We start from the raw sequence: 71,582 nt of genomic DNA, 5'->3' as shown, positions 1-71,582 counted from the left end.
ACATAATAGTGTGGGTGATTGAACGAAAGACTGTACTGGTTTGCACTAAAGCTTTCTTATCAAAGTCAATAAATATTTGCAATCCAGGAGAGAGTTAAACCAAAACCAGAAAGTTATTATATTTGAATTAGTGTTTACTTTTAAGGCAAGCATTGCTAATATTATTGCTCATATTTGGGGTTAGGGATTATAACAAACCACTAACCATAAGTATTAAACTTCTTTATATTAAAATGGACATGAATGATACTTCAGATCATGCGGTTGGTTGCAGAGACAAGTGCATTTATAAGAGAGTTTTGCCTGGTGTTTGATGATAAAATGGATAACTTACATTCAGTAGGGACCCAAACCATATCTAGGGCCCAGAATATCATAGAAGCTGTGTCCCAAATAACACACTATGCACTTACGATATGCACTATGCACTAAGGCATGTAGTCTATGAAGGGTAGTATCGTCCCAATTCGAAAACTTAAATTAATATTCCAGGTTCAATACAAGTTAAGCTCAATTGGCAGCATTTGTGGCATAATGTTGATAATCACAAAAATTAATTTTCACTCATCCCTCCTTTTTTTTTTTGTTTTTTTAAATCTGGGTTACACTGAGGCACTTACAATGTAAGTGAATGGGAGCCAATCCTTAAACGTTAAAATGCTCACTGTTTCAAAAGTATAGCACAAGATATAGAGATAAAATCACTTATTAACATTTTCTGTTTAATGTCAACAAACCCCAAAACCCTAAAATGACTGTAAAAAAAAGAATTTAAGCAAATTTACAACTAAAATAATACTCAGGTTTTAGCAATACTAATTAATGTAAGTGCTTTTATAAAATTAGAAGCTTCACATTTCTGCAAATTTCTCCAAAAATTGTCCCCATTCATGATGTGTAGCTTTTAGCTTTAGCGCGTGAAACCGGCGTTAGCCAACCACAGTTCAACACTTGTATCTTAAACATATTACATTTTTACACAGCTTGGGGTGATGGTAAAGTATTCAACTCACATTTGTAAGGGGCTGTATCCACTGAAGTTTCGCCAGCTGCTACAATCTTCATTATTTACAACTGTTTTGCCAGATAACTCCGCCCCTTCTGCTATCTACAACAAGCCGCGTGCGCTGAGCCCATGAAGTGTTAAACAGTCCACACTCCATTTTGACAGTTGAAAAAATACTTTATGTACACTTCTTTTTGCTGCATTTTGTGTAAATGACTTGTACTACTTACACTACAAAATGGCATAGAATAGGGCAGAAGTGTGCTGTTTGGGACGCACCTATACTGTAGACTTGGGAATGGATTCTTTCAACTTGGGCCAGCAACCATCTAGCAACACCATAGTAACCACACATCATACACAAACAGCAACCTAGCTTTGTGGAGGGGACTTTTGTATGGGAGAGCACCACTCATATTTTCTTCAGAAAATGTAAAAGTGTAGTTTTAGTCTGTCTGATTCATCCTCTGAATCAGTGTACGTGCAAGAATTTCATCTTTTCATCCAAAGTCTAATAATTGAGACAAGAATTTCATCTTTTCATCCAAAGTCTACAAAATTGAGGTCCTCACAGTATCACAGCTGTCACAATCCTTTGAGGATATCTTCAAAGTGCTCCTCTCCACTGACAAGAGTCTGGGGATGTAAGGGAAGGGAGAGTGGGGGATGAAAGGAGTTGGAGGGAGGGAGTAAGGAGGAGAAAGTTGCAAGGGAGCACAGCTGCTGTAGTGTAACAGACTGCAGCTCTGATGAAGCTATCAACACAGCTCCAGCCTTATGCCAGGAGTTTATTTATAAAGCTAGTAGCCAAAAACACTGAAGTTCTAAGTGACTTGGAAACTCCAAGGAAGAAATGCTAAAAAGATGCTCGGTGGAGCTGACATGTGTTGAGTGAATATAAACCTCACAGTGTCAAATGCCTCTGCAGTGATGAAACAGAAATAAATGAGTAACTTGTTATGAAATCTAAAAACACAGAAACTCATTGTCTGTGAACTGAATACCTTTGTTTGTGTGCAGATCTGTATAAGGCTTGATTTATGATGCTGCAAACACCCACACAGCTCAAATGTCAGCTTATCAGTTTGTATTTAATGGGGCAAGTTCCTCTGTTTCATTCCCTGCAGCTACAAAACCCCTTGTTGTTTGAAATAACATCTGACCCCCAATATGTCTGCAAGTCTCCAGGTGCTTTGAATGTGTGAAATTGTGGAGACCTATTTATTTTATAACATCGAAAAATGATATTAATACAGACAACCTTTTCAAACATTTATCTAGGGCCCATATTTTAACAACACTATAAGTCTAAATCTGTATATATACTGTATGTCAAAGAGCTAAAAATGTGACTAATTTTTGCTTATGCAGAGTAGTACAGAATTGAATAACTGCTGAAGTCGATTAATTAAACATCTTTGCTCATAGTGCACAGAGTTAACATTAGCACACTTTTTAATGAGACCCCAAATCGAAATGAAAAACAGCATAAAAATCCCTTACGATATTTGACAGACACAATATGGTAACATAAACGCTATTGCAATGCAACTATTATTCTCAAGAGGGTTGTTAAAAAAATTGAAATAAAAAATTATATATATATAAACAATTAAAAAACATCAAAAAACACTAATCTATGGTAAAGAGATATCTATCTATGATGAAAGCACTGTTTTTTGTAAAAGATTCTGACATAAATCCCTGAATATTTTTTAAAAGAATTATAATGGATATAAGTTAGTAGGTTTGGTCTTGGCAGACTAGATCTGCTTATGCTGTTGCTGCTTCAGAGCAATTATGAAGACTTGCTACAGATAGAATTGTACTTTTAGTTGTAAATGATGTAATACACTCAACAGGAATGCATGTATTATTAACCCTACACCCTAATCCAAACCCCAACTCTAAACCTAACCATCAGTCGACTCAAAATCTTATTTTAGAGTGTAAATGTCACTTTCAATTCACCCTCACCGATGTTTATGTCAATGCAATTTCTTCGTGGTTCCCACATGACCAGAACCTGTATCTCATTGGTTGCTTGAGAAACACTCTATCAGAAGTGCTAGGAAGAAGGGTAATCAAGGTAGAAATTATGTAAAAATATCTGATGGGGGATGGTGCTTTTTAGTAATTCGGCAGTATAGGGTTCATTTCAGGGCATGATATATTGGTTTGCTGCATGATCATGTTGGCCAGAAACCTCCTACAAGGATTTCAGTAATTTTCCAATGATGCAGTTTGTCAATTATGATCTATATTTTTAGAGCTATTGACTAAGAAATATGTCTTTCTTCATGCCAAGTTAGTATGCATTACCAAAAAAATCATTTCACAACATAACATGGCTCATGGAGGTTCATTTCTTGAATTAAGCAGAAGGGTTTTTTCCAGTGCTCTGTCCTTATGTTATTCTACATATTTTATAAGAGTAATAAAAGTAGCCAACACAAGAAATGTTGGTGGTGATTAAATGTATGATAGAGGGGCTATGGTAATAATAATATCAAATAATAACCATTGTAATTGTCTTTGCTGAAGAGTGTGGCATGGCTAATGAGATATTATGATGTGGTGGAACAAGTGGAACAAGTTTGATTCATAGCGACTGTTTAATTGCTTTAAGGGCATCCTCAGTTGTAAGTTAAATAATAATTCATACAGCACTGACACATTATTCATCTTCTCTATCTATAAAACTCACAAATGCACAATGGTATGATTATGACTTAGACTTTGGGTGCTGTTAAGTGAAAATCCAAGGGTTTAAGTGAATTTTCAGCACCCTGTTAGCCAGATCTTTGCTTGACAGAATGATTTTCTATCAGAAAAGGCCCTTTCCATTACTAGGTTCTGACTATATTACATATATTACCAAAAAAGTAGATTTAAACTCAACATTAAAGGAAAATGTAACCTATTTACTTTTTTTAATGCATATTTCTGTTTTCATTGTGCACAATTCATTAGCGCATGTTTTTTTCAAGACAAAACATTTCTATCTTTATAATCTTTTTTTCAAAATGTGATTACTTGCTCCGTCTCTGAAATGACTTTCCTTTTCCACTAATGTGACCTGAGCCACATTGCCTATTGGATCATTATAAAATACAATAGTATTCTTTAGACATGCATAATACATAAATATACACTCACCTAAAGGATTATTAGGGACACCTGTTCAATTTCTCATTAATGCAATTATCTAATCAACCAATCACATGGCAGTTGCTTCAATGCATTTAGGGGTGTGGTCCTGGTCAAGACAATCTCCTGAACTCCAAACTGAATGTCAGAATGGGAAAGAAAGGTGATTTAAGCAATTTTGAGCATGGCATGGTTGTTGGTGCCAGACGGGCCGGTCTGAGTATTTCACAATCTGCTCAGTTACTGGGATTTTCATGCACAACCATTTCTAGGGTTTACAAAGAATGGTGTGAGAAGGGAAAAACATCCAGTATGCGGCAGTCCTGTGGGCGAAAATGCCTTGTTGATGCTAGAGGTCAAAGGAGAATGGGCCGACTGATTCAAGCTGATAGAAGAGCAACTTTGCCTGAAATAATCACTCGTTACAACCGAGGTATGCAGCAAAGCATTTGTGAAGCCACAACACGCACAACCTTGAGGCGGATGGGCTACAACAGCAGAAGACCCCACCGGGTACCACTCATCTCCACTACAAATAGGAAAAAGAGGCTACAATTTGCAAGAGCTCACCAAAATTGGACAGTTGAAGACTGGAAAAAAGTTGCCTGGTCTGATGAGTCTCGATTTCTGTTGAGACATTCAGATGGTAGAGTCAGAATTTGTCGTAAACAGAATGAGAACATGGATCCATCATGCCTTGTTACCACTGTGCAGGCTGGTGGTGGTGGTGTAATGGTGTGGGGGATGTTTTCTTGGCACACTTTAGGCCCCTTAGTGCCAATTGGACATCGTTTAAATACCACGGCCTACCTGAGCATTATTTCGGACCATGTCCATCCCTTTATGGCCACCATGTACCCATCCTCTGATGGCTACTTCCAGCAGGATAATGCACCATGTCACAAAGCTCGAATCATTTCAAATTGGTTTCTTGAACATGACAATGAGTTCACTGTACTAAAATGGCCCCCACAGTCACCAGATCTCAACCCAACAGAGCATCTTTGGGATGTGGTGGAACGGGAGCTTCGTGCCCTGGATGTGCATCCCATAAATCTCCATCAACTGCAAGATGCTATCCTATCAATATGGGCCAACATTTCTAAAGAATGCTTTCAGCACCTTGTTGAATCAATGCCACGTAGAATTAAGGCAGTTCTGAAGGCGAAAGGGGGTCAAACACAGTATTAGTATGGTGTTCCTAATAATCCTTTAGGTGAGTGTATATATATATATATATATATATATATATATATATATATATATATATATATAAATTTGTTAACCTGTAAATGAAAATGCTGTCATCATTTACTAACCCTCATGTTGCTCCAAACCTGAATAGCTTTCTTTCTTTCTTGTACTTAAACATGCAGAATATTTGAGACTGACAGCCTCAGTCACCACTCACTTTCATTGCCTCTTCATGGCCCGGTTGCTAGGGTGGGTAAAGTCACGTTGGGTTAAGCTCCTCGTGGGTCACCATTATGTGGTCTCACTCTCAGTGGGATGCGTGGTGAGTTGTGCTTGGATGGCGCAGAGAATAGCATGAAGCCTCCAAACGTGCTAGGTCTTCGCAGTAACACACTCAACATGCCCCATGATAAAATGCACAGATTGACCGTCTCAGATGCCGAGGCAACTGAGATTCGTCCTCCAACACCCGGATAGAGGCAAGTCACTAAGCCACCATGAGGACTTGGAGTGCATTGAGAATTCTAAATTGGGGAGGAAATGGGAAAGAAAAAAATCCATTATTTGAATGTGTTGTGAGAGCATTCATGCAACAATACACTCATGATTGCATTTTCATTGCATTTATAAGTTACTCATTTTGCCAGAAAATGTAGGACAGGATGTAATATTTGTAAATTTTCATGACAGCATATTAATTTATATAAAACAATTGTTACACTTTTAAAAAGCTAAATTGTGAATAAAAGAACAAATTAAACTTATAAAATATGTATATTGTTTATATACACCACAGTTAGTTCTGGTCCTCGAATCTGATTGGATGAGAGACGTTCCCTGAGCACTGATGGTCTGACACCATGTGCACTCGGCTTCACTGTGAGTGTATCACTCCGCTTGTGTTCATACTGTTCTAAACTAAAGTGTATGAGCAGTGCAGATCTGTTAAGAGTTACTGTATAAGTATCTCTTACATGTATTTTTTTATTTTATTTTTTGACATTACATATGTTAGCCAGCAGGTGGAGGCAAAAGATAATTTTGTGTGTAATATGAGCAGTTGATGGCGTGAAGTGAATCTGTCAGTCATTGTTTACATACATTACTTACCTCTTACTGGAGTTTCCAGATTGGAGAAAAAGTACTACGGAGTACGGAGGACATAGAATAGAATGCTATTATGAGATGCAGGTTGGCACTGTTTTGGCAACTCGAGGGGGACCTACACAATATTAGGCAGGTGGTTTTAATGTTGTGGCTGGTGTGTGTGTATATATATATATATATATATATATATATATATATATATATATATATATGTACACTTTGCCAAAGCACCTGCTGCATTAGTGTTACTGTCATATGTGAACATATCAAGTGTTATATTCTATTTTTATGTTATTTGTTATATTATATAATATATTGCTATGCCATATACATGATTTTATGAAAATACATGATTTATTATTTTCTAAAACATATTAAATACTTCATCTTGAAATATGAGAAACATAAACTATTTATGATGAAATACAGTCTCTGATGCAGTCCTTGTGGTTAGTTGTGTGTTTGTGTGCATACATTTTAGTTTTTCGTACTGAGAGAAGTGAAGCGGCAGGGATCATGCCTGTCAAGAAAGTGCTCCAGGGTGTCCCATCCACCACCCACTCACACCATAACATGGTTCCTCAAGATCTTCACCCATCCACCCACCCACACACACACACGCACACACACACACACAAACATGTCTGTAAAGGGATCAATATAAAGGAGGAGGCGTGAACCGGCTTGTCAATATAAATAATAGTTTAATATAAAACGTAAACAAAAGACAAACACACACATATGACGGACATGTCCGTAAACTATCTCTCTCTCCCGCATGATCCTCTGCAGTTGATCTTTATCCCTCTCGGGAGGCTTGATTAGCCTAATACAGGACCGGGTGTGTAGGAACACTACCCAGCCCTGTCCTCCGCCCTGCCACATTGTCTTAATTCAAATGAATGAGCAAATACCACCAGTGGTTGATTGATAGAAAAAAAATCTGTTTTGTGGATATTGTCACATGATAAAATGGATTTATAAACTGGATCAGCAGAGTATCAGAGGCAGTAAATAACATATTTCAATGAACATGATAGATTAGTCGATTTGTTAGCATCAAATGGTAGGAATACCCTGTAGGAAATACCTTTTATAGGTATCCTTTTTAACTCACAAACCACAACAAATATGCCTTATTTAAGAAGCATATACCCTATATATACAATAAATACTCTTGGTATGATTAAGATGTTTACATTGAGTAAGACCTGATCATAATAATACAAGAAGATGTCTGTTGGGGCAAATTCAACACTTGAAAACGTTGTGTTACTATTGTAACCTCCGTTCCCTGATGGAGGGAACGAGATGTTGTGTCAAATGTAGTTACACAAGGGGTCTTTCTTGAGAGCCTTGTGTACATCTGAACTTGAGAAAAGGCCAATGAGAAATTGGCAGACAGAAATTGCATGTCCTCCACCTGGACATATGGGTATAAAGGGAAGCGGGCGGGCGTGCATATTTCAGTCAGGCTTTTGAACTGAGGAGCCGAGAATAAGGTACAGCCATTTACAGTGGTAGGTCTAGTGTCGTGGCAAGGGGGACACATCGTCTCGTTCCCTCCATCAGGGAACGGAGGTTACAAAAGTAACCATAACGTTCCCCTTCTGTCACTCACTCGACGTTGTGTCGAATGTAGTGACACAAGAGGTCCCATTTAAAAGCACCATGCACTAGACCGTGTTACGTGAACTGCTGACACAGGTGCAAGCAAGGTACTGCATGCTAGTAGCAACTGTATAGGCCACACGTAACCCTCCCCAACGCCCCCAGAAAAGGTGTCATATACAGACCTTAGGTTCACAGCACCCCTAAGGGGGGAACAGGCGACATGACTATCATGGGAGCAAGCCGGCCAGCCGTGGCCTTTTCTCTCTCTATGTATCTCGTCATAGAGCATAAAGCGGCTGGGGCTATCTTAACAATATGAAATGCGTCAGGGAATGCGATCTTTTCCGTTCCTATTCTTTCAGGGGGAAAAGACCCTGCAGAGGCTAGGGGGAGGTGACATGTGGCCAATATGCCACGTGGGTTGTCAAGCCACATGTGGGAGTGGTGCAGTGGTAGGTCCTACCTGATGAGGGAGGAGCTCTACAAACACAGCGACCGGGAGCAGAGGGACTGCCCAAGGGAGACGCGGGTCCACCGACAGGGGGACCGTACCACGGAAAATACATTACAGGGAGTTGCCTGAAGAGGGAATTAGGCCTGTGGAGCCCTACCCCAGTACAGAGCAAATTCCTCCGCTGAATTCATAGGCCAGAAGGCTAGGGAGGAAGAACATCCAGGAAGCGGGAGCTTAGTGGCTAACCTGGGAGAGAGAGCACACTGGATCACTTTGGTGATGGGCCCTAGGGGCAAGCGGAACACCCGGTCGGCTGTTCTGTATTACCGAGTTCTACCGGCACAGACCTTACAGAACACGGGACGAGACCGACTCAACCCTGAGATTGTAGTATCTTGCAAAGGTATTGGGAGTTGCCCAGCCCACTGCTCTGCAGATGTCTGCTAGGGAGGTGCCATTGGCCAGGATGCCACACTTCTCGTCGAGTGTGCTCAAACCTGCAAGGGGGCCTGGTGAGCTAACCTTGACCCAGTGAGCTAACCTCTGTTTGGAGACGGAGTTCCCTTTCCGCCATCCGCCGAAGCAGATAAAGAGCTGCTCAGAACATCTATAGCTCTGCGTGCGGTCCAAATAGATACACAAAGCACGTACCTAGGGCCACAGCAATGGAAAGGCTGGGTCTGCCTCCTCCTGGGGCAGTAATTGCAGATTCTTGACCTGATTCCTGAAGGGGGTCGTAGGAACCTTGGGCACGTAGCCCAGTCGCAGTATTAGGATGTCGTGAGTATCTGCCGGACTGAACTCCAGGCAAGTGTCGCTGACAGAGAACGCTTGCAGGTCCCCAACCCTCTTGATGGAAGCTAGCGCTATCAGGAGGGCCGTCTTCAAGGAGAGGGCCTTGAGCTCAACTGAGTCAAGCGGCTCGAAGTTCCCAGGAGGGGAACAGGCTTGGCCGGGGAGGGTACAGCCTCTGGGTGCCACTAAGGAACCTGATAATCAAGTCCTACTTACCCAAGGACTTGCCGTCCACTGCGTCGTGGTGGGCCGCGATAGAGATTACATACACTTTCAAGGTGAAGGGGGACAGCCTCCCCTCCAACCTCTCTTACAGAAATGAAAGCACTGACTGAACTGCGCATCTCTGCAGGTCTTCAGATCGGGAAGAACACCAATTTGTGAACAAGAGTCACTTAAGGATGTAAAGTTGCATGGTAGAGGGAGCTCTGTCGGTTGATCGTGTCTAAGACCACAGGTGGTAGGTCACTCAAATCTTACGCGTCCCGTCCAGGGGCCAGACGTGGAGGTTCCAGAGGTCTGGGCGCGGATGCCAGAGGGTGCCCCGTCCCTGGGAAAGAAGGTCCTTCCTCAGGGGAATTTGCCAGGGAGATGCTGTCGCGAGGAGCGTGAGATCCGAGAACCAAGTCCGAGTGGGTATGTAAGGATCAACTAAGGTGACTTGTTCCTCCCTGATCTTGCACAGCACCAGTGCAAGAAGGCTCACTGGGGGAAATGCATACTTGAGCAGGGCAAGATGGAGACGTGGAAGTACGCATCCTTCAGGTCTACCCCCGCAAACCAAACTCGATGCCAAACGCAGTTTAAAATCTGTTTCTGCATGAGCATTTTGAACGGGAGTTTGTGTAAAGCCCGGTTGAGATCTCATAAGTCCAAGATTGGCCGCAACCCACCGCCTTTTTTGGGTACGATAAAGCAAGGACTGTACAAACCCTTTTTCATCTCTGCTGGAGGGATGGGCTCTATCATGTCCTTGAGTAGTAGAGTTGTAATCTCTGCCCGTAAGGCGATGGCGTTTTTGCTGCGCATCGAGGTGGAGTGAATACCGCTGAAACGAGGTGGGAGCCTGGAAAATTGAATCGCATAGACCAGTGGACACTCTCGGACACTCTCCCAGGGGGGCGCGAGTAGGCTACGATGGAAGGGAAAAAAAACTGGAAAAAAAATTTTGGGGCACATTTTTTTTATCACTAAACTACTGTCATAAAAAGTTATAGTTTTGTATATACATAACTCCTGAATAAAAATTAAAATGTGTTTGGACTGATTTAAAAAAAAAAGTTTTGAACAAATTTGATTGGTTTGTCGATAGTGAGCGCAAATGCAGGTGATAAGCGGTTTCATTAAGCGAGTCATTGAGTCGTTCATTCAAACGATTCGTTCAAACGGCCGATTCATCAAGAATGAGACAGATGTTTGTGAATGGGTCATTGAATCTTTGACTCAACCGATTCGTTCACAACACTGAATCATTCAAAACACGATTGAGTATTGCTGTGAGATGCGCTATGGCTATGCTGTGATCTTTGTTTGGATTCATCGGATCTATTTTCACTGCTAAAATAGACCAAAACAGTCATTATTTCATCTAAAATGTAAGTGACTTAATATTATTAACTTTTTTCTTGAACTGTCATATGAAATCAGTGTCACATTTTCAATCGTGAGGTGATGGTAAATTAAGTGATGGTCAATTGTCAGCTCTCTTGGTCGTCAGGTCGTGTGATGTATGTTGCTGAACTGTATTCAAATGTTATAAATATATGATCTTCGAGTTCTGCTCTGTGATAGATGCAGAAGACTCAACCACACTGTGCTCCCAGCAGGACCTGATCGGTTTCAACAAATCCTCGACTCTCAGGGGCAAACTCTCCTGCACCATGAGGACATGATGCAGTAGATTCAATGCGACATGGATACCATAATACGAGCACTGCCTACATCATCTTCATCAGTTTCCAGCAGTCATCCCCGACTGATAGCACTAACAGGTCGGTTCCTGCATCTCCTTCCAGTCCTGCTTCCTCACCCCAACCAAGTCTCCTGGCATCGCCCAGTAGTTACTCCGGCTCTGCAGACAAATGAAACGGCTTCCTTCTTCAGTGCTCTCTGCTGTTCGAGATGCAACCACAGTGTTTTTCTACTGAAAGAGCTAAAGTCGCCTATATTATTTATCTTCTCATGGGAAAGCGCTGCGGTGGGGCACCTCGATCTGGAATCAGAACGGTGCATTCACCCAATCAATCAACGACTTCATCTCACATTTCAAGGAGGTTTTCGAGCGTCCTGTCGGCTGCTCTCATGACAGCGAGCAGTTGGTTCATCTGAAGTATGGTAAACTTCCGGTCACTGAGTATGGACTACATTTTCGTAACCTTGCCACTGCCTGTATCTGGAATGAACAAGCGCTAACTACCAATTACTGGCAGGGATTTCGAAGGGAATTACAACTACAACTCACCGGTGCTGATGACTCCATGCTGTTCTGGAGTTGATACCTCCCTTGGGCAGAATATGCACAAAGCTCACCTTGTCACCCATCGTCCGGACTCACTTTAATTCAGTGTATCCTTGTATTCCAACCATCACTATTCCCCTGGTCCGGAGAGCCATCAGAAGTTCCGGCAGTGGACTACTGGTTCAAAAACAGCTAAAACACTTTTTCTGCCCACTTAGATCCACAGTGTGTAGTCCACCACCAGAAGGAACAAGCAGATCTTCTTCACTCCTATCCAACAGAATACAAGCCTGGCAAGAAGGTGTGCCTCTTCACCAGGGATATACGCCTAAAACTACCCTCACGTAAAAGTCCTTGCTATATAGGTCTTCACTATCACTGCACAGATAAACCCAGTCATGGGTTTCATGTATCACTCCTCAGACCTTATGTACCCTCTCTGTTTCCTTCTCTTTCAGAAACCAATGGTTGTTGTGTTTCTCCTCCACCGCTGACTCTGGAGGATGGTCTGTCTTACACCGTCAGAGCCATTTTGGATTCCCGATGTCACCGGGGTGACTGGATTTTCTCGTGGGTCTCCATAAATGACATCCTTGGTGGCCTGCATAGTTCAGTGAGTAAAGACACTGACTACCACCCCTGGAGTTCACAAGTTCGAATCCCAGGGCATGCTAAGTGACTCCAGCCAGGCCTCCTAAGCAACCAAATTGGCCCAGTTGCTAGGGAAGGTAGAGTCACATGTGGTAATCTCCTCATGGTCGCTATAATGTGGTTTGCTCTCGGTGAGTTGTGCGTGGATGCCGCGGTGGATGGCGTGAAACCATCCCGTCTCTGCGGTAACACGCTCAACAAGCCACGTGATAAGATGCGTGGGTTGACGTCTCAGACGCGGAGGCAACTGAGATTCGTCCTCCGCCACCCGGACTGAGCCGAGTCACTATGTCACCACAAGGACTTCAAGTGCAAATTGGGCATTCCAAACTGAGGAGAGAAAGGGGAGAAAAAAAAGACATCCTAGACCCCAACCTACACGCAGATTTTCATTGCGACCATCCAGACTGCCCAGCTCCTCGAAGAAGGGGATGAACTAGACGTTGGGTATTCCATGCCTCCGGAGCGTCTCATGGTTCTACTGTCACACCTCCATCGGTCTCCACCACTCCAGTAATCAACCACTCTAGTTCACCTGCATTCTAATCAGTATCAGCTGTCTTCCATCAAGTAATCAAGGACTATATATACTCACCTATTCCCTTCCATCATTGTCAAGTCTCGTCTAGACCACACTGTTCTCTCCACTGTGTTGGAGCAGCTTTATTAATCCTTATATATATATGGTAGATTTTTTCACTTGTTTTGACTATAGAACTCTGCCAGTACAGTAAAACACAATACACATTAAAAATACATTCTCTGAAAAACCTAAATATCTTATACAGTGTTGTTTCTAAAACAAGATCAATCAAATTGATCTTGTTTTAAGGATTTATAGATATTTTTACAGGAAAATAAAACAAAAATTATCAAGAGTATGATTTGATGACTATCAAAGGTCTTCCTAGAAAAAAATTAATTATGATCCAACATTACTTTTCTTGATAATAAAAATATGATCGTGTCTGGTAACATGTGCATGTAAAATGGCTAGAAATAGCATTTTAGTTTCATGTAAAGCTGACAATTTATACAAGGTTTATTTCTATTTCTTCTGCTCCAAACTTACTTCTCTGTCTGCTCGTATGAATGTAACACGTCATAAGAAAGTTTTTCACTGTTCAAATGCATTTTGGATCACATAATATATATGTATAAATGTTTTCCATCTGAAAGGACTAAATATGAATTGAAACAAATGACAATAAATTGCAAAGTAATCTCTTCAGTAATCAAAATACTTTTTGAAGGTTACTGTAATGTAACTTCTAATTACCAATTATTTAAATTGTAACTGTAGTGGAATATAGTTACTTATATTTTGTATTTTAAATACGTAATCCCGTTACATGTATTTCGTTACTCACCAACACTGTGTATGTATGTATGTGTGTATGTATGTATGTGTGTATGTATGAATGTGTGTATTTATGTGTACACAAAAAAATAAATCATCACCTTGTCCACAGGTCATGCATACAGCTTTATTGATTATAACAGGAATGATCCAATATTCGCCGAACTTTATGCTGAGGAAACAACTGTGAACATCTTAACTACATTACAATTTCATCCCCTCTCTCGCGTACACGCTCAGTATTGACAATATGTCTGGATAAGTCACTTCAGGTAAGCGTTTGATGTTCTTTGAGAAAATATGTTTACTCAGAGCCTTTTCTAAAGGGTCCGGTAATGATACCAGAAGTGCTCCCAGGCCTGTCGGATTCAAATTCATTTGTTAATGTTTAGATCTTTAAAATGGTCTATATAAAATATTTCTTAAAATACTGTATATTGATCGGCTAATAAGTGAAGAACAGTCTTCATCTAGATACTGTAATGAACTATTGTTCATTACATATTTTGAAGATTCAATCTTTCAATTCAGGCATAATATGTTTATTTCAAAACTAGTTCTAGAATTGCCCCAGATTTCACTGCCATAATGAAATCTTGTATGATAGTTATTGTTCACATCTGGCATTCATGTTAACTTTTGAACAACAACATGTTAACATTTACCATATATGTTTAAATTCAAGAGCATCTTAACTTTTAAAAGCAGATTTTCACTTTTCTTTTCCTCAGGCAGAGCGAGAACTGAGTTCATGCACAACACTTGTTTATGATTGAAGAAATTTTGTGTTACAATTGCTTCCAGTTAGAATTGCCTCCGGTCTCCACTACTGAGAAAATTGAGAACATGACAGAAAAAGAGGAAGAGAAAGAGGTTTCACATACTCACACAAATATGTGAGCATTGGATTCTTCAACCCTGTCTTTGTCCTCTGATACCTTCACCAAGGGAACTGAGTGGGGCAAGTGCAGCGGCTTATCGGGGACTGGACCTGCACACAAACAAACTCAAAGCTCAAGAGCTCAAACGTTATTGGAATGACCCCCACACCTCTGTCAAAGAATTCTCAGTAATCTGCTGTGACCATCCACTTTTAAAGCCTCAATAAATCAGTGAGGAAAATATCCACAAATCAAAATGGCAGACAAAGCTTCTTCCACTATTTCTTCTGTACTGGAAATCATAAACATTTTTAACGGTAAAAGGAAGCATCAATCTTATCACTATGGAAGGTCAGTTCAGTACCCATGCAGTGTCCTTGTGTTCATCAAGAGGTCTCTTGCTTGGCTTAATGTTAAATAATGCAGTGGTTTGCATAATAGGTCGGTGTATTGTCTGGTTAAAGCTCAGGGCTGGTAAACAGAAGCTTGATGATTAGATCCTGCAAGAAACAAGCAATTAAGTGTCACTGTTGTGCATTGAGCAAAGCAATTATTTAATAAAATGTGACTTATCTCTAAGTCTACTGCAAGTCACTTTGGATTAAATCATCTGTTAAATTAATATTAACAAACAACAATTTTGACAGAAGAACACAGTTCAATACACTACAAGGGTGAATCTCACAAAGAAATGTCCATGTGTCATATTTCAACACAAATTCACACACACAAACACACACAAATAAATTATATAGGAAATGAAGCCTCAAGACATCATTTTTACACTGTGACATTTATTAAGTGCACAATAATTCTGTATATAAAATACTACTAGAATATATGAACTCTACAATTTATATAATATTATATACAAATAGTAAAAAAAGTATAAATATTTTTTAATGATTTTTTTTTACTGTACTATGGGGGTTACAAAATATATATGTCAGATTAAAAATATATAAAAACAGATTATTTATAGTTCTAGAAACTAATTCAAACTCAAAAACGATTTATGTTTTATCAAATTCCATCATTTAATTTTTGTAATGTTTAGTAAAACCTTATTACGTTTATGAAATTTTATTTTATTATTAAACATTACTCAGTTTTTATGGAATTGTTTATGAAACTGAAATGTCTAAATCTTAAATAATCTTTATGAGTGCAATTAATTTTTTCACAATATAATGTATTATATTTCTTTCTTGTCATTTTGGGGTGAAGTTTGACCCAGCTTTTCCTGACAGCTTTTATGAGATTCACCTAAAATTGATAGTTTAAAAACCTTCAATGAACCAAATTGTCATCCTTAAAATAAGATTTAATCTAAATAAATCTTAATCTGCATTCAATGCAGTGTCTTCAAACACAACAATAATCATATTTATTAAACACAGAACCATCTCATTCAAGTTCTGAATGTTTTTCAATTGCCTCTGAGGTTTGGGCTGCGTGGTCTCCTCCACCTCCTCACGAATCTCCTCCTATATCTCCTGCTCCAGATGAATGAGGACTGGGGAAGCCATGCAGAATCGAGAGGCCCATCTGGCCACCTCAAGAAGGCACAGCACAAAATTCTTCTCATTCTTACGCAGGACAATGTCATCTGTCTCAAACATCAGTACATCTGTGGTGGGGGTGAAATGGCAACAGAAAACATGATTACAAAAATAGAAGGACCAAAGTTTTGAAAATTAAACCTCAGCCATTTCACATAATAAATAACCCACTCCTGACAAGATCCTGGACCATTATTATCTTACAGCACCATCTAGTGGTATACGTATGAATTGCAAACAAGCAATTTACATTTACATTACATTTATGTATTTGGCAGACGCTTTTATCCAAAGCGACTTACAGAGCCCTTATTACAGGGACAATCCCCCCTGGAGCAACCTGGAGTTAAGTGCCTTGCTCAAGGACACAATGGTGGTGGCTGTGGGGATCGAACCAGTGACCTTCTGATTACCAGTTTACCTGTTATGTGGTTTAGACCACTACACCACCACCACCAACATTTTCTATTAAATTCATATTTCACCCTTTCTTTCTTCTGCTGAACACAAATTAATATTATTAGAATAATATTTAAGATCTGTGAATGGAAGTGAATGGTGACCAGAACTTTGAAGCTCCAAAACTCACATAAAGGAAAAGTAATCCATACGACTCCAGTGGTTTAATCCATGTCTTCTGAAGAGATATGATAGGTGTGGGTGAGAAACATATCAATATATTAGTCCTTTATATTCTATAAATCTCCAATTTCAAACAGCCCTTCTAAGTGCTCTCTGCTCTCCTAAGAGTTCTTATTTTGCTTTTGACAATGTGCAATATTCCTGCATATTGCCATCTACTGGATAAACATTGCGTCTTAAACATTGATTTGTTTCTCACCCACACCTATTATGACACTTCTGAAGACATGGATTTAACCACTGGAGTCAAATGGATTACTTTTATGTTTCCTTTATGTGTTTTTGGAGCTCCAAAGTTCTGGTCACCATTCACTTGCATTGTATGGACCTGCAGAGCTGAGATATTCTTCTAAAAATATTTGTTTATGTTTAGCAGAAGAAAGAAAAGTCATACACATCTGGAATGGCATGAAGGCAAGTCAACGATGAAAGAATTTTCATTTTTGGGTGAATTATTTCTTAAATTAATTTTTGTTATGCCTTTTAAATGCTCTTCATTTAACAGTTATACATTTCTAATCTACATTTTCAATTTAAGGAATACCTGGAATGTCCATTTCTTTCCGATACCAGTTGATGAAGTTTCTCACATTTGTCAGCAGAGCTGACAAAAGTAACTCCAGTAATGTCAGTGGGTCCGATGCTCTTCTTCAAAAAGTCATCCTGCCACGCATGTCACTTTATTGGCGTGTGCACACAGGACTCTAACACCTCCAAAATATTATTCACGTTAATGTCAATGTTGTAGAAGTCCCCCAGTCATTCTGCCAAGACCTCTTTCATCCTCTTTTAACGGGTTGTCTGTGTGTAGGGAGCACTGAATCGTCCTTGGTTACCAGATCCAAACACTCCAGTTAACTGTTTGCGGTCCACACATGTTCTTGGTGGGAAAAATGGTAAATGACTTTGGCAGAGATAGGATATTTCTGTATGACACATGAGAAACTGATTGTAGCTGAGCTCCTGCAAATGCAATATCAGTTTATGGTATGTCTCATTCATACTCAGTAAGACTATATTGATATTTGAACATTTCAGATAGGACCAGGACCACAAAAGAAGATTTTTAGACTTGAATAACTGTTTTATGTGCTCATTTTATTTTTTGTGATTTTCATTCCCTGATCTTTCAGAGGAACAATCTTTCACAGCAATGGTCAATTGTAAATCTTTTGTAATTTTTATTTATTTTGTGGCCTACATGAAATATATTTATATTTTAGCCTATTTGTAAGATTTATGTATTTCAGTTTAATAACAAAAATCCGTCAAATTGTAGTGTAATTTTTAACAAAATATTTAGTTTCTATTAATTTATTTTGGTAAAGATTACTCAATTCAGTTGGATGCAATTTTGTTATGAAATTAAAATGCGTAAATCTTAAAATTATGAGTACCACAGTGTGACATCACAATGTGGAGGAAGCAGAGAATTTGTCATTTTGGTAGCTTGCTTTCAACAAATGCTCTTACTGCAGTGAGGAGGAAGTTTTGAAACTTACGGTATGTTTTTATAGTACATTGACCTTTTATACAGTATGTCAACACATCAAAGAAATGTAATTCCTCATGTCATGACCCCTTTAAGCTACTGTTCTCTCATCATTTACTCACCCTTATTCCCTCTCAGACTCACATGACTTTTTCTTTTTTCTTTCCAGTTGTATGGATTACCTCCTTTATGCTGGACTACTTTAATGCCATCCCAGATGTGCATGACTACACCTGTTTACTTACATTATAAGGACCTACAGAGTTTCAACATTTCCCTAAAAATCTTTAATTGTGTTCTGCTGAAGAAAGACAGTCATACACATCTGGGATGGTATCAGGGTAAGTGAATGATGAGAGAATTTTTATTTTTAGGTGGACTATCCCTTTAAAAGCAGATTATTCACTGCTACAGTATTGAAAAGGGGGACCAGGACAGAAATTCCTTCACATAAGAAAGAAAATCAAACAGGTTTGGAACAACATGAGGGTGAGTAAGTGATGACAGAATTTTCCTTTTTTGTTCTTGAAAATAAATGTAATGCAGTTTTTAAATGTTAAAGTAAATAATCTTTTTAATTATATCACAGGTCTTAGCTCTGCCATTCATATATACATTTCACTGAAATGAATTTATTACATTTGTTGTTGTTCAAATAATATTGTAAATGAAGTGCTTAAAATAATTAACATTAAATAATCACTCTTTTTTTTTTTTTTATCTATTACCATAGTAAAGAAAAGTATAAAATAGACACTAATGGTCATGGACTGAGTAATTGCCTCCTTAAACTTAATTGTCAGTGAACTCTTTTTACAACTGAAAGTTCTTGTAGCTGAGAAGTTAGTTCAAGCTACCAAACTAGCACTTCAAAAAAAAAACAAAATCTCTAATTAGGTTTCTTTTTTTTCTTCTTTCCTGAGTATTCTCGTCTATTCTTTTTGTACTGATGACTGCTTGCTCCCTCCCTGCGACTGGTGAAGCTGGGCATTGGTGGCTCAATCTCTCCTGGACGTCCCCCTCTATCTGGCACACTGCCCATTAGAACCTGAATGGAAAGATCAAAGAATGAGAACATGAGTATAAGTCTATTCTATTCATTATAGAAGTAATTGATTGATGGTTGTCTGAATTTTTAAAACATACCTAATATGAAATGTCTTACTGTGACTATTGGAATCAAAGTTTGGCTGAAGGGTACCTTGTGAAGAGCTGTTGAAGGTCCAGCTTTAACTGGCAAAATGCGAGACTGGTCCTCTCTGGCGGCCAATAGCTTAGCAATGGAGATAGAGGACTCAAAAGAGGGGGAAAAGGGTGGCATGGAAGAAAGCACAGCATTGTGCTCCTTTAAAAAAAAAAAAGAATACAGAATTTGCTTTGTAAAAAACTAAATTTTACATTATACAATAAAAAATGGTTGCTAATAATACAATCTTAGTACCTGTGCCCTCTCTCCCCAACCAAAAGACTGAAGTGTGACATAGAAACGCTTGATCACCATTTGGCGCCGACACTCATAATCCTTACGGAGAGCTTTGTCAATTTCATTAATCGTTTTCTAAGAGTGAAACAAAAAGCTTTTGAGGTCAAAACAACCTTTACTCTATTCTTCACTATATTGCATCCTGGTATAACAAAGAGCTCTGGAATAGGACAAATTTTATGCATTGCATACCCACTGAACAGAGTTCAAACTAGTCTTCAGTAATGGCTCTGGCACTACACCCTCTGGAAGTGATGCAACCCGTGACTCCACCTGAATGAATGATGGATAAGTTATACAAGAGTCAAAATGACATTGCAACATGTAGTAATGTTTATTGACTGGTAACGTTGCTTGGTGATCTGATTCTTACTTCTGCACAGGCATCACTTATCTGAGAGGAAGCTTCTAACCCAAGAGCATGAAACAGTCCTCCCACATTCTTAGTAAATTCTTTCCAATTAGTTATATCCTCCTCTACTTGACTGTCTTCTTGATGCCCATCCTTACTGTCCATTGTAAGACTCTCCCATTTTCTTTGCTCTTTGCCCTTTGACTCAAATTTCTGTTCAGCATCTTCTGGATGAACCTCTCTGTACATCAGCATATGTGCTGCCATTAGCTCTGATACCAAGTACTCTGTAAATTGAAAGACATAATACTGTATTAATATTAAAAGACAATCCACAACTAACTAAAATACATGGACTGAGTCCATCCATCACCAGCCTACCTTACCAGTCAGTCTGCACAGGAGAAGTGGGCTAAAGTTCTCTGATGTGAGTGCATTTTGTGGACAGGACATCTCCTTAAGCACCTGCCTCAACTCCCCCACCAGAACTGCACCACCAATCGTCCGTGCTGAAAAACAAACACATTTTATTCAGGATAGTATCAAAAACTGGATGATTAAAGCCAAGTTCTGCAGAATGTTGTATGATAAGTTGCTCAAATTTTTTAAGCCCACAGATACATTGATTCAGATATTAAGCAAATACCATACAGAATGTTATTCAATGGTTGCAACTTTACACTGCATCTGAAGTAGCATTTAGGTGTATTTACAGACAGTTTAATGCAGATAAATACAGATGAAAAATAAAAGACAGAAAAATAAGAGGCATACACACACACACACACACACACACATATATATATATATATATATATATATATATATGCACCTTATTTATCATCCAGTAACATTGCAAACACAATAATATTTCTCGAAAATGAGCAAGTGAAACTTTGCATCCAGCCAATAAAACACATCATCCCCAAAAACAGTTTAATTTATACACTTGACAAAGAATACAGTTATTCAAAATGACAAGGAATGCCTCATAATTTTGTTGGGTTGGATTACCTGGCACATCTGGGCAACTTGCTCTTAGCTCCGAGACCAACCAGGTAAGCAGTGGACAAGGTAATTCATCACATGTACATTTGCTCAGGCACTCACTCTTCTTATACCTACACAACATGAAAAGGAATGAAAATAAGTTTTGATAGTAAATATCTTGACGATAATACTTTTAAAACAAATGCTCTGTTTATTTCAAAGTAACTCACCCAAGAGCTTTAATTGAAGCAATTGTGCCAATATCTCTCTCCATTGTAGGCTAAACGTCACACACTGTGTAAAAAGTATTTTTTAAGTACTTCCTCGTTTACTGTGTGTTGAAGTTGAAACAGCGCCCCTCTCCTAGTGTTTGCAAATCCAAGTGTAAGCTGCGGGAACACCAGGGGGCTGTTCCATAAAGCCGCTTAGAAAAGCGGGGATTAAAGTCCAAAACCTGACTTGAATGAGCCGAGCTAAACATCCGCGCTTAAATTGGTTCCATAACAGTAAGTTGAGGATCATGTGATCTTACTAATTTGAGTCAGGTTTAAATAGTCTAGATAATTGCGCGTGCACGCCATTGTTTAAAAGTCCTGAAAAGTCGAGCATGGGTCAATCGATTTACTGTGGGCTACCATGGCAACAAAAGGAAAAGATAGAGCAGCGATGTTCACGGCAACAGAACAGCGTTTGCTATTGGAAACATATGAAGAATTTCAAGATGTCATCACCAAAAAAGCCAATACAGCGGCAATAAATAAAGCAAGAGAGAAAGGTTGGCAGGAAATTGCTGATCGTCTCAATGCGTAAGTAGTGGTGTAAACTATTTAAAATACTTTATCAACATTGAATGTGTTTCACAATACATTGCAACGTTTGTGTGTGAATAACAGTAACGTTAATTGCTTTCACGCAGCAGCAACTTAAGTGAAGGAAAAAGAACCTGGCAACAGGTGAAAATAAAATCTAAAAATATAGTTCAGAATGGTAAGTAAATCTAATGGTATGTACATATGTAATCAATGCCAGCTTGAAGTTACAACTATTCAGGTTTTTTTATTTTTTATTGCAGCGACCAAAAAGAAGACTGAGGTTGCTGGCACTGGGGGAGGGCCACCACCAGCCAGCCTCACTCCTGCAGAGGAGCTGGCTTTGGAAATTAATAAAGGGAGGCCCGTCCTTGAGGGAATAGAGGGGGGGACATCATCTAAAATTATATCACGTAGTATAAGGAGTGAGTATATAAAAGGTGTGTGTATGTGTGTTTTATTATCATTATTCCTTCTTATCATTATTCCTTATTATAGCAGTAGTGTCACGTAGAGGTACTTGTGCTACTGTAATGGTGCATTTTGGTAAAAAAAAATATATTTTTTCTATCAAGATTCTGTATGCATTATGGATCCACCAGACATCATGTTGCCTGTGAGTATGAGACCTTTTAAATCAGTCATGTAAGCTAATGAGTTTAACTGAGTTTAATCAGTGGTCACAGGGAGAAGGCCCATCAGTTGAGGAGGATGAGGAGACTGTGTCTGTATGTTCAAGGAGGCCTGAGGTACTCACAGGTTCCATGCTATACTGTATTGAATATTAAAAAGTGTACTTGTGTGATAAAATGATCATAATGTGTTTTCAGGATGCTGACACTGTTCTAGAGCCCTCTCAGTCTGGGACCACATGTGACAAAGTGAGTATTAAGAAATGAAAACAATGTGACAAGAGTATTCAATGAAATAACTTAAATCTATGTTGCTACAGAACCCAGAAAACATAAGGAGTGTATAAACGCTACCTCCTTAAACAAATGGAAGCGATTGATATCGACATCCAGTATAAAAAACTGAAGATGAGGAAGTTGGAGCTGGAAATTCAACAGCTACAGAAAAATGCAAGTAGAACTACCATTTTTAAAAAAGGAAAAGGAAAAAAAAAACATTACCTTTTTGATCACTTTCCACAACATTTATTTGTGTGTTTTCACCCCTAACAGGCAGATTCACTCTGAATAAAGACAAATCACATTAAATACTTTGACTTCTGTGTGTTTGTTCAACTAAGGAGAAAGTTGAGGGGCCAGTGGAAAATTTTAAAGGCTACACATGGTTTAGACCATATTAAGCAAAATAATTATTTGCATATGTGTCTCGTATAAGTCTGCCTGTTTCGTTTTCTTCCAATACTGCTTCATTGCCCCAGTCTTCCTCTTCAACAATCCTTGGTTGCCTCTCTCTCCTCAGACAAGCAATGTTATGGAGCACTACACAAGCAACTACAATGTCACATGCCCTAGGTGGAGTCACTCTGAGGTGCTTCAGGCACTGAAACCTTGACTTTATCAGCCCAAATGCCATCTCTATACAACCTCTTGTGCGTGCATGGGCATTGTTGTAGCGGTCCTGATGGGGAGTCAAGAGGTAAGGCAGGCATGGGTATCCCTTGTCTCCCAGCAAAACTCCTGAGAATTCTCCTGCATAGACAGAATGAATATATATACGTATAGATATATAGATATATAATGTAGTTTTTTTTTTTCTTCTTTTTTTAAGACTTTTTGCGATTTAAGTGATTACTAGCATACCTCTTGCTAGTTGCTGGTAGAGAGATGAGGCTCTAAAGATTCTGGAGTCATGCACAGAGCCTGGCCATTTGGCCTCTACATTTGTGATGATGCAATCTGCATCACTAATCATCTAAAAGAAATTAAACCTGTAGGTCACTACATTTTAATTGCAATGAACTAAACACTGGTGCCCAGCTTAGTACAGAACACTCAGTGCTAGAGCATAGCCTTCAATATCATCTCAGTGGGACCGTACCTGTACATTGATGCTATGTACTGATTTCCTATTCAAAAAGTCTGCTTCATGTGGACCAGACGGACACTTAATACGCACATGGGTGCAGTCCAATGCACCGATAACATTTGGGAAACCTAGGAAAATTATTTGTTTGTTTTAAATATGTCCCATGTAAAATCAACAGTCAAGAAATATTTCCATGTTTTATAGTTATTTGAACTTACCAGCTATTCCATAAAAGGCATGTTTAATGGTACGAATAGCTTTGTGGCCAGGGAATGTGATGAACACATTGAGTAGTCTTGTGAAGAAACTGTGTACCTTTAAAGAAAGGTACACAGTTCGTACAGAGCGGCAAACTGATGCTTTGCTGATATTCTCTGCATCTCCAACTGTGTTCAAAAATGTTCCACTGGCAAAAAAGCGAAGTGCAATGCACACCGTCTGTGGGACTGTGAGCGCTCTGTTGCGGCGTGTATTATTTGCAATGTGTGGGCTTAGTAATCTACAAATATATGCAATGCCATCTCTTGAGAACCTATATCGCTCATACAGGTAGCTGTCATTAAAAGCCAATGGGTCTGACCTGCCTCTGAAAGTTCTCTCTCTTTGAAATGCCCTCCGCAAGACTATAGCTCCCTCATCCACCACCTCATCTATGAAAGGACACGCCATGGTTAAGTTTGGAAACGAGTTCAGCTCCCTATTTATATACTTTTAATTAATTACCAAACTCATTAACCAAACTCACCAATTAAACACACAAGTTTTGAACATTTCTTAGTGTATTTATACCTTATAATTTCTTACATTTATTAGTAAAGTACATTTCCTGATTTATTTATTTAAAAAACAAATTTTATTAATAGTGGTTAAGTAAAATAAAATGACATCGAAATACCAGCAGGTGAGTATAAATCGTATGCGCGTTAAGCCTGAACTCAGACTTAGCCTGACAGTTATCCTGCCCCGGACCAGGTTAATTTGCCAGCATAAGTTGCCGGGGTAACTGAGTTTGAACTTTTTTAAGTTTGATTTATGAAACCGAATCTACCAAAAATAAGCCTGACTAACCGAAATAAGCCTGGCTTATACTCTAATCTTGGTTTTATGGAACAGCCCCCAGAGGTAGTTCGTTTTGTCTGAATGTCAATAATGGAGCTGCTTCAGTGTGCAAAATAAACTCATTTTGTGTGGAAATAGCTCATCACTTAATGAGTTGACCACCTGTCTGCTAATCTTCAAAATGTTTTATATTAAACAGTCCTTTTGGAGTAAAATTTTTGTGGCATTTACAACAATAGAATTGTTGTTTAATAAGAGTATTCGTGGCAAAATTTGCGACAGGCAGATAGATGTCAGTTAACGGCTCTCTCCATTTGTTTATAATGTATCCGCAAACGGTGACTTACTGTCGTAACACTATGAACGTGAGGTCGGGGCCATATGATTGGCTTAGAAGACTCACGTGATCCAAGTTAACGCTTTCTTGGAGGCTGGTCAGAAATCTTCTATATCTTTTCTCTTGATTTGCAATTACAAAATGTACAAAATCCCACTGAATGTATCTTCCTTTCATAAACAAATGTTGCTGGCTTGGTCCCTGTTATATAGCATAACTTTTCACCCCATAGACATTTAATTTGGAACAATTACAATTTATTGTTTAAAAATAAATCTTTATTTTTTGAAAGATGGTTTTTAGCAGGCATAACACAAGTCTAGTAATTATTAAATCAAGAAGGCATGTTGCTCACTTATTCTGAGTTTCTAGATGTCCTTAAAATCCCAGTGACACCAAGGGAGTTTTCTATTGTCATGGATGCGATTCCCACAGGGGGTCTTGGCAGAGCTAATCCTCAAAACAGTATTGCGCCCCCTCCTGCTTATGATTGATTTGATACTGCAATTGGGAAACTTTGTTTTCCCCTTGAGTTTTAAATATTAATAAAACTATTCGTTCTTTAAAGACATTGTCACTATGCCAAACTGTACTGTTTATTGGAATAGACTGGTGGAAGGTTTATTATGGAAGGCCATCTGGGCTTTACCAAAACAAATATTTATTAGTAAATAACTTTCAAAATCTTACACTGATACTACCCGGTTAATATTTTTCTTGTTAAATTTAAAAAGGATATTGATTTGAACTGTTCTTTTTGCATTATACTGTTTCATTGGCTGATACCTTATTTCATTTATTTTGGCACTGTGCTCCCATACATATGTGTCCGACATGAGTATGTTGTTACAGCGATGTTGTTTTTTAAAGATCAAATCAGTTAATATTTGAGGATTAGTGTTCGCTTACCGTTATTTGCCTCAACTTATTTCAGGCTAGGGTTTCTGTTGCCTTTTTATGTTTCCTCATGTTCATTGTTTTCACTAATCTCATGGTAACTAATGTCATATTTATGACTTTTCAGATAGTACAGAGACAGGCTGGTGACAGGTGATTTCCAGCTCGCACCGCACAATGGGTCAATGAACTATTAACTATTAGCAGCAGTTACGTAAATGTAAAATTTTGTGAAATGAAGCTTATTGTTTACAATTCTTACAATTCTATTTATAGTAATATAATTATTTATGTATTATAAATATTATATATCTAATGTATAATTCTTACAATTCTATATATAGTACTATAATTATTTATATATTATAAATATTATATATCTAATGTATAACTCTTACAATACTTATTCATATACACAATACATTCAGCTTTAAAACAACTTAAGCATAACCGTATATAAACTGCCGTTCAAAAGTAATGAGGCTGAAAATTCAGCTTGGCATCACAGGAGTAAATTACATTTTAAAATACATTAAAATAGAAAACAGTTATTTTAAATTGTAATAATATATTACGATATTACTTTTTTTTTTTTTTATTATTCAAATAAATGCAATAACTATTTACAGCAATTCATGAATACATTTCTAATAAATTAAATAGCATGCCAAGTATTTTGTACGTGTCCTTTCTTTCATGTTGTCGTTGCATAGTCTTCATCATGGTTTGCTGTGCTGCATGGGGATGCTCCAATCGCTCAGAGAAAGGTGTGCGAATGTATGGCTTCCCCACTGACATGGAGAGGAGAAAAAAAATGGTTGGCTCAAGTCAGCAGGAGCAATATAAATAAAAATTACAACAACAAAAAAATGTGTGAGGTATTTGCAAAGATTTTACAATTAATAGGGTGTTCGTTACTAACTTTATCCAGCTCCAATCCTTGCCTAATCTGTTAGTTATCCGATAACATCCCTTATCTCCTAATTTAATGAGTAATACTCAACTATAAGGTATTAATTTACAAGTTATTTTTATTTAGATGTACTGATAATATACAGAATAAGATAATATTATTCTTTAAACGTCTCACCTTTTAAAAGTGCGTCGCCTTCGGTTTGTTCTGCTTCATCTCTACGGCGCGGCATGTGTTTGCTGCTACTTATAGGAACTATTGAGAGGCTCCACGAGCCGCCATTGCTGTAAAAAAAAAACGTTCCATTGGAGTCAATGGAGTTGTCGCAACTCTCTCTATGGCTCTGGTCTTAGCAAAAGCTACACGAATATTATTGGCTACAGCGTCTTTGAAAGACAGCAGTTTCAGCCAATCAGCAGCAGGGATTGAGACGGCTCACACGGGCGCCTTTGACAGACAGCAGCTTCAGCCAATCAAAAGCAGGAACTGAGACGGTTCACACGGGCGGCCTTTGACAGATAGCAGCTTCAGCCAATCAGCAGCAGGGACTGAGACGGCTCACACTGGCGACGAGGCGCAGGAAGTGGTCAGACACGGTCACCCTCCATTTTCGATACCGCCGTTACGACAATTTGCTTGAGAGGGAAAAACGGACAGAAAAGGTACATATTTGGATTTCTGCAAACACAATATTATTAATGTTTATTAAGTGACTTAAACAGACATTAAATGGTTTTCCGTGTATGCATGTGCGTTTTCTGAGCAGATTGCTTTAATCCATAGCATGCTTATTATCGCGAATGCTAATTCTGCAGTTTATGGTCAGGTGATTGTTTTGACTCATGAACGGGTCGATTTAGCTCATGCATGTTGTTGCATTTTGTGTATTAAAGCCTAAATACGCTTTCCATGCCATGGAATGACTGTTTATTTGTTGAATAACACCATCTGCTAGCCAGAAAGCTCGAGGCTAATATTTTAGCGAGTGTCCGTGAGCGCGCATAGTAATCAATCAATTGTTTGCGTTTGTTTACTCAGACTTTACAGGCGCACAGTTCGGCATACACTGCTGTTGGAGGTGCATGAACCATGAGCGGGCTCAATGTTAAAAAGCTCAAAGTGAATGAGCTGAAAGAGGAGCTCCAGCGTCGAGGCCTGGACACCCGCGGGTTGAAGGCGGATCTGGTGGACAGATTGCAGGCGGCGCTGGAGGCCGAGGCGTCAGGCGATGCTGCACCGGGCGAGGAGGAACAAGACCTGGAGGCTGGAGATGGCAATGATTATCAAGATGACGGTAATACATATATTATTTGATTTGCTTAGTTTCTTAATGTCAGTGTTGAACCAGCAATCCAGATTGTGTCGTTGCTAATGGAGATTGTCTACACTGATTACTGGAGATTATTTTCAAAGAGGGTCGGTTGGTAATGAGACCATCATAAGGGCCCCCTTCCAATATGTATCATGCATCCATGAAGCACAGCAAGCACTGATTTATATATATATATATATATATATACACACACACACACACTAGGGTTTTGAAAAGTTCGTACTTAAATCTAAAAATTGTAGTTTCCGGGCCTGGTAAAGTTTTGGAAATTAATAAAATCTTTCAAAAGTCAAGGACATTTCTGTAGTGAATATAAAAGTTTCTAGTTATGCTCAGTTTTTAAATGTTTTGTTGGTTAGAAATTGCTCTTTGTGGGTGCAATCTCTATAAAAGGAATTTAAAAAAATGCACAAACGATTGGAAATTCATTATATTATTATAATGCTGTTTTTATGTTGTAAGGACATTAATGCAACAAACATTTTTATTCATTGCAGATGGGGAGCAAGATGATGAAGACTCCAAGGCACAGTTTGATGATGGAAACAGTACAGACACCTTCCAGGGTGGGTACGATGATCAGGGAAATGAGAATAATGAAAGCAACGAGGACCGCACTGAGACCCCCGTCTCTGGTTTTAGAAAGAGCGGTTATACATCAGATGTGGTTTCGGGACAGATGACAGAACAGTTCCAAGATGACCAGGATGAAGACCAGGAGCCCGAGGGCAAGCAGCCATACCAGGAGGTGAAGCAGGAATATGAGGAAACTCCTTCACAGGCAGAGCAGAAGCTTGAGGAGCCAGCATCACGCCAGATGCCAGAGAGAGACTCAAGTCGACAAACCCATGAGGAAGGACTGAGTGAGTCTTGTTAAATGCTTCTTTTAACTTCAGAGTTCCCACCGCCATGGAAAACCTGGAAATATCTGGGAATTTTGAAATTGTGATTTCCAAGCAAAGTCCTCAAAGTCATGAAACTGAGTCTCCCGACCTATTCGCACTGCAATTATTTTACATGGGGACATGAGGTAACTACAGTATTTACAGGGGGTAGTCAGTGATTTTAGTGCCGTCCGAATCCGAAATGTCTTTTTTTTTTTTTCTCCCACCTCCCGCGAGGAAATTCCCAGCCAAATTACCTACTGTTTTTGACAAACCCAGAGGCCGTGTGATAATATTATTACAGTCCGAATCCACATCTCTGAGTTTATAATCCAAAAGCCGTTTTGGAAATCCTTTTAGACCACTGCTAAGTGCCGTACGTTTGCGCTACACATGGTAACAGCTCTGGTGGTAATGGACAGTTGTGAAAGTTGGATGATTGTGTAACAGAAATATTTGAATAATTCACATTAATAAAATTACGTCGGCACTCCACCACAGTGAGTGGGAACTCTTTAAGTAGAAGGGAAAGAAAAACGAGAGTGAGATCATGTAAACTTTTGAAATGTAATTGAATAAAATGTAATGTAGAAACGTTTTCTAAATACATTTATACATACGGGCATTTATACGAGTTGAGTAGTCCCAGAAAAGTTGCTGGGTTAATGTCTATATTATTTAAACGGTTTAATTTCCACTTTTTAAACACTGACAGATCATTCCAAATGATGTCTGTGATTTTGACAGGTAAAACATAAGAAAACTTTACTGTACTTGATATGTGTGCTTAGGAGAGAGCATGCAGGCGTTCGATGACGAAACATGCATACCCCCATTGACAGATTTATTGGGCTGCATTGATTAAAAGTCTTGTCCCTGCAGTTACTTGATTCCTTTAATTGTTCTTAGCAAGAATTTTGGCTTGTTCTATATGTAAAAATGTTCACTGTAAATGTCTGCAGCGAGGATCCCTCCTGCTTTAAAAATGTTATTTTCACTTTAGCGTAATTCCAAACATATTTTAAAGCAAATACAGAGGACACCGTTTGTGGATTGAAGAATTTTCCATATAACAAGCGCAACTTCAATCATGTGATTGACAAAAAGTCTTGCTCGTTAATTGAGTTTATTCACAGAAGAACCATGAAACTTTACTTTTACTGACATCATCCTGAGAATCACGGACAGGACTTGTTTTCCCTGAGGAGGTCAGAGAAATTCATGTTTCACAGATGTACTTAGTGATTTTAATCCCATCCGAATCTGACAAGTCTGTGTTTTTCTAACACAGCCTTTAAACAATTCCAGAGCAATTTACCTTCTGTTTTTCATTTAACTCGAGGGTCCTCTGAGAAATCTAATCCCGTCCGAATGCTAATGTCTGTGATTGCTGATTATTGAATTTTCACAACGCTTCTCACTTTCCTATTTTGATCTAACTACCGTCTAGAACGGCTGCTGCACGGCTTTCAATTTGGATTTAGATTTGTTTTTCCATCAATGGAAAAATAAGAAAATAAAATTATAAATGAGAAACAAATTGTGGAAACTGCACAGACTGGACACTGTAATATCAGTGCCAGGTAAGACATGCATCGTAATTTATCTGCTCAATTACGTAATGTTATAATTATTTTATTCACTGATCAGTTTTGTATATTTCAGTGGGTTTATTATTTGCAGCTATTTCTATAAACTTGTGTGAAGTTTATTTTAATAGGCTTTTTTAAAATAGGTAATTTATAATGCATAAAAATCAAAATATGGCTTTAGAGTAATCTTGCTAGCAATAGGCCTATCTGTGAAATGATGTCTAAAAATCTTTATTCAGTAGTCATAAATGGCTGGAAAACCATTGTTAAAAGTTTAGAAACGCTTTAGGTTTCTTTAAGACAAAACCTGCATATGTTATGCTGTGCCAGTCTTGATATGTGCGGTAATGTGTTTGATGTTGGTTTTGATGTATTTATCCAAATCTTTCAGAGGGTGATGAAGTGAAGGCAGAGTGTAAGAAAGATGAAGATGTTCCACAGCAAGCTGAACAAGCCAACGAATGGGGCGCTATGGATGTACAGGTCAAAACGGAGGATGATAGAAACTCGTCGCATAATCGCAAGAGGCCATATGATGACAGTCGTGGATATGGATACTACGAGCATCGTGATGACAGGAGGTAAGTTATGCCTCCTTTTGATTTTATTTTTTTTTTTAAATTTCATTTCATTGCTCAATCTCATAGTTGTCTTTGGTTGATGTCATAGGGGAAGATCACCACAGCCCCCAGCAGAAGAGGAGGAAGAAGAGATTGACGATAAGCTTGTGGTCATTGACACCTGTGAGTACAGTGAAGGAAAGAGCCATTTGTATTTACAGTTTCTGTTTGTTCGTTTTCTTTTATGTTGGCTCCTGGACTTAAACATGATGGATTAGAGAATAGTGTGTTGGTTTGAAAGTGGTTGAAACTTAAATATGCTTTTGTTATTGTTTGGAGCACTATATTTACCCAATGCCCTTTCAAGCCTCCTAAATGCTACGATGGTAACCTACTAAATGGTACAATCTGAAGTTGTCTTGTTTGTCTCTAGATAACTGTGACCTGCACTTCAAGGTGGCTCGTGACAGGTACAGTGGCTATCCTTTGACCATTGAAGGCTTTGCCTACCTGTGGGCAGGTGCTCGAGCCACTTATGGTGTTAACAAGGGTCGTGTGTGCTTTGAAATGAAGGTAAGGAAGACACCCGTTAAAATGAGTGCAGTGAAGCAGTGCCATGTTTGTTTGCCTTTAATATTTCACAATGTGCTTCTCTCTTGTTCTTCCCTTGTTTAGATAAATGAGGAAATTTCAGTTAAGCACCTTCCTACCACTGAACCTGACCCTCATGTGGTGAGAATAGGATGGTCCCTAGATTCATGCAGCACTCAGCTTGGTAAGCTACCAGACTACACAAAAGTACCCTTCTTGAAGTTAACAGTATTTAGGGTAAATCTGTTTGTTGAATAGTACAGTAAGCAGTTTGATCAAACCTGCTGAATTAGTGAAATTTCTGCTATTTCTAGTGCATTAATAATGTAATTCAACAGCTCGTTGTTGTATATCACAGGTGAAGAGCCCTTCTCTTTTGGCTATGGAGGAACTGGCAAGAAATCCTCCAACTGTAAATTTGAGGACTATGGGGAAAAGTTTGGTGAAAATGACATCCTTGGCTGCTATATTGTAAATCTTCCATGCTTCTTTATTACATTCCCAATAAAACACACACATAAAATGAGCCTGAAGACAGCATTTTTAATAATATCATCATTTTTGCCACTTTTTTTGTTTTCCATAGGACTGTGAAAGCAGTGATGAAGTGGATATTGCATTCTCCAAGAATGGCAAATCGCTTGGCTCTTGTTACCGTGTCTCTAGAGATGAACTTGCTGGGCGCGCTCTTTTCCCACATGTATTGGTGAAAAACTGTGCCGTGGAGTTCAACTTTGGACAGAGGGAGGAGCCTTTCTTTCCTCTTCCAGAAGGCTTCACCTTCCTTCAAGATGTTCAGTTGGAGGAAAGAATTCGAGGAACAGTGGGGCCTGTCACTAAAGCTGATTGCGAGGTTTGGTGTTGCAATGAACTTTTGGAGATAAATATTCATTACAATTGCATCAAAAAATTTGTTTACAATTTTCAACACATTCTAATATTTCAAAGACTTTCTTCCAGTTTCATCTGCTAGCTACATAATATTAGATTACCATATTGTTATGTTAGCCAGTGAAGCACACTGCACATCAAAACACAACAGCCGTACCTCAATCAGAGATGGTAGTAGCGGTTTTACGTAGCCTATTCTCAGTATTTTGCCTGTTAAAAATGTGTTATGCAACCAGTTTAAATATTCTGTCCAGCTATATGTAAAATATATTTGATCGATAATCGGCTTAAAGAATATCGTGATAAACGATTATATCATCAACCCCCCTGCCAAGGGTCGGTGAATATTTTTGCTTTAAAAATTACATTAATTTATTGAAACATGAAAAACATAAATAAAAAAACATTTCTAAATTCAAATTACATTTTAATTTAAACCAAAAAAGCTATTAAAATAACAGTGATTTCCACCTCCCCAAATCCAAACATGTACCGCCTCCAATGGCTCCATTTGTCATCACTTAAGCGTCCGTCAACAACAACATGTGGAATATTACTAATAGCCTACAGATTAAGAACTAAAGACAATTATAAATGTAAAGACAATAATAATCACAATAAATAAGCCTAATAAGTTCCAAAATAATATAAATGGGCAAAATAATGATGCCATATGTGTGTTCTTATTGAAATTGTTTGTATTTCATTTTGGTAATAGTTAATGTTGCCTGAAGAAAATAATAGTCAATTTTAGGTTCAAGGTGAACATGTCTTTAATTATTTTATGATTTAATCACTTTCGTCTTTGTTTCTTTAATACAAATGTATTATTACTGAACCTGCAGCGTTGCATTCACAATGCATGAACTGTGCCATGGAAATAAAGCAAACTAAACTCACAGCACTTCCTGAAATTATCGGAGATCATTTGCAGCATTCTCATAGACAACATTATTCTTGCAAACAGTTTTCAGAAAAATGAAACTGAGAAAAAAAGAGTGAACAAGCAGCGAATCAGACAGAAGCAATGTCTCATTTTCTTTTGTGTTTTTTTTTATAAATATAACAAATTGTGTATCTTCAAGTGGGTGTCTTTGTTACTAACAGCATTTCTTGTCATGTGTCACTCAAAGACGTCTTGCATGTTGCCCGCCTGTTGCGGCAATTACCCACATATGAAATGCATTTGGACAAGGAGCTCGCAAACTAGATTGAGCCTAGTTAAATTTGTTTGGTGGCGGATGCTAGTTTCTCACACTGACCACAGTTTAATATATTTGGCGACTTATCTGTCAAGCTATCAGTGTGAAACAAAAACACATGGTTATGTTTGCGAGGCATAAAAAAAAGATGTTTAGACCTGGTTTGTAAAATTTTACTTCCACACTGTCCTCTCAGATCCTGATGATGGTTGGTCTGCCTGGTAGTGGAAAAACCACCTGGGCCAATAAACATGCTGAAGAGAACCCTGAAAAGAAGTACAACATCCTGGGCACAAATGCTATCATGGAAAAGATGAAGGTATTGACTTGTTGGCAATCCCTGTGCTATTAAATGTGCATCCTTTCTGACTTCAATCAAAGTCTAAAGTTAATTCTGCTGTTTGTATCAGGTCATGGGACTCCGACGTCAGCGTAACTACGCCGGGCGCTGGGACATACTTATACAGCAGGCTACTCAGTGTCTCAACAGGCTCATCCAGATTGCTGCCCGCAAGAGGCGCAACTACATCCTGGACCAGGTACTGTCATACTTACCTCCCTCTGTGCTGTGCTCACAGCTAAACCCCTTGCCCTTCCTCCTCAACCCAACCCCCAGAGAGACCCACATCCACTGCTGCTCACTGATGCACATGTTCATTAATGCACCTCTGCTCTCTCTGTAGCCTAGCCCAAAGCAATGGTTAGCATATTGTGATCCTGAAGACCTGTTTAAGTCTTTATATCTTTGTCCTGAACATGTTGCTGAATTGTTTTTTGCTTTAACCTTAAAAAAACAACAAAAGAGAAAGAATGCAGTATAGTATGCTTTAGCAATGAATATTTTTGACTTTCTTATGTATGCCTTGTTGTAATGAGATCTTTGCCACACTGTACAAGTAATCCATGTCATTAGTAAGATGTTGAAAAACAAGTAATCACTGCCTGGTGAGTAAGAAAACACCTTCTGTTGCTATTGTAATTGTAAAGAAAACAAGAGAACTTTGAATTAGATTTTTACTTGAGAACTTGAATATTGTGTTTAAAAATGAACAGCAGGTAAGTGGAAAAAACTAACCTGCTTCAAGTTTTTAGGTGGACTGTCTCAAGGGGTTGTAAGGTAGGTAAGGTCAAAGGACATGCTTATGGTTCATTAAGGAAACTGTGAGTATGCACAGGTAGGTACTAAATGTTTGTTTGTCGGGCAAGCTGGTCGTTTGAACATCAGGTGAGTAAAGGTAAGGAAGGGGACCCAGATAGTGCAGGAAGAAGTTCATGCATGTGTTTGAAATGCTTTTCATAGGATTTGGAGTTGAGGGTTAAATTAGTTCAGTTCTGTGTAGGTACTAGACTTGCCACGGTATCGTAATTTTCGCACCCGTGCGGTGTTCACGTTGAAACCGACTAACTGATATTACCGCTGGTTGTACGATAAGTGGTACTATGGGGTAATTTCCGTTAAGTAGTAGCCTACATAATAACGCAAGGCAGCTTGATTTCAAACTTTAAACTTTTATATTTATTTATTCAAAAAAGTTCAAATGAAATAAAAAAAAAAAAGTGTGGTTAAAATGTGTGTTGTTAAACTTTTTAAAGATGGCTTTTCAACAGTTTTGATGGGCAACATCTCTTTGGCAACGAACCAAATTCATCCATGCATTCTCTCCATCATGGGCTACCGGTTGAGTATTAATGGCACTTTTCCACTGAACGTTATGGTTCGACTCGCTTGCTTTTCCACTGTTGTTTAGTGCTGCCTCAACGTGTGTGGGAATATAGGTTTAGCGTCATAGTTGTGCCACCTCTACTGCCGTGATATCATCTTAAAACAATAACACGACCGCAAGCTGTTAGCTACTAGTTCATTGTGCTGCATAAAGCAGTTTTGCATGGTGATTTTACAACCATTAACTGTTACAAGTGTAACAGTTAAATTTGCCTGGATGTTTTAGAAGCAAGCTTTCCAGTAGCTGGTCAACTAAAAAAAGTGAATCTTTCAAGCAGAGTATAGAGTTAACATACCATCCTCCATCGTGGACTCCAACACTCTCCCTCCCATTGCTTGTTGGTTTAGATAGCGTCCATTTGGTTGAAGCACTTCCACTTTTCCTTGATGGTTCTGGTTTCTTATTTATTAATATCCAATTACACTTAAGTTTTTTTTTTTTACTTTTCCCTACACTACTGGTAGGACCCTGGTGGTAGCCGTGTGAGGCCAACAGCTGAGACACTTCCTTAGAGACTTTTTCGCTTCACAACGTTTTGTTCGTCACTAACGAGAGGAACTTCTGCAACTCATTTATTGACCAATGCGGGGTTTTGCGCACAGCCATTTCTTTTTACAATTCGAAAGTTGCGTGAACAAATGATACTGCTATCGCTGTTGCTAACTTAAAAACTAGCGGGTTGATGTCCCGTGTAGCAAATCCAGTGATGATTATCTCTGACCAAACAGTGATCTGCAGGGTTTTGACGTCACATTTAGTATCAGCTCGGCTCGCTTGGAACCTCGACCGAGGTGGTACTAAAAAAAAGTATCAGGTACCAGGTACTATCCACAGTGGAAAAGCAGATTCGAGTCAAGTTGTACCGTGCAGTGGAAAAGCCCCATTAGTTGTGTGGGAAAATACATAACATGTTATGGGTTATTGCCTTAACCTTTTATCTCAGGACCCAGTTTAGTTGCTTCGGAAGGGTTATGGCTTTGAATGTATGCGAATATATTCAGTCTGTTCCCTCCTAGGGCTGGGCGATATGCAAGAAATATGTTCACAATATATTTACAAAAAACAATATATATCACAATATCCAGTTACATCGTCAATCCCCCTGGTGAGTGATCGGTGAATATTCTTGCTTAAGTGATTTTGCAATGATAATTAAATGCATTTATTTAAACCATTTATTTAACCAAAGAAATAAAAAAAATTAATTACACTTCAAACGAAATTTAAAATAAATTAAAATAATGTAGTCAAAAAATATCATATATAACCACCATTCCATTTACCGTCATGCAAGTATATGCGTCTGACAACAGGTGAAATATTACTAATAAAAATTGAGATCTAAGACAATTATAATTGTAATGATTATAATCAATGAAATATAAATCATGATTTGAAGTGTTCGTGTTTTTGTATTATTTTATGATTTAATCACAGATGTATAGGTTTATATATTAGGGGTGTAAATCAGAAGATACGATCTGATATCGATTCTTTTGGTCTGCGATCCGATATTTGCTGATACTTCAAAGTCTGCCGCTATACGGTTTAGATTTGATTCAGGGCCCTGCGATCGATATTCCGAAATTATGTGACTACTTTACACAATCAAAAATTGTAATTTGCCCTCAAATGCAACCAAAATATAATTGTAATATTTTATTGAGCTCTCTGAATAGTGCAAATTTAGTATCCACTTTGGGACATCCACAACAAAATAAGGTGCTTAAGATGTTGAAAAAATAATATATATATATATATATATATATATATATATATATATATATATATATAGATGATGTAAAAATAGTCACACTCAAGTAGGGTTGTACCGGTTTCACGGTATACCACGGTTTGAAAATTGACGGTTATCATACCATGTACATTTTCTTATCTACGGTATTGAGGAAAAAATGCGCATCTCCTTTTTCTGCCTGTCAGACTCATCAACTTGCGTCTCTCTCTCACACACACACACAAATGTAGCGGAGAAATTGTCAGAGAGAGGCGGGGGCTGACCTTAGTGTTTGTTAAAGCAGTGTTTCTCAACTGGTTTATTCGGACTGGGTCGCAGACAGCAGGGAAAGAGCAATGTCATGGTTCTCCCATTGAAGATATTTCGGCGGCCGCCCTAGTGGTAGACTATTTAGGACTGCCGATGCAGATTTAATGATAATCTCGCTAACAGCTAAAGCAGACATGGGCAATTTATGGCCCGCGGGCTGGATCAGGCTCTCCACATGGTTTAATGTGGCCAGCGGCTCATTTATCGTAAAAGCGTTTTATTTTTCTCATTGGATAATTCAGTTAACTTGCATCGGGACGTCACGCGCCTCCACAAGCGTTTACATGCTCAGGGTTGCCAGATAAGAGACGAAACACCCCCAGTTTGAGATTTATACTTGCGCAAATTGGAAATATTCCGCCTAATGTTATACTTTGTGCAATCTGGCAACCGTGCACGTCTCCCTTTCTCCTTTGATCAAACTTAGTGATCTGTAGTGCAATATTCTGCTCAAGGAAAAGTGTTATATGGCTAATCTGTGTCATTTCTTGAGGCTGCTTGTGATGTTTGGTGCTACTAATTTTGCAGGTAAACCTTCTCAGTTATAAAAGTTGATCTCGGCATCATTGACATGCGAGCAAAAGCAAGCCAGAGACGAATATGTAAATTTATTTTTTATTTGTGCAATTTAGAAATGTTGAAGTCCCTTTGCACCTGTATGTTAATTTAACTCTTGCAGTAATTGTTTATCATATTCATGCAGCCGGTGTTATTCTGTTGTGCGATGGAAGTCAAACCATCGAGGAGACCCTCATCATGACCCTTTTAGCATGTAAACTAGTAATGTTTTAGAACTCGCCCGCTTTGAAAAAAACATTAAGTTCTATAAATAAAAAAATATTATTAAAACAGACCCCTGATGTAGAGATTGTTAAATTGAATAATAAATTAACAGGGAAGTAGAGATAGTAAAATAAATTTATAAGCTCAGCCTTTATTCCTTTTTTTAATGCCTGATAGAAAAGTCTACCTTTGTTGAGTAATACAATAATTTAGGCAATTGCAGAATAGTCTCACTAGTCACAGAAAATTGGAAAAATCAGAAAATTGAGTACACAACTATTTCTGGTTTTAAAAGATACAAAAACCAAATCAATGCCGAACATTGTATCCCTATGCACTACTTAAATCCCGATGTGACCCCTTTATCAAAATGGTTGCCCACCCCTGAGCTAAAGGCTTCTCATCTGCACTTTCGCATGAGTGTAACTATTATTTAAGACTAGCACACTGACATAACCATGGTAATAAGGAGCCTTTCCTTCTGTGTAATATGTGTATAAATATGTAATATTAGTTAACAAACGGGATAATAATGTGCTCGTATAAGTAAATATGCTCTTCAATTTTTAAAAGGGGGAAGAGAAAACTTCCTGATGTCAGCAACTAAAATAATGTCACTTGATGCATGTCTTGTACTTGAAAACCATGAGCAAAACTATGCAACATAAAAGGAAATGTAACCCAGGATACACCACTTGATTTCCAATGTAAAATCTGTCTTGAAGCAAAACCAGTTGAGAACCTCGGAGTTAAAGGTACAGACAGGAGCAGTCTGACTGTGTCCTACAGTATATGTTAATTATTAATAATCATAGGACATTACTAGAGGTCGACCGATATGGGTTTTTTCAGGCCGATGCCGATCTTTTGAAATCCGGGTCGGCCGATAAATGCTGCCGATTTATTTTGGCCGATATGTGCTTGTTTTTAACCTTTTATTTGAAAGCTAAAATGTAACACAAATAATTACTTAAGATAGACAAAATTTCTCAACAAATACATTTATTGAACACTTGACCAATCTGCACTTGTACACTTAAATTAAAAATGAATAAAGCAGAAGTTATTCATTCAAGAGCTGGAAGTGATTTTCTCTTTGCCTTTTGTTGTTTGATTCGCAGTTTTGGTTCAATCGTCAGCATGTTTATTAGACTGCTTCCCCTTTAAGACCGAGTTCAGATCTAATAAGCTCCTGATGCAGCATATTTTCTTCCAACTATTTCCATAACTATGTCCATTTAAGACATAAACTGTGTTTAAGTGACTCTCCAAGCCGGTCGTTTTGACATTTTTGTGTATAGTTGATCGTTTAGACGCATGAAACCCAAAGTAGACTATACTTTGCTTGTCTCGTTGCGGTCTGTTTCGGAGCGCGCACCGCCTTGGGGACGGTATCTCTTGCACTCTTTTTATTATTAAACTCGTCCCGCAATTTAGCAACAAGAGCATTTTACAACAATCACAGATCGTGCTGATTCTGACGTTAAGTTTGAGTTTTAGGGAGAAATGTCAATGCACCGCTGTGAAGGGAAGGAAGTTGTGCTAGACAGAATGCGACTTATGTATAAATATTCTTTTTATAATCTTTGGAAGATGAAATCTTAAATAAAATGAGACTAATATCTCAGATCTAAAGTGTAAGCAGTTCTATCCTCTGTCGTCACTCATTAAGCAGGGCTCGTTTTGTGCTCGCTGTGGCACCGCGTGAGCGAGATCTCTCGCTCTCTCCGACTGCGAATAGCTAAATTGCATCACAGACAAATGGTTTCATATTATTATACATAGAAATGGCTGGCGATATAAAATAACTTTCTCTTTATAGCAATAAAGTATGTATTTTCTTAATTTCTCCAGTACCGACAGCAGAACCGATAACGTCCGAGCTTACCAAAGCCAGTCCTTCACTAGCCTATACTGCGTTGGTATATTTTTATTACTTATTTCTCTGCATTGAGTGACAACCCTCTCAAATATAAGACACACAAACAGAACAAATAAAATTCTCAGATTCACTGTCTGTAATTGCTAAATTCTTGCTTACTTATTGTGACATGATAGCCACCCTTCTGCTGTGATAATGCAACTTCAACTACGCTATCAATATCCAAAGTATCCGAACGTCATGTCGCCTGTCGTGTTTTTTTCTCGAAGTTGGCAGCAACATATCAAAAGTTTTTAATTAAATATAAAGGAGTTATAAGAATTTAATCCTTACCGTTTTCACCAAGGAACTTAGCTCCTTCCTTAGGCACTGGATGAGGTCTGTTCACTCTGCTGGAAAATGACTCTAGGGGCAGTGTGCGTCGAACACGTGTTCCACAACAACACTAGGCTGCCCACAGATGCGCCTGCCTAATAATCGGCTTGATATACTTGGATATTGGCCGATACCGATTATGTTAAAAAAAAAAACGATTAATCGGTCGACATCTAGACATTACTTTAAAAGCTCACTGCTGATGTTATTTTTCATTTAGTAGTTTTATAACATGTTATAGTTACATGCTATTTTTTATCATGTTTATCATTCGATTTATTATTATAATTCTGTTAGCGTTATTATTTGTTCTATTTTATTTTCAAAAGGGAGACTTTTTTTTACACATACTTCAATAAAATAAATGATTTCAATTATAATAGTGTTTGCTCAAAATAAATAAATAAATAAAATATCCCTTCTGTTTTCACTGATAATAGCAATTGTGTAATACCGTGATACCGTGATATTTTCTGAGACTGTTATCGTACCGTGAAAATCTCATACCGTTGCAACCCTACACTCAAATGGTCATCAATCGTTTTGATTACATGAGTTAAGTCCAATTCAAAGTACTTGTTACCAACTATCCATTTTCTTGGCTACAACTTCCACAGTTGTAATGAGCACTTCTGTCACAGTTAACGGGGATAAATGTTATTAAGGGTGTTGATGTGTAAAGTCTTATAACTGATGCTAGAGCTGAGCAGGTGTTTCTTATTCCCTCGTTAGAGCTGTTCTGAATGTGTTGTCAAGATGTTTCACATGATGGTTGGACTTCTCCATGATACTTTTTAAAAGCAAATTCTCATGTAAAATTCAAATGGGTCACATGCGCAGTGATATCGATGGAAGTCTGAATTAAATCACGCATTTGAGCCGTACTGCATTTTGTCACGAGAGCTCACATTTTAAGGAGCGACGGGTTGACACACACGCACTGATCCAGTCACTGGAGTTCGGTTTTGCGGTATGCCCGGTTGATGCGCACACAGATAGCAGAGCATAATTTGGCTTCAAAGACCCCACGCACATCTGTGTCCCACATGAAAAGCCTACTTAGCGCTCATAAAGTGAAATTATTGTAATAAGGTTGCTTCATCACCTGATAGAAATGCGTATGGATGTCGTTGACATGAGTATTAAAGTATTAAAATAAAGTTGTATCTTAAAAAGAAATTCTATATCGATATTTACGCGTTGTGTAGATAATATTGGATCGATGAATCATTACACCCCTACAATATAGAAAGTGACCCTGCAGAGTTGCGCTCAGTGAACTTCTCATAGACGATATTATTCTTGCCAAATAAATTCAGAAGACTGAAACAAAGAGTGAGAACAATCATTAGGCAACTGTTCTTTATTTAAGGCTATTGTATTTGTTAGTCTGTTGTATTGATAGTGGAAGTTCCATTCATAATGGTTCCCCTTTTACCTGGTATAAAATTTCACACCGGTGTTGTCCCTTGTACCGAGTAAAACCGGTAACGCCATACACCGTGGTAACGCCATACACCGTGGCAACCCTAGTAGGTAGTATCAGCTTAGGACAAACTAGTCTTTGGGGTCTGGAAGAAATGGGATGTGGCAGTTACACTTGAGACATCACCAACAGTGGATGGAGCAATGGAGCCTAGAGGCTGCTTGATATTTTATTTTTTTTAGTTGATTAAGTATGAAAATGTTGTAACATAACATTTCATGTAAATGTTCTTTCTTGAAACTTTTCTAGTAAGTAACATATTATACATAATTTCTTCATAACAAACTTCTTATGAGAGATGCCTCCATTTAGAAGAAGAGGAGAAAAAAAAGCTTAGTTAAACTGAGAAAAGAGAATTGTTAAAGCTGGTACCTTGAGCAAACCAGTAAGGGTCCCCTGTATTTTGTCAGTCATTCAGTTGTCTCGCATGGGTCCACCTATCCCGAATTCACGGTAAGTCAGTGGGGGTTGTGAGAGACAACCGCTAGTTATTCCAGAGCAGTAACTATAGACATGAAAAAGAAACTCTCTCACTTTCATCGTTGCAGGAATCCAATCCCCCTCCTACGGAACGCAAAGCCGTAACAAAAGCAAATAATGAACAGCTTCTACTTCTTTCTTGTCACCATTGCTAGACAAATGTATATGGATCAGCCCAGAGACGAAAAATGCGTCCTTTTGAAGGTTTTCAACGCAAGGCTATTGTAATTTGTCCCACGGATGAGGATTTAAAAGAGCGAACATTAAAGCGAACTGATGAGGAAGGGAAGGATGTTCCCGATCATGCTGTGTTAGAAATGAAAGGTAGGAATGCCATGGATAACCAAAACAAATGTTCAAAACTACACACCAGATCTGCTTTTGCTGTTGTTGTTTTTTGTTGTTTTCTGTTTCTTTTGTTTGTTTATTTTAAGACTTGGAAGAACCCACCCGTCCCTCCTTCTGTTAAAAACCTTTTTGCCAGATAAAAGAGCTCCTCTCACCTTTTTCATCTTAACCATATTTTCTTGCATTCTGTTGTGCCATTGCAACCACCACTGCAACCAGTTCAGATAATCAGGATTTGAGGAAGAGAATCTGCAGTTGCCACCTGCTCTCCAATTTACTTTGGCAACAAAGCAGTTTGTATTGGCTGTATTATTATACATTGAATAAATTTTTGGACAGCTTTCTCAGCTGGGTATTTTCCTAATTTGGAGGAGCATATTTTGTCATAGCACTCTTTTTCTGGCAACTGTTTTTAGTTTAATTTTCATCCCCTATGACTCCCCCTTACATTGTCTGCATATTACTCTGGGACAAGTGTTCTCTTACACAGCTAAGGCAATGTTTGTCCGAGAGCGTTTTAACTATCACCACATGCTCAGTTCTCTCTCTCTCTCTCTCTCTCTCTCTCTCTTTCTCTCTGTCCCCTTGTTCTGTCCCTTCCCCTGTATTTTTCTGTCACCATTGTATGGTGCTAATAATGAGTCTCTTTAATGAGTCTCTTTGTCTTTTGTTGGCATGGCTGTTCTTTCCCTCATTGCGTCCCTCTGCTCCCGTAGCGAACTTTGTGCTGCCCGACGCTGGTGAGTTCCTAGACGAGGTGAGGTTAATTGAACTGCAGCGGGAAGAAGCTGACGTTCTCATCAAGCAGTACAACGAAGAAGGCCGTAAAGCTGGCCCTCCACCAGAGAAGCGTTTTGATAACCGGCAAGGTAGCTTCCGCGGCCGTGGTAGCTTCCAGCGCTATGACAATCGTGGTGGACCACAGAGCGGTGGTAGAGGTGGATACCAGAATCGGGGTGGCACTGGAGGTGGAAGCTACCGAGGAGGTAAGTGTGTGAATTTCAAATTTTTTCAGAAGAACCGTCCTGAATTTGCTTAGATGTAAGTTTTGTGCTTGACACTCTGGGAGGCAAGGAAAAAAAAAGATGATTATAACAGATTATTAGACCTCTCCCTGGAATGTTGAATTTTGATTGGTCAATTGCAGCATTGTGCAGTCAAACATCACTAATCTGTATAATTAAAAGGAATGCTATTTTATGCTACATTTTTAAATGACCAATGATTAATTACGTTAATTAAATATTGTGTTTTCCATATTTCAGAGTAGCTAGTCTCCGTTATAAACTAAATGGAAACAAAAAGCACATTATTAACTCACATTAACAGTCTTAACTCACATTAAGTCAATTCTAAATAACTTCTTGTCAGATTCTCATTCAATTGGTAAGATTTCCTATTTTCTTTATGTTCTTAACAATCATTACCCGAATTCTGAACAATGAAGCTTGTCCTTTTTAGCAGCCTTCACTTTAGCTTTAGCAAATAAAAACAGTTTTAAGTTGGGGAATCATATTAAACTATCAGCCGATGTCTGAGTGCTGATAACTGCTTTTATTGGCCAATTCCGATGATTGGCTGATACATTTGTGCATCACAAAAATTGACTGTTGGCCCAGGCAACTGATTTGCATTAGTTTAGACTAAATCTACAAGTAATATAATCAGATCATTAAAAACTCAAATCAGTATTTAATTTCATTAATTTATTTGGTTAGAGGCCGTGTAATAAGCTGCATGATGGCATTATCACATAATAAACTACTTCAAGAAGACCTGATCACCCTGATGCAGTTTTGTTTTTGTGATAGTGACCGGCTGAATGTGGTCTGTGTTGCCTATTAGATGGATACTGGCTATTGAAACAAATTGCTGACAACTGTTCAATTATTTCATTAGGATATAACCGTGGAGGCTACAACCAGAATCGCTGGGGAAATAACTACAGAGATGGAGGTACAAGCAGCCGTGGTGGAGGATACAACCGCAACCAGCAGTCTGGAGGCAGCTACAACCACAACCGTCAAGGCTCCTATAACAAGAGTGGCACTGTAGCCACTGGTGGCTATAACCAGTCACAGGTATAAAGGACTTGCATTACCCAAGACTTTACAAGAATCATAGCTTAAGAATCTGACAAGTCATTGCCTGCAGTTAAGTATCTTTTCATTTCTGCTTACAATTTTTTATTTTTTTTTAGCCTCAGTCCTATAATCAAGGCTACAACCAAGGTTATAACCAGAGCAACTACAACCAGGGTTACAATTATGGCAGCTACAGTCAGTACCCAGGATACAGCCAAGGCTACAGTCAAACCCCAGCAGCCACAGCACAAACCTACAACCAGCAGCAGCAGAGCTACAATCAACAGTATCAGCAGGTGAGTTTATCAGTAGTGGATGTTATTTCACCAAATATCTACTCTAATAATCACTATTTTAGTGCATATAATTTGGTTTAGGGATATTTAACAGATCCCTCAAGTGTTGGCACTTATCCCATACTGTTCATGCTACTGGCATGAATGATACCTTAAATCATGCAGCTTGTTGAGGAGAGGTTTATTATTACTTAGCAATCAAACTAGCATTTTACACCTATTAAATGATAAAACAAAATATCCCATACACTTAGAAAAAGGACCCAATACTTATCTATGGACCAGAATATCATATAGACTTAGTGGGGGGATCTTTTTCATTAGCTTCAGAACTCCTTAACACAGGGTATCCGTGGGGTCTTGAAAAGTATTAAAAGGTGATAAATCAATTTTGGGAAAATTAAGACCCTCTGGCGTTCCCAGTGCGTATTACAACGCACCGAAATGTTTTAAGAGAAGGTTGGTGAACTCATGAACAGAATGGGGAAGTGCAAATTTGCAGCGTCCTGGATGGAAATGCCGGAGTTCAAAGAGTGGCTGCAGCCAGTCGAGGGGAATGTCAGGGAGGTATATTGTACATTATGCAAGAAAAAAATAAGTATTGTGTCAATGGGCATTAACTCGTTAAAGTCCCACATGTGTTGTGCTAGCCACAAAGCCGCTGCTAGCCGCCGAGAGCGGCAGCTCTCCATCGCTAGCTTCTGTGGTAATCGCGTTGCACCACCACAACCTAGTGCCGACGTCGTTACACCACCGGCAGTTGCACCTGAAGCTACAGCTACGACCCGGGCTGTCTCTGCTTCCTCATCTTCTGCAGCCGACATCAGAGTGGCTCTGGGTGGCACAGCAACACTGCGTGCTGAGGTGTTGTGGTGTCTCCACACAGCGGAGAAACACCATTCACTGAACTCATACGAAAACTTGGCTGAAGTTTTCAAGGCTATGTTTCCAGATTCGGATATAGCAAAGTCGTTCACTTGTGGCAAGGACAAAACTGGATACATCATACGATTCGGGTTAGCACCACACTTCAAGCAGGAGCTCATCAACACCATCAACAAGGCTGGCCAGTTTGTGTTAATGTTTGACGAGTCGCTCAACCAGTCAACAAAAACGAAACAGCTTGATGTCCACATTCGATTCTGGGAAGATGACCGTGTCCAATCTAGGTACCTCCTGCTTAGTACTATATATTATATATACTCTATATACTATATTTTTATTTATTTCATTTTCAGCCTGTTATGTGTGTGTTTTGAGGAGTGTCATATTAATAAAGATCTGTTCTGGCTAGGTACCTTGGCTCTCAATTCTTGGGACACGGAAAAGCTGTCGACCTGTTTTATCACATCAAAGTAAGTTAACTTACTAGCATTTCATCTTCAATTTTTGATACTTATGGACAATCGTGTGGCTAAAGTGTAGATTAATAGATGAGACTGGGATGTGGCAAGTGACTAAAAACAGGTTGATGGGGTTGGGGAGGAGGAGCCATGGATGATAAAGAGGTTGGTTGTCTGTCAGAAAGTATAAACATGTATAAATGTGACACACACAGTGGTGTGATAAAGGTTACTGTTGTGTAGATCTGAGATTTGTGTGTGTTTGCGTGCTTGCATGCACGTGTGTGTGTGTGTGTGCGTGCGTACATGTATTTGATTATGCGTGTGTGTGGTTGCTGTGGGTTCTTTGACTAGCAAATTGTCTGAAGTTGGTTCAGAGTGAAGAGTGAAGTTGGTTGACCAGACTAGCAGTTCAGTTTAGCTTGAATGGCTTGGAAGTAATTGGAGCACATTACCTGGATGTACAGTGAAGAACATTCACTCATGTTTGTTAGTACCACTTGTTTGTTTCACTTATAAAAACATATTGGTGTGCTAATATTGTATTTTTTGCTCCAGGAATTTGCACACCAAAAACATTGTTTCTTATAACCATTTTACATATAATATGAGTGAAAATCAGGCTAATACCTTACTGAATGCCAGTGTATTCAAAAATAAATATAAAAGGAATATTGCCATTAATATACTTGCTGTTGTGTTTATTCTCAGGAATGTGTTGCAAAACTGAATATGAGGCAGCTTCTCTCCATCAATATGGACGGCCCAAATGTCAACTTGAAGCTTGCAGACCTCCTCCAGACTGAGCATGCTGAGCTGTATGGTGCTCATCTGGTTAATGTTGGAAGCTGTGGGCTTCACACCCTCCACAATGCACTGAAGGCAGGCTTTACCATGTGGCAGATGGACAAGCTCCTTCGAGCACTCCACTACCTCTTTCATAATGTTCCAGCTAGGAGGGAAGATTTTACTGTTTTGACTGGGTCCACCTCCTTTCCGCTACCATTCTGTGGCCACAGGTGGGTTGAGAGTTGTTTGCCTTACACATTGCAAAAGGATTTGGCCCAAAATGTCTGTTTTTATTTTGCAACAATAAAGTGAAATGAAATTGGAGTGAGCTGACATTGTCCATTTTTGCATAGGTGGATTGAAAATGTCCCCGTGGCAGAGAGGGCAGTTCAAGTGTGGCCAATGGTCATGATGTACGTAGATACTGTTAAGCAGAAGCTTCCAAACCCCAGTACTGCCTCTTACGACACCATTGAGGCAGCACAAGCGGATCCCCTCATGATTGCCAAGCTCCAGTTCTTCCTGGCAATATCCAGGACCTTTAGCCTCTTCCTGACCAACTATCAAACTGATGAGCCAGTTCTGCCCTTCTTTGCCAAAGATTTGAGTGAGCTGCTAAAGGTAATCATTACAATAGGGCCTAAATCTACCCGTGGATGTGTGGTGGTCCACAACTCTGTAAAATCAATGCAATGTGTGCAGTTTTACATAGATTGTTACATAGAACTCACTTGAGATAAAACCTGGATGCCAACAAACACATACACACACCAATTATTTCCTTTCATTTTATTTGTTCCTCTTGTTCACAATAATACAATATAAAATTAATACATAAATTCATAACACATATTTTAAACCAACATTTTTCATGATTAGAAAGAAGCAGTAAAAAGAATGATCTGTTTAATGGTAGGCTAGTAGGATGGTTCTGTCACTGATTACTTGTATCCTTTTAAGAGTCTCCTGCGGCGGTTTGTAAAGCAAGAGCTCCTGCAAGATGCCACTTCCCTGAGGGTGACCAAAATTGACGTTGCTGATGAAGTGAATAGGGTATCCTACAAGAATGTTGACATAGGACTGGGTGCTGAATCTGCCATCAAGGTAATTTTGATATTGACTATTTTCTTTTCAGGGATGGATTTTTGTTCTCTGTACACCAATGCAACTAGTAAAATTTTTAAATTGTACTCTGCTGTTTGTATTATTATTATTATTAGTGGTGCTTGCAAAGCATCACTAACAAATCACATATCTCTGCACCAGAAAACAGTACAGACTTCCGGGTTGACTTATTTCACTCAGGATGGAAAGGAGCCATGTATTGTATTACCTTGCTAACTGCATAGCAACCACATGGGCTTACCCTAGCAACCTAGTAACAAATCACATATTTCTGCACCAGAAAATCGTACAGACTTCTGGGTTGATTTATTTATGACCATAATTTTTGTTCTTTTCAAGTTATAAAATGCTATTTGACGAGTTTTGCCACGGCAAGCACCACTCACATTTTCTTCAGGAAATGTACCTATCTAGTTATTATTATTATTGCCGACATGGAGAAACTTATTTTTAGACGATTAAGTTTACCTTCTTCATCATTTACATTCTATGTTTATAGTCTATGTTGCTTATTTGTCAGGCACTTCAGAGCAAGCCAGGAAGCAGGGGAGGTGAGCTTTTAGTTCTCACCTTTAGGAAAGAGTGCATGCAGGGCCTGGTTAAGATTGTTCAGAAAGTGCAGGTGAAAAGTCCCCTGAAAATTCCAGTGGTCAGGGCCATTGGATGTCTGGACCCCAGAAGCATGCACAGCGATGCAGAAGGGTCCCTCACAAAGATTAAGACTGTAGTACAAACAATGCTGCAGGACAAGAAGTTGGCAGGAGGCGTCTCTGCTGGTAGGAAAAACTCAGAGAAGAAGTTACTGTTGTGTTAGTGTGAAAGTGTCTAAGATTTTTTTCAACACAGAAGATATCTACAGTACACTGCTTACCTTTTTATGTGTACAGACGCTGTGCTGTGTATTTGTACAATGAAAGATTAATAAAATGACTTGAATTATATTTTACCTATTTGTAATTTTTTTTTTCTCTTATTCCAGGTGATGTAATCATACAACAGTTCCAGAGCTTTCTCTCTCTTGAGGCGAGAGATGAGAGATTCTCCTCCTTCCAGCCACTGAAGGAGCGACTTGGGGCAGTGGTGGCTCAGTGGTTGAGGCTCAGGGTTACTGACCAGAAGGTCGGGGGTTCAAGCCCCAGCACCACCAAGATGCCACTGTTGGGCCCTTGAGCAAGGCACTTAACTCCAGGTTGCTCTGGGGGATTGTCCCTGTAATAAGTGCACTGTAAGTCGCTTTGGATAAAAGCGTCTGCCAAATGCATAAATGTAAATGTAAATGTCTTCCTGCATTCAGCCCTCAGCAAGTCTTATCCAGAGCTATATAAGTTTTCTCAGAGCCTTCTACTTTTGTCCCACGGACAAGCCATGGTGGAAAGAGGGTTTTCCATCAACAAGGAGGTTGAAACATGCAACATCCTTGAAAAGTCGATGGAAGCTTTGAGGCTGATATGTGACAAGATCAGTGTCTGTGGGGGTGTATTGAAGGTACCTCTCACAAAGGAGCTCATGGCTTCAGTAGCCTGTGCAAGGTCAAGGTACAGGAGTTACCTGGAAGATGAACGGAAGAAGAAACAGAGTTCCACACAGGACCTCAAACGAAAAGCAGTGCAAGAGGAGATAGAAGACCTGAAAAGGAAACGAACGGTTCTGACAGAGGTGTGCGACTCCTTCCAAACAGATGCTGATAAGTTAGCCGAGCAGGCAGAGGGGAAATCTGGGACATTAATGGCACAACTGATCACGAAGTCCAACATCCTCAGAAGACGTAGTAAAGAAAAACGGAACGAATTGGTCCAAACTGAGAAGCTGCTGGGAACAAAATCAGAAGAACTGAGGCACATGTCAGCATGATTGTTGTTGAGGGTGGAGCAAAGTTTTGTTTTGTTTTTTAATAAACTTTGCTTTGATTTACTATCCCAGCCTATTTGATTTTTTTTTGTATAAGAGTGGTCTATAGTCTTTATCACAAACTAAAACTGTTAAGTTAAAAGTATCACTGATGTAAATGGTTACAGCTTGAAGTGGCGGTGAGGTATTAACAAATATTGAGAAGTTCTTGAAAAAGTATTGAAAAGGTATTAAAATTAACTTCAAGATTCCTGCAAATACCCTGTAACAACACCCTAGCGTTGTGGTGGTATGTGTAATTGTCTTCAGGAAATGCACAAATCTTTTTATATCTGTAGCTTCACAGGAATGATTAATTGGCAGACACCTTTCTGCATTGTATTGTTGATACATGTAATTGTTTTGTTTTTTTCTTTCTCAGTATGCTCAGCAGTGGCAGCAGTACTACCAGAACCAGAGTCAGTGGAACCAGTACTACAACCAGTACGGCAATTACGGCAACTACAACCAGCAGGGCACCCAAGGTGGTCAGGGCGCCCAGGGAACGCAGTAATAGCTTTGGAGCCACTTCAGATGTCCCTCCCAGCTCATTCCCTAAGCAGCATTCCTATTTTGTGTTCCCTCTCCTTTTACCCAATCTTGCCCTTTTTTGCCTGCTCTCTGTAGAATTTTATTCTCTCCCCATTTATGCCAACCTTAAAGGTAACCACATTTCTGTGGACCTCCATTGCTCTGTTTGCGTTTTGCTGGCAAGTGTCCCCATTTTGACCTTATACAAAATATTTGTTTACATACTGCTTAATTTTTTTTTTTTTTTTTTACCTCTATGTACTTGTAGATGAAAAGTTTGGCATTTGAAATTAGTAACGTGTGGTATAGTCCACCCCAAACACTATAGTGTGCTTAGAGCAGGATAATTAAATTGAGGAAGCTTTGCACGCTTGGATTTACATTTGATGTATAGAGACGGGGTGTTTGTGTTCCAATTGTTTTACCACTGATTTTATTTTTCTATCTTTTAAGATTAAGAACCACATTTTGCGTTAGATGGTTATGGGTATTGTTCTGAATGATCATTGGCCTGTATTTACTTACTCATTTAAGACCACGTAACACTTTTGTCAAGCTAGATCATATTCCAAATTTTAATAAACCTTGAATAACACTTCTGATGTCTCAAACCTGTGAAGGTTAGCATTTTCCTTTTTGTACCATTTTAAAATGATTCTGAATAGTCTAATGCGCATCTGTTCTCATGTTGCAGATTAGTAATGATCAAAAATAGCTCCTTGTGTGGATATGTTTTTACCTTGTGTCATGTCTGTAAAGCAGTATATGCATATGGTTTTGTGTCGAATCAACTCATTATTTTGTATTTGAGAATATAATCTGAAGAACCATTTTGTGTTTGTTTTTCTTTTATGATTGTTTTTAAATGTATTGTCCAGCAAGACTATTGCATAAAAAAACTTTTAAAGCAAACATAACAAAAAGGTGTTGAGATTCTTAATTATCAATCAACTATCAAACTTCGCTGCAGTTTTTCCTGCTCAAATTAGCACTGTTAGTTACATTAAGGTAATACTGATTGGTTTATTGTTGAGATTGGTATGTTGCAGAATTCCTGTAGTTGTGGGAAATCCTTTAAATATCGGGGAATGGTAAAACATTTCAGGCCTGAAAAAGTTTTCAGAACATGGTAGTTGGTTTGTTGTTGGTGTAAAGTGGAACTATCGGGCACCGAATAGAATGCCCAAAACAATTTACAGCCCAGAGCTCCTTGTCTCAGCCAATGAGGGTTGCAACACCCTAAAAAGAAATTCACGTGCCATCAGAAATATCCAGGTTCTTATCGTTGTAAATGTTGGTTTGTATTCTCTTAGCATGATGATTAATAACCTTAATCCATTAAACTATTTAAATTTGAACTGTTTTTTTATAGAATAATTTTCCATCAATTCATTGATGGCAAATGAGTCACAAATATCATATAAAACAAATAAATAGAGCTACAAAATTACAAAAGTTTCCACTACAGTTACAATTTAAGTAATTAGTAATCATAATAGAATTACATTCAAAAAGTATTTTGATTACTAATGAGATTTGCATTTTATTGTCATTTGCTTCATTTAATATTTAGCCCTTTCAGATGGAAAACATTTATACATATAAATTATGTGATCCAAAATGCATCTGAACAGTGAAACATTTTCTTATGATGTGTTTCATTCATACGAGCAGACAGAGAAGTAAGTTTGAAGTAAGTTTGGAGCAGAAGAAATAGAAATAAACCTTGTGTAAATTTTCAGCTTTACACGAAACTAAAATGCTATTTCTAACCATTTTACATGCACGTTACCAGACACGATCATATTTTTATTAAGAAAATTCGCATTGGATCATATTTGTTAAGACCTTTGATATTAGGGCAAAAATCTTATTCTTGAAGATAATTTTTGTATTATTTTTCTGTAAAAATATCAAAAAAATCCTTAAAACAAGATCAATTAGAGTGATTTTGTTTTAGAAACAACACTGCATAAGATATTCAGGTTTTTCAGAGAATGTATTTTTAACACTTAACAGTATTTTGTCTCACTGAACTGACAGAGTTTTTATAGTCAAAACAAGTGAAAAAATCTACCAGTGCTGAAGAAGTAATCCAAAGTATTTATAATACATTACTGACCTTGAGTAATCTAATGGAAATATGTTACAAATTACATTTTACAGCATGTAATCTGTATTGGGGTACATTTTAAAATTAACCCTGCCTATATGTAAGGCTTTTATATTATATGTTTATATAATTATATTATTTTTGGTATTCATATTTTATCTATTACAATTTTAATCCATTCCAAGAACCACGTTAAATCACGGGGTGTACTTTATGTGTATCCTTTATTTATAAATGTTTCTGTAAATATTTAAATTTGCATGATTTATTCTTGACCAGTCAAAGCTTTGACAAGTTTAACATGCCCCTTGAATAATGAAGAATACAATTTTACAAAAGGGGACCGAATTGCAACAAATGACCTACTTGACATAACAATTTAAATGTGCGTCAACAAACTGTGAAATTATTTATAAAATTCCTAAACATGTAGCCTAGGTAAAGACAGGAATAGTAATGGAAATTAACTGATCAAAATGTGTTGGAGTTGACATGCCAACATTTCAAACTTTAAACATTTGTTTAAACTTTAAAATAGGCCTATGTTTGAAAATCTGTTTAAGCAAAAAGAAAGAAAAAAAAAATAGTGCTCTAAAATTAATAGCATATTACAGTCCCACAAATCTGTAAACGTCGAAGTTAGACGTTTATTAAATTACAAAAGGGAAATATGAATAGCCTGCTACATCCTCATTCCGACGTCAGTGGCACAGGTACAGACCTGTCCTAGCCACGTCTGACACCCGACACTTTCAGCTCCGCGAGTATTTTCATTGATTTATGATACATGATGAGGATGAGCACAAAATGAGGTGGGTTTGGTTTTATATTTATATTCGTTGAATGTTGTAGTAAAGTGCACCATAAAATGTAATCCAGGCACGGGGCGCTCGTGACCATATTTGTGGTAAACCTTCACTGGATGCAACAGATTCATTGATGATCATGTTGTAATTATTATAGCATTATTTATTTTGAATCTTATAACTGATGACTCAAACTATCAAATGTTTGCTGTATACATTTCATCAGTGGCACTTTTCTTTCGAATTTGAGGAAGGGAAAGTGAAATAACCGCCACCTTTTGTTTACATTTTGGATAGAAATCTATTGAACTAAAAATCATGAAAACTTAAATAATCTCAATTTATGTCACGTTAAAACCGTAAATCTTTAGCTAATAGTTGGCGAAATTGAAGCTGCACTATGTAAGATTCTTTGGTTAAAAATTTAAATAGCAAATTTGAGTTAATCAACAAGCAGTGTTCAAAACATTGTCCTTATCTTACCCCGATTAAATGATTTGTATTTTAAGCAGTCTGGATCGATTTAGTGTGAAATCGCTGGTTTGTGACGTTGCATCATTACGTCATGTCCGCACACACACAGGAACGGAGTACCGGCTGTCTCGTGGTCCAGCTGGAGAAACTAACTCTGTCCAACTCAGTTCAGTAACACTCACACAGTTCAGGACAGCATCGTTGCAGTCTGGAGGTTTATCTGTTACCCGTTTGGCGAAGTTGTTGACCTGCTATAAAGCTTGGATACAGTATGTTGTCTAGTAGGGTTGTAATGCTTTTGTGAATCAAACATCACCCTTGTGTTTACTGATCAAGATGTAACTATGTTGTGCTGTGAAGTTACTGTGCATGTTTTTTGGGGGGACAGACTTTGACTCAACCCCCTATATTAGCTACATGTCAAATTAATTAATTCAAAATATGTAAATGAGAGTGCTATTTATCTTCAACAAAGCAAGTACTATTTCATTTTTAAATGTTTAATTGTTTAGCATAATAATAGCAACATGAAAATAGCACGTCATGACTCCGGCTCTGAATATCTTCCAGTCGTGATCACACAGGTGATGTCCAGGTCACCTCAAATCATGAGATTCATCTGCCAGAACAGTATAGTGTCGATACATGAACAGACATAAAGTGTTCTTCTGCAAATTGCTTGCGATTTTAAAATTCAACCACAGATTTCGCTAGAGAGCACAAAGTAACATAGTGCAGATTTAATAATCCTACTATGGCAAAAACACACCGTCTCAGACGGTCTCATGGTCACAGCAGCATCATTCAAAATCAATAGTTTTCAGTTACAGATGCCATTGTAGAATTCACTATTCACAGTCATCCAAAGTGTCAACAAGACGGTTACTGAGATTATTTAAAAGTGAGTATGAGTATGCACCAGTTTTACCTGTGTCATTTTAACCCTTTACACTAACAAAGACCTGTTCATGTTGTGCTAGCGTTCACCTTGAACATAGCATTATGTAAAAACAATAGTTTTTGGTGGCCACTAGAAAGGCACTTTTCGCTGCATAGATTAATGAAAATAAAACAGCTTTTAATAGAATTCTGTTATGACTGTTGATAAATGTTCATTTAATATGAGTGCACATGATTTGAAACAACAATTTCCAAAAGTGCAGTTTACTTCTTTAGGGCAATTTCTGTTTGTTTGTTTGTTTTTTGTTTGTTTGTTTTAATGAGGACAGAAATACAGAATGCACATTTGAAGTGATGCAACTATATTTAAGTTTAAAGTTTCAGCTGTTTATGCTGCTTAACTATATATGCTACCCACATTAGAAGACTCTACTACATACATTTTTTTTAAATGGCTTTGTATGTACAAATATATACAGGTAGGAGGATGTCAACATTATTATTTTATTTTCTAAAGTGTGTTGTCCATTGTCTCATCTTTTCCTTTTTGTAACTTTCAGTTTTGACAGCGATTTAAAAACCAAACTGCTTCAGCAGGAGTGCCACTTTACTTGGTCTCTAAGAGAAGAAGACTTTAATCTCTTCGATTTACTGAATCGCCTCAGGGAACAGATTCAGTTGGAATCCGGCCAGGCGAGAGTAACACGAGCTTACAGCACATTAGGATATATTCATTACCTCCATGGCAACCTACAGGAAGCACTCACAAATTTGCAGAAATCTGTGCAGCTTGCACAAGAATATTACAAAGAGAGTGAATTAGTTCTTATTGTCACCTATGGGGACCTTGCTTGGTTGCACTATCATATGAATGAATTCTCTTCATGTGCAGACTACTTGAGACAGTTAGAAAGTATCCATGAAAAACTTTCTGATGAATTCACCTCTAACCTCCCTCTAGAGGTGCTCAGAGAAAAAGGGTGGGCTTTTCTTAAAGTCTCTCACAAATATTACAATGCTGCAAAAGAATGCTTCAGACAGGCCCTTGAATTGATCCCAGATGACAATGATTTAAATACAGGCTATGCAATTGCACTGTACAGGACTACAACTGAAACCACTGACTCGCATGACTCACCAACAATACAACAACTCCAAAAAGCAATAAAGCTCAATACAGATGATGCTGTTCTACCAGTTTTGCTGGCCCTGAGAAAAGTCCGTAAAAAAAATTATACAAAAGGTGATATGACAGCATCACATACTGAACAGGACATACAGATTGTGATTTGTGCTCTTTTGAAGGCTCCTGAACACCCACATGTCATAAGATATGCAGCAAAATACTTTCGTGATTTGAAATTGGTGGATATGGCCATAAATCTACTGGAAAAAGCACTGCAGTGTTCCCCAGGCTCAGCCTTCATACACCATCAATTAGCTCTGTGTTACAAAAAGAAGTCTGATGTAAGTCAGCAATGCTTGAAAATGTGCATTTTTCATCTAGAAAGAGCATATTCTCTAAGGCCCTCATTCATTTTCAGTATGGCAGATCTGGCACTACATTATGGAAAGGATGGTAGGATCTCAGAAGCTGAGAGGCTTTTCAAACAAGCATTTAAAGAGGCAAATTACAGAAAGGAGCATCTGCAGTTTGTTTATTGTTCATATGGCAATTACCAGCGCTACACCAAAAGATCTGAACAACTAGCCATACAGAACTTCATGCAAGGTCTGAGGCTGCAGCCTGAATCAGCAGAAGGCAAGATGTGTGCGAGGAGCCTGGAAAAGGTTGCTGAATATCGTATTAAAAGGCTGAAAGATCCTAATGACAGTACGGCTTGTTGCATAAAAGGATTCATTCATGAAGTAAGGGGTGAAACACTCAAAGCTGCAGAGTTCTATGAGAGAGCCTTAACGAATGGTCTTCCTGTCGGTAAATACAGTTTTTCTATTGTGCCACACTTCCTTAATAGTTTTGCACATTAAGCAACACATATGGGCTTTTTGTGATTTTCAAACAGGTTTCCCAAGCACTCCCATGGTCTGCCATCTGGACAATGGCAAAAATGACACACGTTTGCTTAGAGTTAGAGTTATTATTTTAATTATTATGTTATTAGCATGTACAAAGAAAGTAAATGTAATTATACATTCATATTATCTTGTTACATTTGTTATTGCACCATTAATGAAAGGAGACAATTAAGATTCCTTATAATAATTTCTTCTCAGTTAACTCCTTTCTATTTCTGCATTAATAAAACTTGAAAAATGCATATTATTTAGGAAGATTGTGTTTATGTCTTAAATAGGTGAAAGCATTCTTCTCACAGAGGTCAGGATTTGGCTCATGGGCTTCAAAAAATCAGGAAAATCTGACGGTGATCTGCTCTTTAAAGAAGCGTCAAGGATTTGTGATGAAGGACAGTTTGACGATGACAGGCTTAAGACCGTCAAAGGGAAATTGCTAGAGAAAAATGCGCACTTGGTAGAGATTGACATTGTCAATGCCAAGAGGATTCTTAAATGGGAAAGACGTGCTCTCACTCCTGGACCTCATGCAGTTCTACTCGTCTTTCATGTAGATCGTGGGGAATTCACAGACAAGACCAAAAAGTTTCTTGAAGATTTAGAGTTTCTTGGAGAGAAATTTTGGAATCATGTCATTGTGGTATTTAGAGAAGGAGACTGTGGAATAAATGAATATACTGGAGCTCAGAGAGAAGTACTGGAGTGGATTCGTGAAAAATGTGGATACAAATACTACATCTCTGGAATTTCACCAGAAATTACAGAGCGGATTGAGCTGTCAGAGAGGATAGTAAGGATGATCAGGAGAAATAATTCAATGCATCTGCTTTTACCAGAGATTTCAGATGGAGCTTCTCAATCCCCTTCAGAGGACTTAAGAGTAAGTCATTTATTCATTGCTTTAATGATGCTTCATTGGTAATCTCATTGTACATACAAATCTGTATTTTAAATATGTCTAATTTGAAATGAAATTCAGTTTATAGAAAAGGTTTTCAAAATGCATTCTTTTATTTTTTTTTACAGGGGACAGACAAAAAAGAAGATTATTTGTTCACTCCTGAGGTCATTGTTCAGGATGGACAAACTAATTACAGGTATTGTGTCAAGAGACAGGAGGTGAAAGCCATAAGAGTGTATCAGTTTCCATTCAAATGTAATTTTTATTTTATTATGATTATTTTTCAATCAAACAGGCTACAATGCAATCATACAGGCTGGGTCCATTGTGAGTTTACACAGCTTGGTTTTAACATGAAGGGAGAAGGGGAAGTACTGTACAGCACTGTTATTCAGGAGAGCAACTGTCCAGCCCTCGCCAACTGTTACCCAGCAGGACCTCTGTATGACATCAGATGTGTTCAGGGTGAGCTCTCTCACCTCAAACTGCCACACTGTGAGACCTCCATTGGTGAGTCAGCATATGAAGCACATTTCTTAGGTACCTGTACATTTTTTTTTTTTTCAGCGTATGTTGAAATAACCAAGTAGATCCCATAGCAAAATACAGTAATTTCTCCCCTGATATTTCTCTGATTTATTTATTTGAATCACAGAGGATGCCCACCACTGCCTGTCAGTTATACATTACTCAGGCCGTATTGTTGAGGTTCTGAACCCTCAGAATATCTCAAGGACACATGTGACAGTGAGCATCCCGGGAACATCACGATTTAGACTTTCCAAGATAATAAACTGGTTTAAGGAAAAGATAATTGGACAAGTGATTCTGATGTACATTCAAGCAACACACACATTGCATGTGTTCCTTCTACCACTCAATGTGGACCCCAGAAAAGTAAACTTTAAAGAGTTTTCTATGTGTTCATTCAGCTTTAAGGTAAAATGTGTCATTTCTGCACCACTGGTAATAACAAACATAATTGTAGAAAATAACGACAGGATTCATAACAGGTTTCTCCAACACTACCCCATCTGCCACTTGCCAGACGGTCCTAGCTTAAACTGTTGCTGTTGGTTGAGCCAATGTTGCTAATGACCTCAAAAACTCAAGCAAACAGAGCAATGTTTTAAAAGCATCACAGAGCTGTAATGTTTTGACTATTTGAGATATAATATTTTATAATCAAAATTTACACATATCACCTTAAAGCTGAAGTGTTATTTTTTTATTTGGGATGATTTTTAAACACATAATCAATGTTTACCTTGTGCATTAAGGTGGCTGAGTGTGATGAAAATTATACATGGGTCCGAACAACCTGTGATTGCACACTTGAATATAACAGTACATACAGCATGTTCTGTGATCTTGTAGAGGAACATGGACTTTCAGAGAAGCCAATAATAAAGATACAACCAAAGGTCAGTATGAATAAGCACTAGACAAATCTCTCATATTCAATCTGAAAAATTCAGTACAAGAGTGTTGTTTTCATGTTTGTCTTTATCTTGAATGAACTTTGAATCTTGTTATGCATTTGTTACTTTAGTGATCTTGAATCAATGATTTAATATCTCTCTGAAAAGTTAATAACCCTTGAATATCTTGTTTCCTTTGCAAGAGCAAACAATTTCAATGCACTTTTAAGAACAGACATCAATACAATCCAACATTTGAAATATTCCTGCCAGATAATGTGATGAATGTGAAATTAAATCTCATAAAGGAGAAATCAAATACAGAAAAGGACAAAGATGTGTGGGACTGTGAAATACGCCTTGAAAGTAAGAATTACTGTTTGCATTTTGCTAAAGTTGTTGAAAGATTATCATTTCTGAAGGAAATTATTGATCTTACTACAAAGTAAATATTTATGAGAATTATAGACATTGGGTTTTATTCATAAGAAGAACTGTTTTATTTGTAAATTGTTTATAAATCTATTTGTGTGTACATTTCAACATGCAAGTCAATTATTTATGTATATATATATATTTTTTAAATACAATTTGCACAAAAATTAATTCTGTTCCTGTTTCATTAATAAGCCCAAATTATAAATTAACCTTCAAACTGGCAAACGAGACTCATGTCATATAGTGCGCACACTGTGCAGCTCATTAGAAATCATTAAAGGGCCCTTACTTACATGAGGATGCAGAAAAGATACAATGTAAACTATGCTTTCTGATCATTTAAATAGAGTAAATAACTCATATTTGCTGTAATATTTACTCTATAAGTCTAGTAATCATTAACTAACTGTTAACTAACTTGAAAATGGAGAAGAAATCTAACTTTTGTTTTTATCTTACAGATGTCAAAAAATTGGTCAGTGAGCAAAGTAAGCAAATGCATCAAGTTTGGTAACAGTAGTCATTAACAAACTGTTAACTGACTTAAAAGTGGAGATGAAATTAACCAACTTTTATTTTTAATCATACAGATGTAAAAACCAAATTGGACAATGAGCAATGTAAGCAAATGCATCAAGTTTTGTAACAGTATGATGCAGTTTAGACTTTTAGTGGACCAAATCATCTTTTGACATTAATTGACATTATTCATTGTTTTCTCATATTTTATCATTTGTCATATTATACACATACTGTAAATATACTGTACAATTGTTGAAAAAATTATTTTACCTCTACAGGTGAATCCTTTCTGAAAAACAACAGAAGTGACATCGTTCAAAAGGTTGTAAATGTGAAATCTATTTTAGATGGCATTGCTGTTACTGACTTTATTCACCAAGAAAAGCTGAATGAAATCAATGCACAGAAATTAAATCAGGATAAAATTAGGGCCATATATGATTTGATGGTAGTACCTGGATTCGCTAAACATTTTTTCAGTTTGCTTCAGGAAAATGAACCACGACTTGTGGCAAGTCTGATGCACAATAAATCAGCGGACAAGTGAGAGAACAAGACCTATGTATGACTCCTGATCAATGAATCACAGAATCTGAAATATTACACTGTGAACACACATGATTAGAACTGGTTTATAATTCACGAATCAGTGTGTTAAACTGTTTATCAATACCTTTGTTACAAGTACTTGCACTGTAGATCTAATTCGACTCAGGCAACTGATCTCATAATAGGTCAGATGAACTATAAACTTATATATAGATCAAAGATATTACTGTATAAGCTTAATTTATATTTAGCAAGATTGAGGCCACATCCATGGGTGCTGGTGGTGGGGGGTGGTCATGACCCTGTGAAAGAGCAACCCTGATGAAATGACTTTGAATGAGCATTGAGCAGACATATAGGTCCTCTCAGAGATTTTTGCTGTAATATGTAAAAGGCCACAATATATTGTTAACGTGTCCACAAGATAACCACTCAACATTGTGATGCCCTTAAAGACATTGTACGACTAAAGCATAAAACTTTCATTTGGACAGTTACTAATTGCAGTATGAATGAATGGTTCATGTGATCACTAAGAATAACAACTAAAGACTTTCCAAAGAGAGAGGAGAGAATTTTGCCAGATGATGCTAATATTAGGTTATAAATCTACTGGACAAGATGTTTTTCCATTTCCAGATGTTTTAGGCTATTACTTTAATAAAAAACAAATACAAAAAAACATAAAGGTGCTGGTTCAAACAATTTAACCTATTTCTTTCTATTTGTTATCTATATATCTTAGCCACCCCCAATATATTTATATATATATATATATATAATAATATTATTATTATTATTATTATTATTATTTTATTTTATATTTTTTTTATATCTGCTTTGATGGTCACATATTAACTCAAATTTTCTTTATGTATTATATATATTATGTGTTTTAATGTATTGTTTAACTATTATTTGTTATGTATTTTTATTGTACCCCTGACTACATTTTGTTGTAACATTTTGATATACATAAATAAATAATAACAATAAAACTCAATTTCCCATGAGCCTCAGTGAGTTTAACCTCAGAAGTAGATATTTTTGTTTATTATTATTATTATTATTATTATTTTACAAAAATTAGATATTTGGACATATAGATCACACTTGAGGAAAACAAAGAAGTTAAAATATGATATGTGTTTTATTATTTCTCCATCCCTTTAATATCGCTTATCGGCAGGTCCCAATTTTGTTTTAGTTCCTTTTTATAACATTCTAACACAGTTTTGTTTTTCCCGGGAGTATTTTTAAATGTGTTCCCTGTGTTGTTCATCACTTACTATAGTTATTGACGTAATTTGCAGTCCGTGTACTGTTTTGTGAAATTACAGTTCATTGTAATTTTCAGAGTTTGCTCATCTGTTTAAGTAATGATCATAATCTTTTTTTCCCATCTGAGCTGCATGTGTCATGAAGTCTTAAAAGTCCAGATTTACTTTTTTTTCATCAGCATCGTGTAGTGTTTCCCCATTGTAATGCAGTCGCAGTCAATCCCTCAGCTGAGTTCATAAACAATATAATAACTATTGTTTATCTGCCAAAACGAAATATTTCGGAATCTTTGAAATCTTGAATGAAAAAGTGTTTATTTTGTTATTTTTTTAAGAACATTTGATGTGTGATGTAGTAGGCCTGCTTCGGTGTATGTATTAATATCATGATACAATAAATACTTTAACATTTTTATAGCAAATGAAATAGAATTTTTTTATTACAGTAATTAAAAATATATCTTTGTCATATTTATTGCATTACAGTAAAGAGCATGGGAAGAATGTGTTTGCCACAAAATGCAACTTTTTATTTGTAATTTCTTAATGATCTTTTAAAAGCATTCATGGTCTTTAAGCAAAATATCTGGGATACAAATACTGTGCTGTGAAAAAGTATTTACCCTTTCCTGATTTCTTCTATTTTTGTGTATTTTTCATACTAAACTGTTTTAGATCATACAATGAGACACAATAAAACAAAGGCAACATGAGTAAACACAAAATGTTTTCAAAAATATACACTTTTTATTTACACAAAAAGTTATCCAATGCCTGTATCTCCCATGTAAAAAACTAACTGACCCCTTAAACTTAATACCTGGTTGTGCCAACTTTAGCAGCAACAACTGCAACCAAACCCTTCCAATAACTGGAGATCAGTCTTTTACAATGCTGTGGTGGAATTTTGTCCCACTCTTTGCAGAACTGCTTTAGTTCAGCCACATTGGAGGGTTTTCGAGCTCGAACATCCCATTTAAGGTCCTGCCACAACATTTCAATAAGTCCGGACATCGACTAGGCCACTCCAAAACTTTAATTTAGCTTTTTTTGAGCAATTCAAATGGCTCAATTCAAATTTCATTCAAATCTTTTGAGCAATTCAAATGGCTCAATTCAAATTTCATTCAAATCTTTTGAGCAATTCGGATGTAGGCTACTCCTTTAGGATTACTACAAGTCACCCTGGCCCTGAAGCAGCAAAGTATACCCACAACCATCACACAAAAACCACCGTGTTTGACCGTATGATGTTCTTTTCGTGAAATTCTGTGTTTGATTTACACCAGATGTAACGGGACCCCTGTCTTCCAAACAGTTCCACTTTCAACTCTTCAGACCACAGAATATTCTCCCAAAAGGTTTGAGGATCATCAAGGTGTGTTTTGGCAAAATTCAAATGACCCTGAATGTTCTTCTGGGTTAACAGTGCTTTAGCCTCACCACTCTTCCATGGATGGCATTTGTGGCAAGTGTATTTCTGATAGTGTCATGAACAGTGACCTGTACTGATGCAAAAGAGGCATGCAGTTCCTTGGATGTTGTCCTTGGCTTTTTTGTGACTTCCTGGATGAGTCATCGCTGTGCTCTTGGAGGAATTCTGGAAGGTTCACTACAGTGCAAGGTTTTCTCCATTTGGAGATAATGGCTCTCAATGTTGTTCTTTGGAGTCCCAGAGCCTTTGAAATAGCTTTGTAACCCTTCCCAGACTGATGTATTTCAATCACCTTTTTCCGCATAATTTCTGGAATTTCTTTTGACCTTGGCATAGTGTGCTACTGGGAGAGACCTTTTAGCCAACTTCATGCTGTTGAAAAAGTTAAGTTTAGGTGTTGATTTGATTGAACAGGGCTGGCAGTAATCAGTTCTGGGTGTGTCTAGTCCAGCTGAACCCCATTATGATTGCAATGTCATAGATTTGGGGATTTAGTAACTAAGGGGCAAATACTTTTTCACACAGGCCCAGTTGGTATTGGATAACTTTTCTGCTTCAATAAATAACATTATCATTTAAAACGGTATTTTGTGTTTACTCAGATTGTCTTTGTTTTATGACAGATTTTTTTGAATCTTTGAAACAATTTAGTATGAGAAAAACCAACAAAAAAAAAAGAGAAAAATCAGGAAGGGAGCAAATACTTTTTCACAACAGTGAAATATATCAGCAGATACAAATAATCAATAATTTGTGTCTTATTGTTGCCTCTACCGATAACAAATTATTTGACTTTTTGCTTCATAATACTTGGTTATAAATCATGTTTTCTAGTTCATATGAAATTAGTAAAAATTATGCAAGGAAATTCTGTGCATTGGAAATCCATTTTGGAATTGTATAGTGTAGTATCAGGTCAATAACAGCAGTTTGTTGAAGAATGTCGGTTACATTTGTACTTCAGGTGTGCAACTGGACATGCATCTTAAGAACTTAAGGGGATTAAAGGGATAGTTCACCCAAAAATAAAAAGATGTGTAATGTGTAACACCCCAGATGTGTAATGCTTTCTATCATCTGCTTAACACAAATGAAGATTTTTAGAATCATTTCTCAGCTCTGTTGATCCATACAATGCAAATGAATGGGTGGCAACATTTTGAAGCTCCAAAAGTTCACCTTGATTTATGTTTTTTTTTTTTTTTTTTTTATTATTATTATTATTATTATTTGTGGTAATCAACATTATGCCACAAATATTTTCACTTAACTTGTATTGAATCTGTAATATTCCTTTAAGTAGTTTTTTGCCAAATTTCCATTTTCCATCCACTCTTTCTACAAAGACAACTGCATCTTATCATTAAAATGGGAGCCTATATTGATTTACTGTATATTGATCTGACTTCATACTTTCTAAATGTCAGAGCAGACTGTCAGTCTGTGGTGAAATAGTGTGCATTGTGAGCAAAGTCACAATTCTTATAAAGACCACATAGAAAAACCATAAAGTGTTTGTGATCATTTCCCTAAGAGCTGTTTCTGCATCTTTTATATGCAATAAAAGAGACAATTAATTTTTGCTCCGTCTGATTGCCAGTCTGAACATGCTAATGAGGGACGAGAGTGTGAATGTGGTGGAAAAGGCAATTCTGACGCTCACTCAGCTGTACAAAGTGGCTTTACAGGTATCAGCCATTTTCACTGACAGTGTTCATTGTTTGGCCGGGCTGATATTTTTACATGACTAATCATAGAACATGTTCTTTATTTGTTCTGTTAGTGGCTGGTGCGCACGAAGAGTGTCTCAGACATGCAGGAGGCATGCTGGGATATGGTGACGCAGATGAAAGTAGATGTTTTGGCATCGCTGGATTCTGAGAATGATGAGTTCACACTCATGCCATAAAATTCATAGAGTCCCTCATCATCACTCTGTCACCACGGGCACCCGACTCCGACACGCCCAAGAAGCAGGAAGGAGACATAAGCCTGGACAAAATCCCCAAAGCTCACACATATATTCGTTATGGTGAGCACATCTAAAAAAAATTGTTCACCCAAAAGTTAACCCAAACTCTTCAGTGTTCTGTGATACACAGAAGGACAAATGTTGAAGAATGTTCCTTTTTTTATTTATATAACAAAAGTGAACTCGGGCTGCCGACCCGAGTATCATAAAAGGGGCGCTAAAGTCAGAACCATAGCCTAGTGGGCATTGCTCTGAGATATGATGTAGTAGCATCAGGGATGACCCTTGTTCGGGTCCTTTCCCGATCCCATTCCCAATCATCTTCCCTGTCTCTTCCTGTGTTAGTCTCCACTTTCATATCAAATAAAGACAAAAAAGAATGCCAAAAATATTACAAAAGTGACACCAAAAATTATGGTAGATTTGTTTTTGTTTTTTAGGGAATGGCAAATTTGTTTCTTAGAGAGACCATTTTGATTTTCTTCTTTTGCATCCTTTATCATCTTCTCTTGTCTTCCTCACCTCTTCCTCCTGTTCTGCTCTCAGACACCTTATGTGAGGAGGGGAAGTCTGCTCTGGTGCAGCTGTTAAAGTTCATGGTGCACCCTGCCATCTCCAGCATTAATCTAACCACTGCCAGACAGCGGCCCATGTTCATGTCTGATGTGGTGCAAGCCTATATGAGACACTATATGGTGAGTTCAGTGCACACCTCTTTAGTAGTACTGATTACAGTGTTTGGGTGTTTTTGCTAAGACAAGGTTTGGGGGTTGTTCTAATACCCTAAAGTATTACATTTTGGTGTGTAACACATCCCACACTGTTTAAGCCACACTTGAGGTGTACTATTGTTTTTCCAATCAATCTGACAATCAATTAGAATTATGAAACGGTGTAATATTCACATTTTATTTAAGACTTTTATTTAAGGAACAGAATATCATAGACACTTTAGAGTGGTTTCTTTAACTTGGTCCAGAAAGCAACTACACGGAGTGACCTAGCAACCACATAGCAATGAGGTGGCATAGAAACACCCTTGCATCATGATGGAAAGTTGGCATGGGCAGAAATTTTAATAAATAAAATAATTATTCTAATAATATAATTATTAATAATAATTATCTAATTATTTAATTATCATTTCCCATGTGTACCAGATTATTTCAAATTTGTTAGCTCATATCTTGTATTTATGTTACTTTATCTTAGTGATTTTAGTTAAAAGGGTCATCTTCCCTGAGGTCCACTTATAATGTCAGTACATTTTACATTAAACATTATACAATACATGGTGATGTTGGGTGCTTCAACCGGCCTAAGCAGAGATGCTGGTCTTCACAGGAGCGACATCTCACACATCTTCTGTGTTTGTTACACACAGAACTGCATGTGTTTCTCCCAGTCCATGGCAGCAGCAGAACGAGACACATTTATAAAAGATGAGCTTTTCAGCCTTAAAAACGATTAAAGACATCCATCTAGTGCATGTTTACCAAAGACCATCAATTAAATGCAGCACAAATAGGTGCAAAAACGGTCCTGAATGAAATAAAACAGAGTCTCCTTTTTATAGTTATAACTTGACATTGCTTCTTTTAAAAGCAGAGCAAGATACTTGATAACAGTCAAAGCTGTTCATCTAGTGCATGTTTATGTAGAAAACATTTCATCCAAATAAGCACATGATGGTGTCCTGTGTAAGTTCCCTTTGGATGAATCTCCCATGACCGGCACTCTCTCCTCTTCACCTGTGTGTCTGAGCACCAGTGGGCGGGGCCAAGGGTGCAAAGATGAAAAATAGGCGTTGATGTCTTGCTGGAGGTAGTCATATGCAGATATGTTTGGTCCTTGTGATGTCACAAGTTCCACAAATTCTAGACACTGGTATAAATAAATGCTCTTTTTCTATTAAGGAATTTTTCCGTTCTGAAACATTATAATACAATGACCTCTTTTATGTCAAAAGTTCAAGGAAAATGTTATTCCTCATGTCAAGACCTCTTTAAATCTGATTGATTTGTGATGAAGTAGACAAACAAAATGGTGCATTGACATTGCATAAAATGTTTTTAGTATCTTTTTCTGTACTCCTTAGCTAACCGCCCCCGACTCTGGCGAAGTCTCAAGTGAGTAGTGTGCGCAAGATCCTGAAGCTGCACCTGGTCTCTGTGCTGAAGCACCCCAGCAGTGTGGACTTCCAGGGCCAGATCTCCACTCCGCTGCTGGATCTCGGCATGTCTCAGTAAAAGCACCGCTGCACCGCCTCGTAAAAGACTCCATAATGAGCCTTATGTTGAGGGAAAGAGGATCAAAATGGGTGAGTAGCTATTTTAATGAGCTGGCTGGTTCAGTAGAGAGAATTTGTCATATTCTTCATATTGCAAGACCCCACGAAGCTCAGAAATGGATCTATATGCTGAAAAGTGGTGACAGACAGGGAACATTATTTTTTACACATTTTTCTCCAATAAAATGCTCTCTAGAATGAAAATGTCCCTCCCTAAATTATTGCAAAATAAATTTGCCAGGCTATTTACAAAAAAAGAGGTATAAATCAATCAATATTTTCAGTTGTGTGTAGATGCTGCGGAGAATAGCATGAAGCCTCCACACGCACTACATCTCCGCATTAACGCGCTCAACAAGCCACGTGATAAGATGTGCGGATTGACAGTCTCAGACGCGGAGGCAACTGAGGTTCGCCCTCTGCCACCCGGACTTTGGCGAGTCACTAAGCCACCACGAGGACTTAGAGCGCATTGGGTATTAGGCATTCCAAATTGAGGAGAAAAAGGGGAGAGAAATAAAAAAGAATCGCAGACTTCAATGACTTGTTCTGTTCAGCAAGGCCAAGGCTATTATAATTTAGCTTTACAAGAGGATAGTCATACCTGTTTTGTGCATGAGCAATATGATGCCTATAAATTAATGTTTAATGAAATTATCTTTTTTTACACAATATTGTCTTCGGTTTCACTCAAAAAAGTGTATTAACAAAAAAATGCATTATTCATTCAAGACTTTGTGCCCTTTAAGTGGAGTGGGAAATATCGTAGTTACAAGTTACGAGCACATGAATGACCAAGGTAAGTCGAATTAACAAGTGGGAAAGTCAGAATTCTAGATGATATCAGAGTTTCCGAGTCGGGACGTTGAAAGGTGCATGTCGACATTCAAGACGATGGGAAGCAATATTATTTCAACTTCTGAACTTTATTTCAATAATATAAATTTGTTACATATGACAGTCAACCAATGACTCACCCTTCGTGGGTGTTTTAAGCAAATTAATTAATATATTTTTAGATACCATGCATAAATCATATATGTTGTTTGATGCAGGTTTATTCACTTAAGATTATTCACCGGTACAACTGAAAAAGAGCTTTTGCCTTCGTTCATTGCGTATTTGTGAAGTTCCATATTTTCTTTCCCACTTGAATATATGACATTTCGTAGTAACCAGGGCTGGACATTTTTTTAATTATATATAGGCATTTGACACAGTTAACCACACTATTCTTTTATCTAAATTGAGTGCATTAAATTTTAGTAAACGTTCAATTGAGTGGTTTACCTCTTATTTAAATCTAAGAGATCAGTGTGTTAAAATTGGTGATACAAAATCATTGTTTATGAGAAACAAAATGGGCTTACCACAAGGCTCAATTTTTGGCCCCTTGCTTTTTAGTTTGTTTATAAATGACCTACCTTGTTGTTGTTCAGATGTTGAATGTCAGCTTTATGCTGATGACACTGTTATTTATACATCGGCTAAGTCATCTGCCAAGGTTGCTGCAGTTTTAAATGAACAAATGAAAAGGATATCTATATGGCTCCAGGAAAATCATCTTACTCTGAATGTTAAGAAAACAGTCTTTATGTGCTTTTCTAATCGAAAGGAAAAAGAAAAAGTAATAATTCGAGTAAATAATAAAGAAATAGAGGAGGTAGATGAGTTTAATTTTTTAGGTATTGTTTTAGACTCACAACTTAAATTTGATAAACATATAAAAAAGCTCTCAAAAATGGTAAGGATTAATCTAAACTGTTTTAGACTTATTAGAAAATATATCTCAATTGAGGCAGTACATCTGTTTGTGCATGCAATGATCTTGTCCCGCATTTCATACTGTATTACAGTTTGGACTCAAACAAGTGATACCTTAATTAGAAAAATTTAAATGCTGTATAATCGAGCCTTAAAAATAATGGATAAAAAGCCAAATCGATGGCATCACTGCAACGTTTAAAAAAATGTAATATGCTAAGTTTTGCAAATTTTAAGAATCTGTCATATATAAAATTGATTTTTAAATGTTTGCACAATAAAGCACCATCTGTTTTATGTAAATTGATAAAGAGACAGGATGATATAAATAGAATTACTAGGAGTTCGGCAGGTGGGAATTGTAGGATTAATTTTCGTAAGACTACACAAGGGCAAAGAGCCTTTTCTGTTGAGGGCTCCAAACTCTGGAACCTGCTGCCAAATGAGTATAAGGCAATACTTGAAATAAAGTCCTTTACATTGAAGGTAAAGCGGTGGTTTAAAATAAACCAGAACTGCACGCATATTTAAATGTAATAATTTTAGTATGTAAAATTGTAATGTAAAAGTAAAAGTTTTTATTTATTTTTTTTATTTAAGGTGTAATATAAGAGTGTAGTGTAACGTAAAAGTGTAATGTGATGTAAAAGTTTTATGCTCGAGTTGAAAGCTCCATTCTAATATGTATAATTTAGTTAGGTGTATATAAGTGACACATTGTGGTAGTTTTATTCTATGAGTAGTAGTTTTATTTTTTGTTTTGTTTAGAAAAGCCTTTATAGGGACCTGAGATGCAAATTAGCTTTGGCTATACTCTCTATGTGCAATACATATTTTCCAGTTTTGACTGGGATCATGTTTTTTTTGTACTGTCCCTATGCAAATAAACTTATAAATAAATAAAAAAAATATATATTTTTTTATTTTTTTATAATAAAATTTTTTTTATAAAAAAAAAAGTTACTTTACACTAGTAAGTCAAATTTCTTTCTTTTTTAAATTACCAAAAAGAAACATATTTCTCCTCGAATTCATCAACCTATTGTTCTTTTGAGAGATGAAGGCTATTCCGTGCACTTCTGTTTTGAAAGAGAAGTGGACAACCCAGAAGCACAACATCAAGAAGACAAGTACATCAGAGTCTCTCATTTGAGAAATATACTTTAATGAACATTATATGCCAAACACGGGCATTGCTGCAAGAAGAGGATTCTTGGATGAAGAGAAA

The 71,582-nt window shown here is 37.7% G+C and overlaps 5 protein-coding genes across 7 annotated transcripts; 3 read left to right on the top strand and 2 right to left on the bottom strand.

The window, feature by feature from the left end:
• Positions 1 to 18,933: 18,933 nt before the first annotated feature.
• On the bottom strand, positions 18,934 to 21,514 carry LOC127639115 (protein FAM98A-like). Its single transcript, XM_052120975.1, has 8 exons — positions 21,422 to 21,514; positions 21,216 to 21,322; positions 20,588 to 20,710; positions 20,223 to 20,488; positions 20,042 to 20,122; positions 19,808 to 19,924; positions 19,568 to 19,711; positions 18,934 to 19,414 (listed from the first exon to the last, which is right to left on the bottom strand). Exons 1-8 carry the CDS (start codon positions 21,463 to 21,465, stop codon positions 19,256 to 19,258), a joined length of 1,041 nt encoding a protein of 346 aa, XP_051976935.1. The 5' UTR covers positions 21,466 to 21,514; the 3' UTR covers positions 18,934 to 19,255.
• Positions 21,515 to 22,343: 829 nt separating this feature from the next.
• On the bottom strand, positions 22,344 to 25,253 carry LOC127639122 (putative nuclease HARBI1). The gene is made up of 4 exons (XM_052120987.1): positions 24,217 to 25,253; positions 24,011 to 24,126; positions 23,773 to 23,884; positions 22,344 to 23,661 (listed from the first exon to the last, which is right to left on the bottom strand). The coding sequence occupies exons 1-4, from the start codon at positions 24,665 to 24,667 to the stop codon at positions 23,309 to 23,311; spliced, it is 1,032 nt and encodes a 343-aa protein (XP_051976947.1). The 5' UTR covers positions 24,668 to 25,253; the 3' UTR covers positions 22,344 to 23,308.
• Positions 25,254 to 27,755: 2,502 nt separating this feature from the next.
• On the top strand, positions 27,756 to 52,383 carry LOC127637169 (heterogeneous nuclear ribonucleoprotein U-like protein 1). Its single transcript, XM_052118102.1, has 16 exons — positions 27,756 to 27,866; positions 28,243 to 28,498; positions 29,035 to 29,400; positions 31,405 to 31,594; positions 31,683 to 31,756; positions 32,007 to 32,146; positions 32,249 to 32,348; positions 32,523 to 32,635; positions 32,751 to 33,017; positions 34,454 to 34,576; positions 34,668 to 34,796; positions 43,208 to 43,376; positions 44,117 to 44,386; positions 45,300 to 45,481; positions 45,601 to 45,780; positions 51,307 to 52,383. Exons 2-16 carry the CDS (start codon positions 28,294 to 28,296, stop codon positions 51,436 to 51,438), a joined length of 2,640 nt encoding a protein of 879 aa, XP_051974062.1. The 5' UTR covers positions 27,756 to 27,866; positions 28,243 to 28,293; the 3' UTR covers positions 51,439 to 52,383.
• Positions 46,252 to 50,906, top strand: LOC127637179 (uncharacterized). Of its 2 annotated transcripts, XM_052118121.1 has the most exons (5): positions 46,952 to 47,135; positions 47,835 to 48,142; positions 48,266 to 48,533; positions 48,873 to 49,016; positions 50,017 to 50,906. In XM_052118121.1, exons 2-5 carry the CDS (start codon positions 47,856 to 47,858, stop codon positions 50,023 to 50,025), a joined length of 708 nt encoding a protein of 235 aa, XP_051974081.1. In that variant the 5' UTR covers positions 46,952 to 47,135; positions 47,835 to 47,855; the 3' UTR covers positions 50,026 to 50,906. The 2 variants fall into 2 exon arrangements, with proteins under 2 accessions (XP_051974071.1, XP_051974081.1); XM_052118111.1 differs by lacking the exons at positions 48,266 to 48,533; positions 48,873 to 49,016; positions 50,017 to 50,906 and having other exon boundaries at positions 46,252 to 47,135; positions 47,835 to 48,006.
• A 1,882-nt stretch (positions 52,384 to 54,265) lies between the features above and the next one.
• LOC127637158 (uncharacterized) lies at positions 54,266 to 61,614 on the top strand. Of its 2 annotated transcripts, XM_052118082.1 has the most exons (11): positions 54,266 to 54,380; positions 56,309 to 57,684; positions 58,064 to 58,662; positions 58,809 to 58,879; positions 58,979 to 59,193; positions 59,339 to 59,580; positions 59,964 to 60,107; positions 60,308 to 60,470; positions 61,004 to 61,030; positions 61,133 to 61,162; positions 61,343 to 61,614. In XM_052118082.1, exons 1-11 carry the CDS (start codon positions 54,349 to 54,351, stop codon positions 61,609 to 61,611), a joined length of 3,168 nt encoding a protein of 1,055 aa, XP_051974042.1. In that variant the 5' UTR covers positions 54,266 to 54,348; the 3' UTR covers positions 61,612 to 61,614. The 2 variants fall into 2 exon arrangements, with proteins under 2 accessions (XP_051974042.1, XP_051974051.1); XM_052118091.1 differs by lacking the exon at positions 59,339 to 59,580 and having other exon boundaries at positions 60,061 to 60,107.
• Positions 61,615 to 71,582: the final 9,968 nt, after the last annotated feature.

The sequence above is a fragment of the Xyrauchen texanus genome, chromosome 4 (assembly GCF_025860055.1).
Source record: "Xyrauchen texanus isolate HMW12.3.18 chromosome 4, RBS_HiC_50CHRs, whole genome shotgun sequence".
NCBI classification, from domain to species: domain Eukaryota; kingdom Metazoa; phylum Chordata; class Actinopteri; order Cypriniformes; family Catostomidae; genus Xyrauchen; species Xyrauchen texanus.
This window is presented reverse-complemented; position numbering and strand designations above follow the sequence as displayed.

Bases quoted from the DNA above. Each gene is read 5' to 3' on its own strand.
- LOC127639122 (XM_052120987.1), bottom strand. From the start codon at position 24,667: ATGGCGTGTCCTTTCATAGATGAGGTGGTGGATGAGGGAGCTATAGTC. The intron at 24,127-24,216 runs GTAAGTTCAAAT...TAATTTTCCTAG, and splicing joins TGCCTTTTATGGAATAGCTG to GTTTCCCAAATGTTATCGGT. The intron at 23,662-23,772 runs GTATGCTAGTAA...CTGTCTATGCAG, and splicing joins CTACCAGCAACTAGCAAGAG to GAGAATTCTCAGGAGTTTTG.
- LOC127637179 (XM_052118111.1), top strand. From the start codon at position 46,252: ATGAACAGAATGGGGAAGTGCAAATTTGCAGCGTCCTGGATGGAAATG.
- LOC127639115 (XM_052120975.1), bottom strand. From the start codon at position 21,465: ATGGAGAGAGATATTGGCACAATTGCTTCAATTAAAGCTCTTGG. The intron at 21,323-21,421 runs GTGAGTTACTTT...CATGTTGTGTAG, and splicing joins GCTTCAATTAAAGCTCTTGG to GTATAAGAAGAGTGAGTGCC. The intron at 19,415-19,567 runs GTACCCTTCAGC...CTTTCCATTCAG, and splicing joins CTTCAACAGCTCTTCACAAG to GTTCTAATGGGCAGTGTGCC.
- LOC127637169 (XM_052118102.1), top strand. From the start codon at position 28,294: ATGAGCGGGCTCAATGTTAAAAAGCTCAAAGTGAATGAGCTGAAAGAG. The intron at 28,499-29,034 runs GTAATACATATA...TATTCATTGCAG, and splicing joins CAATGATTATCAAGATGACG to ATGGGGAGCAAGATGATGAA. The intron at 34,577-34,667 runs GTATTGACTTGT...TGTTTGTATCAG, and splicing joins CTATCATGGAAAAGATGAAG to GTCATGGGACTCCGACGTCA.
- LOC127637158 (XM_052118082.1), top strand. From the start codon at position 54,349: ATGATACATGATGAGGATGAGCACAAAATGAG. The intron at 58,663-58,808 runs GTAAGTCATTTA...TTTTTTTTACAG, and splicing joins CCCCTTCAGAGGACTTAAGA to GGGACAGACAAAAAAGAAGA. The intron at 59,194-59,338 runs GTGAGTCAGCAT...TTTGAATCACAG, and splicing joins ACACTGTGAGACCTCCATTG to AGGATGCCCACCACTGCCTG.